The sequence below is a fragment of the Gossypium hirsutum genome, chromosome A01 (assembly GCF_007990345.1).
Source record: "Gossypium hirsutum isolate 1008001.06 chromosome A01, Gossypium_hirsutum_v2.1, whole genome shotgun sequence".
NCBI lineage: Eukaryota > Viridiplantae > Streptophyta > Magnoliopsida > Malvales > Malvaceae > Gossypium > Gossypium hirsutum.
In genome coordinates, this window is record NC_053424.1 from 54,209,822 (window position 1) to 54,271,763 (window position 61,942).

A 61,942-nucleotide genomic window follows, 5' to 3' on the forward strand; every position below is an offset into this window, starting at 1 on the left:
AATGGTCTAATTACCATATAAGGACCTCCACTTTAAAGTTCTATAGCTATTTAATACCTTTACCTATAAGAACACAACTTTTGCACTTTACGCAATTTAGTCCTTTTCATCAAATTGAGCATACAAATAGTAAAATTTCTTAACGAAACTTTTATACAATAATACTATCATGCTATATATCACAAAATAATACTAAAATAAATTTTTTGACTTCAGATTTGTGGTCCCGAAACTACTGTTCTGATTTTACTGAAAACGAGTTGTTATAATAAAAATATACAATTTAATTTTGCCTCCCTGAAAAAAATATTTTGGCTCCGCCACTGGGTAAAGGCACCAACCCCCTAAAATGGAAAATTTTCATTTAGGCCCCTTTATAATTTATAAAATTTTAAATTAGTAATGGTAAACTTGCATTTTGCCTCCCTCCCCCCAAAATGATAAAAATTTGATTTAATCCTTTAAAAATTATAAAGATATAGGCTATTAAAATGGTGAAATTGCATTTTTACTATCGCAAAAATATAAAATTTAATTTCATCACCCCCTAAAAAATTTTTTTGGCTTCGCCCCTGATTCTACCATTACCATGACCTCTTCCTCCAAATTGATTTCCATGAGAAATATTTAAGGCATGTTATTTCTCAATATGAGAGTTCATGCACAAGCACACTACTTTGCAACTCATCAATTGTTAGCGTGCTCATATCCTTTCATTCCTCTATGGAGGATACAACATGGTCGAACTTCGAAGTCATGGAACACAAAATATTTTCGACAAAAACATCACCATTTATTTACCATTTTCTTTCATTTTGTTAGCAATGGTAAGAGTTTGGGAAAAATACTCATTCACATATTCTCCCTCCTTCATGTGAGGAGCCTCAAATTCTTTGTGAAGAGCTTGTAAATATGCATGATTAACTCGTGCTGAACCTTGATATTTTTGCTTCATAGAATTACACATGTCTTTTGTCATGTCCTTGTTGAGAACCATTTCCAAGATTGAATGATCTAAGGCTTGACACAAATAATTCTTTGTTTTCAAGTCTTTTAGTTTTTTATTGTCAATGTGATTTCTCTCTTTGTTTCTGTCAGAATTGAATATTCAATTACTATAGGAATTCCATTCTCTACTAGGCCCTAATATTCCTTTGGTCGCAAAAAATTCTCCATGAGCATCGCCCAAAATCATAGTGCCCATCAAATTTCGATATTGTTGTTCGCAAAAAAAAAACTCTCTGTTGGCATCTTTGGGTTGCAAAACCCTTAGAAAAACTTTAATCGAATACCAAAACTAAAAGACAATTTATGAGAGCAAAAGAATTGATGGAGAAAATCTGATGCATTAAATTGAAACAATCTTAGCTTTATATAGAGCCTTACATAATGTTAAGAAATAAGAAGTGTTGCAACAAAATGGTGGTTAAAATTGTTATAGTATGCTAGTAGTTAAGGTTTCTGTTACAATGTCAGTTGATAGTTACAATATGTATAAATATCATAACTTGGCCTTCAGTATAATGTGAAGAAATGAGATTCTTTTCTACTATCTTGTTATATTTTCTTTGATTGTTTTGCTATTTGATGATATCTCATTATGGTATCTAAGCCAAAGTCTTTTTTGGTGTAATGGGTGTGTTTGTGTTTCTTTCATGGCACTCGAAGTTATCTCTGGCAACAATAACAGTTATCATCAGTCATTCAATACGGTTGCACCGGTGGATGGTTCTTCTCCCGATCCTGAATGTGTTTCTTTTGTTTCTAGTAGGAAGATCCAACCGTTTCCAGAGTATGACACTATGAAACTACTTGAGCACAATTTCCTTCTACGGAAACATCTGGTTATGCTAATTCTTGAAGGTTATAGGCTGCATGAATTTGTTCTATGGATGCTTAGTGTTCCTTCTCAATATATAATTGACAAGGATGGCAACCTTGTTGGTAATCCTGACTTCTTGTTACATAAGCAACAAGATAAATTGTTAGCTTCTTAGTTATTGTCTACTGTGATGAAATCTTGGTATATCTCACCAATGCCAATTCTAGTTTTGATGTTTGGACAATTGTTGCAAGGTGTTTTGCTACTAAGTCGAGTACGACAATCTCTAGTCTGAGACATTCGTTGTACACTGAGAAAAAAGGGCAATTGACTATTAAGGAATATTTAGCCAAAATTAAGGGTATGTGTGACACCCTAAGGGCTACAGACAATGTAACACCCCTAACCCGTAATCAACACCGAAACAGGGTTACGAAGTATTACCGAACTTATAAATCAATAAATCATACATTTTGTATACATTTATGATTCATATAAAAAACCATTCAAATACATTTTTACAGTCTCTAATACGAGCCCTCAATGCCCAAATACACATAGAAGTGGTCTGGGACTAAACCGAGTTCTCTACGAATTTTTAAAAATCATGAAAATTTTTTCAAAATGCAGGGGTCACACGCCCATGTGGACAGGGGCACGCCCCTTAGGCCGTGTTTAACCCTGTGTAACTCTTTGACTTGGGTCACACGGCCAGGCCACACGCCCGTGTGCCAAGCCATGTGCTAGGCCGTGTGAAAACTAGAGAGTATACTGACTTGTATCACACGGCCAAGCCACACACTCGTGTGCTAGGCCGTGTGAAGCTACTGATTTGATTTCAAAAGAAGCATCAAGAGACACATGGTCGTGTCACCTGGCCATGCGTCACACACGGCTTAGACACACGCCCGTGTCTCTGCCCGTGTGGAAAAAAATAGGCTATTTTCCAAGCCATATTCCTCACCCATATTGGTACCAACCTATACACATCAATTGACATACAATTATGGCATAAATAGGTACTCAAAACCAACCAATATCAAGTTTATAACATGAACATTTACACCACAACATAATATAACAAACAAACTCATTCGACCATCTTAAAATATACCCGACATACTTCAAAGGTTATCTAAATGATCAACTACATGTATGAGACATTATATCTTACTTAGCATTCATAACATTCTCAAATGTCAACCACTTGGTACTTTCAATACATATTCATCAACATGACTTTCACATAGCAAATATACACAACACACCAAAAGATCATTTATACGTATTTATAAACCAAGTATACCAAAATAAGCCAAAACCACATGGCTATACATATAACCAAAACAACATAAGACATATAGGCCAGATTAGCCAAAACACCTATACATGCCATTTAACACAAAATGTAAAGTTTAAGTACCAAAATAGAGTTTGATATTGCAACACGATCTCTGACAACTTCCAAAATCGAGCGAGCTTCCAAACCACTAAAAAAAACATAGGAAAATAAACAGAGTAAGCAATTAAGCTTTGTAAGGTTGAATAATATGAATTAAACTTACCATTTGAACAACATTTAGGTAAGTAAACCCAAAGCATGATACAATTCAATTTGGCCAAAGCCTATAATACAATCCATAATCTCATTAGTTATATATTCACATAAAACAAAAATCCTATAGGAGCTCATTAATTGATTAAATTCAATATAAACATGTATCAAATATCAACCATTTCCATATAATTACTAGTACTTATTCATATCTGTAACACCCCTAACCCGTATCCGTCGCCGGACTAGGGTCGCAAGGCATTACTGAACATGCACACAGTTTTGAACATTCACATATTATCACAAGCCTTATCTTATATATATATAAGAAGGGCATGAAACTAATTAAATATATACATGTTACATTTACAAATCACAGATTAATCACCTTAATGGTAATCAAATGCTATAATAAAAAAAATTATAGCTTTTATTTAATAATTCTATACAGGTGCAGGTTTAACCACTTAAGTCATATTACAAGATATTATGCCTCTTAACAATTATGGCATAATTAATTTCACAAATAATCAATAATAATGTAACACCCTGAATTTGGGCCTAGAAGTATTAGGCCTTGAGTGTGGGTCCGTAAGGAGGTTGTATATAGGTATTTAATTGTGCAATGAAATGACACAATTAAATGTCTGCTTTGGTGGTTAATGGCCCTGAGAAGTGTTAGAGAAATCTTGGGTTCAAACTTGGGTTTTAGCAAAAATTTTGGTATTAAGAGAAAAAAACCTGGATGCTTGGATGAGGGCTTTTAAATTATTGTGTTAAATAAATGACACAAGGAAGCTTGTAGTCTAGTGGTTGTGGAGTCATTAAGGTTGTATGAGAGCCTGGGTTCAAGCCTTGGCTCTTACAATTTATTTTGGTTTTTTTAAGGGAACCTGGACTTTGGCCTTTAGACCTTATAATTAATTGGGGATAAAATATGACACAAAAAGCCTTGTGGCTTAGTGGCAAGTAGCGTGTGGAGTATCAGAAGGGAGGCATGGGTTCGAATCCCATGGCAAGCAAGGAGCATTTATTTTGCTAACAGGTGGCAGCAAGAGTTGGTGTTGAATTTAAACTCTAATGTTGGAGGGATCCCACATCGGGAAGCTAACATAAGAGTGGTTGCGAAGCTGGCTTTAAATAGAGGGAACCATGAGGAGAGTAATGGTACCTTTTCTTGGCTGATCCCTTTCACTGTATGGCGTGCTCGTTTGGGTTGGGCGTCTGCTAAAAGTGCTCGGAGCGTGGATTAACTCCAGTCTCCTATCAGGTGTGTATTTTCTCGCTACTCTAGCTGTAGGATGGCTACTTCGGGCTGCGATGGGCTGAAAGGGGCCATGTGGGCCCAATGGGCCTACGGGCCCAATTGGATAAGTTGTTTGATTGTGTAGTAAATATTGGACTAGGCTAGGTGAATCTCATATTTGTGGCTAGATTTGCGCTAAAAGGGCCACACGAGCGTGTGGGCCCATTTGGGCCGAGAATAGGCTTTAGGCTCATTCGTATTGTTATCCCTATTTAGAATACTTTAGTTTACCAAATTACTGAAATGCCCTCGATTTGTAGAATTACCATCGATTTACAGAATTACTGTTTTACCCTCGATTTACAAAATTACCATTTTACCCTCAGTTTACAAAATTACCGTTTTACCCTCGATTGTGAAATTACTGAAATACCCCTGTAGGATAGAATTACCAAAATACCCCTAGTTTGTAAAATTACCAAAATACCCTTAGTTTGTAAAATTACCGAAATACCATTGGTTTGTGAAATTATCGAAATACCCTCAATTTGTAAAATTACCAAAATACCCTTAATTTACAAAATTACAGAAATACCCTTGACTTTCTAAAAATTATTGAAATACCCTTGGTTTGTAGATTTACCAAAACACCCTTGTAGGATGAAATGATTAAAATACCCCTAATAGGTAAAAAGACCGTAAAGCCCCTGTAGGGTAAAGTGACCGTAATACCCCTGTATGGTAAAATGACGAATATGCCCTTATGTTCCGTATGACTGATGTGCTTAGGATTTACATATATTGATATTGGATTAGTTAAGTTTGAGTGATAGGTGGTGGTTATCGTAGGTGATTGACTTTGGAAACGTTTCAACTTTAACCCATAACAGGTGTGTAACGAACCCTCTTTCGTAGCTTAAATCGATATATGCTGTAAAGCCGAAATGCTGAAATTCGGCATTTTGAGGACTCGTAAGCAGGCGAACGCTCATAGGTTAGTTAGATTAGCTAAGTTGATGATTGAGACCGTTGGTACAGGTAAGAGCACGATTTTGGGCGTCTCAATAAGTTGGGCCTTAATGGACTAGAATCGGGCCCAATGGGCTTTCGGGCCCATTCGGGTAAAACTGCTAGAAAATGGAATCTGGAAAAGTTGCATGTTAACACGGTTAGTACTGTTGTAAAATTTGGATTAAGCAGGTTTAGTGGGCTAAATCAGCATTCGTAGGGCCCATTAGGGGTTTTGGGCCCAAAAGCCCGAATTTGATAAAGTGGGTTAAAGATCATTGTTTAAACACTCGAAAATATTGATAATTGTTAATGAACATGGAAAACCCTGATATTTGGTAAAATTACGAAATTACCCTTATAATATGAAAAATGACTGTTTTGCCATTGTGGGCAAGTGACTGACTTGGACTATGTGGTTGATGGATTTGATTGTGAATATATGTTGGTGATATGAATGACTTGATTGTGTTTGTTTGATTCAAATATGGGCATGACATTCTGCATACATGACATGTTGCATGGGTTGGGTTTTACAAATGGAGGAAGTGCTAAAAGGGCTATGCCCCAGTCTAGCGAAAAGGGTTTTGCCCCAGTTTATCAAAAAGGGCTTTGCCCCAGTTATTAAAAGAGGCTAGGCCTCCAGTTATATGATAAAGCAGCTATGCTGCCAGTGGAGAGTTTGGTTGAGTGGGTTGAGTTATTCCCCACATGGTGTGTTGGTTGGTACGGGTGGAGAGTAGCGGATGGTGGGTTGAGTAGTCTCCCCAAATGGGCTTGCATACATTCATTGATATTACATGTGATATTGAAATGGGCCTATGGGCCATACCGCTTACAGTAAAGGCTTCGGCTAGTGATATGATTTATGAAAAGGCTTTGGCCCAGTGATATGATTTATGAAAAGGCTTCGGCCCAGTATATGTCGAGACTGAATTAGGGCTTAAGCCCATATTGCTACTGTTTAAGGGCTAAGGCCCAGACTGTACTGTTACTGAATAGGGCTTTGGCCCAGATTGTACTGACACTGTGTTATTCACTGTTTGCTTTTTTGTTGGGGATTACACACTGAGTTTTCGTAAACTCACCCCGTTTCTAACTGTGCAGGTAATCCCTAAGCTTAGATGGTTTGGAGCTGCGAGGGACTCGGAGATGGCCACACTACTGTTTCTGTTTCTTTTAATTGTAATAAGTAGCCGATTTATTTCTTTATAAGTTTTATCTTATTAATATTATTATTTGGTTTTGGGTTGTAATAAGGTCATTTTAATTATTTTTCCGGGATTATTTTATTTTATATTTTTCTGATAACAATATGAGTTAGACCTAGGGCGCGTTTCCAAAATGATAATTGTTTTCAAAATAACGTAACGATACAATTAATCGATTTATCAAAAATATCTACTTAAATGAATTCCAACTCGTTTTTCTCAAAACCTAACCTAGCACCAAAGTGTGGCAATGGTTGTAGGAATGTCTAGGATTGGATCCAATCAAGAGCTTGGTACTTAAGCAGCCTTCTAGGCTCACCTCCTCTGTTTCGGATACCTACCTGGTGCACAGCTTCCATTCACTTTATTAACTTAGCAAAGACTATCTTTTAAAACACTAAGAAGAACGTTGAAAGAGGCATGGGTTTTCTTAAAAACTTCAATGTGACACGTCGGATCCGGCCATAACATCTGGGCCGGGTTTGGGGTGTTACAAATAACACACTAAACATTTAAATAATAACAATTCTATCATTTAAACTTAAGTTAAAAACTCAGTAAATGCACATCTGCATACAAATATTTTATATATATATAAATTATTTATAAAATAACCATTTTAATATCAATACATACTCCACATGTACTCCCTATTTATTTTAATCAACTAAACCTATTTTACAAATTACATATGCATGACACATGCGTAAGTACTCTCAAAACAAACCGAAAAATAATAATAAATATTATTATACTTTATTCATATAACAACCACAGCGTAAGTGTATTCATACTTTTACATATATAAGCTCAACTAACAAGGCATATCTAATTAAATTAACCCTTGTCTTTTACTATGATAAAAAAATTATAATAAGTACATATCATTGTTCCAAGCCGTAAGGAATTACCGAATACACCTTATACATATATCTTTCTTGTCATTTAACTAGTAGGTTATGAACTTGGTTCATTTTACAACCTTTATACTTTGTATAGCTGAGACACATAACAACTTATTAAACATTCTATAACATGAATATAATCTTAACATGAGTTTAATCCAAGACCACATAACAACTCGTCCTTTTACATCATGAGCTGCCTCACTTAACATGAAAATATATATATGCTGAAATAATATTCATTCATAATCAACATTTCTAGCCACCATTTAACCGAATAAACTTGCCAACCAAAGAAATTATTACTTTCAGTACAAGTCAATATCGTAGTATTTCAGTCAAGGTAACATATCAAATATATTTCATACTTACCAATTTGTCAAGGCCAAACCATTCAAAATACATCCTTCCCACAAATCAACTTCAATGCACAAAATACATATCACCAAAAACATTCAACCATAGCACTTAATATCATTATCAAAGTGAACACAAACCATAACTAAACTTAACCTATTTTAAGCAAGGTAGTTAAGCCATTTTCGCATGGCTAATATACATTCATTTCCAGAATAACTACCCCAAGACCAGCCTATACATGCCATAATTTAAGTTTAACTTAAAGGTACCAGAGTAGTAGACAGTGTGATGAACTTGGCTGACAAATCTCCGAGCTTGCAGCTGACTTCCAAAAATCTATAAAACATAGTATCATAATACACAGAGTAAGCTACCGCAGCTTAGTAAGTTATAAGAAAATAAACAACTCATTATCATAATTAACTCATATTAAATATACGAATTGCATTAACAAGATTAACCACCTAAACCGAATACATGTTCAATCGTTTAATGCAACACAAATCAATTTCCCAAATCTAATAATCATAATATCCACACATCCATTTATTCTTTTATGCAACTTAAAAGTCAACAATTAATATCTCATATATATAATACTTAAGTAACCGAATATACAAATCTTATATACATATATATTGAATAACATTTCAATGTTACACAAATTAATCATTCACAAGCCGAATACACATATCATTATCCATGAATTCTTCATTTGCATTATACATAATTTATAGCTCATACCAATAATGATTTCTTACCTTTTCTTAAATAGATATCAAGTTAACTCATACCTGACCATTTAGATCGTATTATACAATCCGAACACAATTACCTTTGCCCGATGAACCATTCGGAATTGGATAGGACACTCGAATAATCACATAAATCGTACAATGCCAACGTCCCAGACGTGGTCTTACATGTAACCACATATCAATGCCACTGTCCTAGACAGAGTCTTACTCGTAAACACATATCGGAATCACAAATCGATGCCATGGACTTAATCGCATACATATATCAGAATCCTATGTCATGACATACGTATCCTAGCTATTCTTAAGGTTCATACGGGACTTTCGGACGACGTATATCAGTCGAATCGAACTCGAAAGTGTAGTAGCCACATTTAATCATATTCGACCATAGTATATTTAAATTCTAACATTTCATAACAGCACATAAATATAATATTAAATTACCAATAAACACATTTATTTGCTTATAAACTTACCTCGGACGATACAAAACGGAATCGGGTAGCTAGTCGACGACTTTCGTTTTTCCCCAATCCAAGTCCGATTTCTTTAGTTCTTGATCTAAACATATTCAAATTAAGCTCATTAAAACATATTTTCATTCAATTTAGTCCAAAAACACATAAATAGGCAAATTATCATTTTACCCCTGACATTTACAATTTTTTACAATTTAGTCCCTATTGCACAAAACACAAAATACACAAAATTTCACAACACCCAAGTTAGGCCGAATAGCACCCATGCTCATACAATCCACATATTTTATCAATTTCACATTTTAGTCCCTCAAATTATTATTTTTGCAATTAAGTCCTATTTACTCAAAATCATCAAAAACTCCAATACAAAATATGTTAATCTAAAACATATCTTTCATTTTTCATCATCAAACAACAAAAATCACAAACTATCAACAATGGCACAACTCAAAATCAAAAATTAAAGCTTGGGTTTTGTAGTACTCAAAGCAACGATCTCAAAAACGTAGAAATTATCAAAAACCGAACAAAAACGAACCTTGAATGAGCTTGAATATTGACCAAACCCTAGCTTGCTTTCTTTTGTTTTTATTTTGTTTAGTTTCGGCTACCAAGAATATGAATACTCACATGACTTTGTTTATTTTATGTTTTATATTATAATATAACATATGATAATTTAATATTTAATTTACTTATATACCTTTACTAATATAATATAAAAACCATGTAACATATATCTTATGCCGTCCCACTTACTTATTAATGGGATATTTACAACATAAATGTCCCAACTTAGAAAGCCACTAACAATTTGGCCCTCATGCTTTAAACTATCAAGTTTTTAATTTACGCGATTAAGTCCTTTTATTTAATCGGACACCTAAACGACAAAATTAAATCACGAAAATTTCACAGATATAAATTCACACAAAATAAACAAGAAAAATAATTAAAAATATTTTTCTGACTCGGATTCGTGGTCCCAAAACTACCATTCTAATTAGGGTCTAAATCGGGCTGTTACAATATCAATCTCATATAATCTCATAATATAACTATGCCCTTTGAACCACTTAGAATCTCATTATATACGCGGGTGGTACACCCAAGGTATACTAAACGGTAATCCGTCAATTCTTATACATATGAGCTCTTAAGAGCGATAATCGGTAAGCTCCTCCGAGCTGAGTATCGGTAAGCTCTAATGAGCTGCAAATTGGTAAGCTCATACGAGTTGTGGTGAGTCCACAACAAATGCAGGATCTTAACCAAAACGGTAACCCTAATGACATGTCATTTTTATCTTACGAATTTCTAAATTTTAAATAGGACTCGGTATTTCTCGTATGTCGATAGTTATGCATTTGATAATTATACATAATAATTAAATCGATTCACATAGGTATAATTCAATTAAAGCATATAAATACTCAATTTAATTACACGAACTTACCTCGAACTCGAATGATGGAAAACGATCGTTTAATCGATAACTTTGTCCTTTCCCTGATCTAATTTCGTACGTTGCTTTTCTTGATCTATATAATCAAATTTAACCAATTTAATAATTATTCCATTCAATTTAGTCCAATTTCATAATATGAAAAAATTACCATTTTACCCCTAACATTTGACTTTTTTACAAATTAGTCCCTAGGCTAGGAAAAAATGAAATTCATGAAATTTCAGTACACCCAAGCCTAGCCAAAACTTATATGTGCTTATAACAGCCCATAAATCCCATAATTTCACACATTTATCACCAACTTTTCATTTTTCACAACTTAACCCTTAATTGACAATTTCATGAAAAATCCTTTAACAAGTTTATTTAACAACCAACATTCATTTTCTTCCATTAAAATTCAAGAATAACCAAAATTCTCTCATGGAAAAACCCTATACTTTCCATTATCTTGCAAATTAGCCCCCTAATTAGCTAGCTTAAGCTACAGGGGTTCCAAAAACATAAAAATCAACAAAAAAAACAACCACCAAAATAACTTACATGCAAGAGTATAGCTTGGCTGAAATTTTCAAGTTTCCATGGCTATTTCTTGTTGATAGAAACGGTTGGTGAAAAAGAAGATGAAAAAGATGTTAACTAGCCTTTGCTTTATTTTTTTTATTTTATCAATTAATCACCTAATATCACCTAAACTTACACTTTTTTTTATAATTTCTCTCCATGTTCATCTACTAACTCAACTAGAGGTCTAATTACTCAATAAGGACTTCTACTTTAAAGATCTATAGCTATTTGACACCTTTAGATAATAGAACACAACTTTTGCACTTTATGCGATTTAGTCCTATTTCACTAATTGGGCATACAAACGGTAAAATTTCTTAACAAAATTTTTATACCATAATTCTAACTTTGTATAGACCACAAAATAATATTAAAATAAATTTTATGACCTCGAATTTGTGGTCTCAAAACCACTGTTTCGATTTCACCAAAAACGAGTCGTTACAGACAATGTTATTTTTAGCAAGAACAAGTCAGTATCATTCTTACTAGTCTATCTGTGGAATATAAACCAATTAGAATAGTAGCTTCAGCAACTTGTGTCTCTCTTAATCTTCTTGCTAAGATGCTTGTAGATTGTGAAACAAGACAGTAAGAGTTTGTTTCTAGTGTACCATTACAAGCTAATATTGTTCACCAAAGTGGTAATGGAGACAGGCCATCCAGGCAAGCAGGTATGAATGGTTCTAGTCAATGGACTAAGTCACCATACAAAGGTTGTAACACCCCTTACCCGTATCAGACGTCAGGACAAGGTTCGAGGCATTATCAGACTTAAAAGTACACAATTTCGTAACATCAGGCCATAAAATTTCATTTAAATTAAAAACATTCAATCACATGCATAATGTCCCTTACACGAGCTACAGAGGCTCTAAACATGCATTAAAGGCGGTTTACCAAAAACTTTGGAAAGTTTTGGGAAACTTAGTAAAATTTTCATGAAACAGGGTCACACGTCCGTGTGGACACAGGGACACGCCCATGTGTCTTCAACACGCCCGTGTCATCAGGCTTCAAGCCATGTAACTCTCTATTTATGATGTCAGCAAAACAAATTGAACCATGCTTCCAGGCCACACGCCCGTGTGCTAGGCCGTGTCCTCCACACGGTTGAGACACATGGTCGTGTCTCTGCCCGTGTGGCTAGCACTTTCCAAGCTTTTGTTACCATTAATCCCTCACAGTTTTACACACATCAAAGATATTCATCATGGCATCATTTTAATGATTTAGCATACTTCACTAAGGTATATTCTTAACATTAACATGCTATTGTTCACGAGTTACACATACTAGTATAATGCCAAATCTAGACACAACAATCCATAATCATTGACCCTGTCATATGATGATCGTTTATACCAAATTTTCATGTTCATCGACTTATAAAGTGACCTTATTTAAACATCAAGCATTCATGTCCCACAAGCATAAACACATCATCGCATCACAAGCATTAGAACTTAGCATGGATAACTAGGCTTACAAGTCACAGTCATTATAAGCCACATCTCATGCCTATATACAATGAATCAATATAAGCCAATACATTTGGCTATTCATAACAACATCTATCATAAAAACTAAGTCCCTATACATGCCACACACTTGAAGTGCTTAATACATATATGTCAATACTTCAAAGGTGATGACTTGATAGTGTGATATTGCCTCTGACAATCTCCAACCCCGAGCTAACCTGTCAACGCTAAAGAAATGGAAAGGAGGGAGTAAGCTTTATAGCTTAGTAATTCCATATGAAAATAATAAGCAATTTTATCAATATGTTTCCCAAGGTAATACAATCACAATTTCACTTTTAGTTATGTTCAAGTCAAGCTGTCTATTCGAGTCAGTGTCACTAAATTATTTATATCTTGAGTTACGAAACTCTAAATTAAGATTTGCTAATTTTTTTGAAACTAGACTCACATATATTCTTACCATAAAATTTTCAGAATTTTTGGTTTAGGCAATAAGTACAGTTTATTCTTCAAAGTTACCATTTTTCTGCTATTTGACAGATTCGACCTTTCTTTACTAAAAATTAATTATCTCACAATACGAGATTTGGATAGTGTTCCTGTCTATTTCTCTTGAAAATAGACTCATTTACGATTTATTCATATGAATTCTAACCCATAATTATTTTCATACAATTTTTAATAATTTTCCAAAGTTCAGATAGAAGAGCCCGAAATCACTCTAACTCTGTCTCACAAAATTCTAATATCTCACAATATGAAATTATTTTGCTTACATCGTTTCCTCTATGTGAAACTAGACTCAACAAGCTTTAATTTCATATCATATTCAGTCTCTAGTTCGATTTCCAAAATTTTTGGTGGATTTTCAAAGTCGGACTACTACTGTTGTCCTAAAACTATTTTAGTACAATATAATGATAACTATCATAAGTTCACTTTCAACTAATCGTGAACTCACCATTTCATGAATTCCATGTTCAAATACACGATATAAGTTAAAATGATATTGCAACAAAATTCATAATCATAATTCATACATCTTAGCTCACCGATATCTTGACATTTCAAAGTCTCAATAACCATAAGCTTAGTGTACATACCTGTACCATACATTCTTACCCATTTTATTCCACTTTTTATCGAACATCTTGAATGGCCCGTTGAACCACCAGAATACTAAAAGACACTTGGGATTACCATAGACCAAATAAAGTACCAATGCCATGTCCCCAACATGGTCTTACATGAATCCACATATCATCGCCGATGCCATGTCCCAAACATGGTCTTACACAGGCACACATATCATCGCCGATCCTATGTCCCAGACATGGTCTTACACAGGCACACAAATCATCATTGATGCCATGTCCCAGACATGGTCTTACATAGGCACATATATTATCGCCGATGCCATGTCCCAGACATGTTCTTACATAGGGACACACCTCAGATGTCGATGCCCTGTTTCACACATGGTCTTACACAGAATCTCATTTAGCACGATGTCACGACATCCAAGTCCTAAGTATTCCTTTGGATCACCCGGGCTTTCGAGACACAAGGCTAACACTAAACTTCCATTGGATCATTACAAGTCAATTTCATTTAAGCATACATACATATATCTTATAATGTCAGATATTAAATACGTAATATTGGAGTTATTGAATTACTTACATACAAACTTACAATTCATGTAAATCAAACATTAACATTTCAAATATAACATTACATTATTATTATCACACAAACTTACCTCGAATCCGAGCACGGCTAATTATTCTATTTTCATCCATAACTTCGAACCTTCCCAATTTAAGCCCGAATCTCGGTTTTCTTGATCTAACATTTCAAATGTAGCTTATTTATTATTCACATTATTCAAATTGACCCAAAAATCATACTTTTATAAATTTGTATTTTTACCCCTAAACTTTCACATATTTACAATTTAGCCCCTAGGCTCGTAAAATGATTTTCATTCAATTTCTTTGTACTTTAAGCCTAGCTGAATCGTTTTTTATAACTATAATAGCCCACAATTTCCACTAAAACACATTTTTATGACAAATTTTATAACTTTTACGATTTAGTTCTTTTAAGCATTTTCACCGAAAATCACTTAGCAAAAGTCATTTATTTAACACCCAACATTCATTTTCTACCATTAGACATCAAAACACATGCATATCACTCATGGGTAAATTTTTAAACATGAAACCTAGCTCAAAATAATGGTAGAAATAGGTAAATCAAGTTACCGAGACTTCAAAAATGTAAAGAACATTAAAAACGAGGTTCGGGATCACTTACAAATAAGATTGGAAGCTTGAACCAAACCCTAGCCATGGCTTCCATGGTAGATTCGGCTGGTACATGAAGAAGATGGACAAATTTGGCTTATTTTGGCTTTTTAATTCTTTTAATTATTAGATTACCAAAATGCAACTAACTTAAAAATATTCTATTTCACCTATTTCATGTCTATTTTTGTCCAAAAATTAACCAATGGTATAATTACCATTTAAGGACCTCAAATTTAAAATTTCAAAACAATTTGGCACCTCTAACATATAGAAATCAACTTTTTCATTTTTTACAATTTAGTCATTTTGACTAAATTAAGTGCCCAAACGTCAAAATTTTCGAACGAAATTTTCACGAAATCATCCCGTGAAATTATAGAAAATAAAAATATAATAAAAAAAAGTTTTCTTACGTTGAATTTGTGATCCCAAAACCACTATTCCAGCTAGGCCCTAATTCGGGATGTTACAAAGGTGGTGGCTCTTAGACGTTTCGAGGCAAAGGCCGTGGATGAAGGTTTTTTCATAACAAACCTCAACGCTAGCTATGTGGTAGAGTTGGCCATACAGTTCATAAATGTTACTACAAATTTGATGAAAACTTTGAAGGTGTAACTGACAAAGCGATGTATGTGAACTATCATCAGTTTAAGGATCAACCTTCTTCAACTTGTGGTGGTTTTCATTGTTGTTATTAAGAAAGTAGTGTGCAAAGTTTGTCTCCAGCTACTTAGGTCTAGCAGCCTTAGAGTAATGTTTTACAAACTAATGTTGCTTTAACAGAAGGGCAGTTTCATCAAGCTCTATGAATGCTAAAGTGGGGAATTCGGACTCAGTAGCCTCTAACCATGTCACTAATGTTATGTCAACACTACATGATGCAACTGAGTATACAGATAAAAAAAAACTTTTCATGGGCAATGGTGTGTCTGTACCAGTGGCTCATGTTGGTTCCTTTTTCTTTACAACTGGTAGTAGGCTTTTTCATTTGAAAAATGTTCTTCATGTTCCACGAATTTATAAGAATTTGATGTCTATTGCACAATTTGCTAAAGATAACCAGATTTATTTTGAGTTTCATCCCTTGCATTGCTTTCTAAAGAATATCAAGATAAGGAGCATTTTATTAGTGGACCACATTCATGAAGGACTATATCAGTTTAATCTCTTAGCAACTTAGTCACTACCAGCTTCTCCTACTGCTCATACTACTCAGTTGTGTTCTACTTCTTCTTGTTATTCTATTTTTTATTTGTGGTACAAACGTCTTGGTCTCCTTCATATAAAATTGTTATTTCAATTCTTAAAAAGTGTAATGTTGTTTCAAATAATTTTAAGTTGACTTTAGTTTGTTCAGCATGTCAACTTGAGAAGTTCCATAAACTTCCATTTCCTACTTCCACCACTGTTTATTCATTTCTGTTTGAACTTGTTGTTTCTGATTTACGGGGGCCTGCTTATGTGTCTTCAGAGGGATATTTTACTATGTTTCATTTGTCGATGCATATACTTAGTACGCATAGCTCTATCTATTAAAGCGCAAGTCAGAAGCTCTTGATAAGTTTCTTCACTTACAAAAGCATGTTGCAGTTCAGTTTGGCTATTAGATTAAAGTTCTTCTAAGTAACTAGGGTGGAGAGTTTTGATCCTTTCCCAAAGTTCTTTATCAGTTGGGCATTCATCATCGATTTTCTTGCCCTCATACTTCAAAGCAAAATGGCTTAGTCAAAAGAAAACATAAGCATGTTATTGATACTAGCTTGACATTGTTGTCACAAGTTGTTTTGCCTATGCATCTCTGGGCTCATGCATTTGTTAGTGCGGTCTATCTTATCAATAGGCTTTCTACTCCTATGCTCAATAGTAGGTCTCCCCATGAAATGTTATACAAGACTTCACTAGATTACATGCAGCTGAAGGTGTCTGGGTGTAGGTGTTACTGTATCTCAAGCCATTCAAGGATCATAGGCTTCAATATTGGTCCAAACCTCATGTTTTTATTGGCTACAGTCTAGTCCATAAAGGATATAAGTGCCTCGATGAAACTGGCAAGATTTTTATCTTTAGACATGTAGTCTTTGATAAAAGTTTCTTTCCTTTTGTTTCTCCTGATAAGCCAGGCAGTGGTTCCAATTCTCATACTCAGTCAAGGTTTCTGCATCAGTAGTCTAGTATTCTTGTTATGGTTCCTTCTTTTGGTCAGTCAATTAGTCATGTTGCTCCTTGTAACACCCCCTACCCGTATCCGTAGCTGGAATAGAGTACGAGGCATTACCGAGGAGTATGAAACACTTACAGATAATTTAAATATATTTCCATAACAACTTGTCTCGATTTCATACTATTTCATATTTAAGCTTTATTCACCAAAGTATTTGAAATATCATCTGTATGCAAATAGCACACATGAGGTACACAATTCCATAATTATGAATGAACACATTTATCAAACATATTCCACATTCATATATCAATGTCTCATGTCTCCATATATCAATAACCGTCATTTTTCTTATTTTTCAAATAATTATGTGTAGCCATTCATAAGCATGCAATTCACTGTTTCTTTCCGTCAATCACAATTTCAAATGACAAATTCATGTGAATGAGCTCAACCTCATTAGGTGTTTAAATTCTGTCATTTTGATTCACATACTCATAATTTACTAACATATCATGTCAAACACAATCTCTGAATGACGAAATCACATAATTGAGCTCAATAATAATAATGATAACATTACTTACATTTCTCTTTCCACATGTTACATTTACGACTTACCAACTTGTCCATTCAAGGAACGGCTTACGGATTTGAGTACATTGTGATCTGAAGCCCGAAGTCTAGCTGAAGCACATAAGTGCTAAACGGAAGCCCGAAGGCTAACTGAAGCACACAAGTGCTAAACGGAAGCCCGAAGGCTAACTAAAGCACACAAGTGCTAAACGGAAGCCAGAAGGCTAACTGAAGCTCATCAGAGCTGAACTGAAACCCCAAAAGGGTTAACTGAAACTCATATGAGTTAACGGAAGCTCGTAAGAGCTAAACACAAAGCAAACACAAGAATTCACAACAAATGTTGAATCTCAGTTTACTTGGGTAATTTACCGCCAATTCATCTTTTTCACTGAAGGATCGTACTCATTTCCTGCGTTCCGTTCCTCCGAAATACTCAGTTCAATTTCATAACTTTTGTACATAATTTACTTATTTTCAACAATTAACATACATAAATATTAATTACCATTCATAAAATAATATTGAAATTTAATAATATTAAAAAATGGTCACTAAAATTTAGTTATATAAACTCACAAGTTCGATTTTTATATTATAGCGATAATCATAATTTCATAATAAATATTCCAAATAAAATATTATATCATTTCTAATTCAACATTTATCAATTATAATCGGACATGTGATCAATTTATACACAAGTCATTCATATATATGTATATTTTCCTCCTCCCCCTCTCCATCCACACCCTTAGTATAAATAACACACCTGTAAGTAACATTATCCATAATTTTTACTATTTACTTATGTGAATATTCAAGCTATCCATCCGTGTCATAGTCACTAAATTATTTTTATCTTGAGCTACAGAACTCCAAATTAAGATCCGGTAATATTCTTTGAAACTAGACTCACTTGTATTCTTAGCATAAAATTTTCATAATTTTTGGTTTAACCAATAAGTACATTTTATTATTTCAAGTCACCCCTGTTCTGTTGTCTGACAGTTCTGATCCTTCTTCACTAAAAATTAAATATCTCCTCGTACAGGATTTGAATGATGTTCTCGTTTGTTTCTCTTGAAAATAGACTCATTCAGGATTCTAAAAATATGAATTTAAGCCCCTAATTATTTTTATTAAATGTTTTATTATTTTTCAAATTCAGAACAGGGGAACCCAAATTCATTCTGACCTTGTCTTACAAAATTTATTATATCTCATGATTTACAATTCCATTGCTTACACCATTTCTTCTATGAGAAACTAGACTCAATAAGATTTAATTCCATATTTTTTTCATCTTTTAATATGATATCTAAAATTTATGGTGATTTTTTCAAAGTTAGCATACTGCTGCTGTCCAAAACTGTTTTAGTGCAAGATGTTTATTACCATTTTTCCCCTAAGCTTTTAATAAATAATAATTTCGTCCTTACTCAATTATCCTTTCAATTGAGCTGATTTTTCTCAATTAACACTTAATTCTATCATTTTAAATTACTTTATAACATTTGGAAATCAGAATTTCAACACTAGACTTTAATTCCAAACATTTTCACAATTAAGTCCTAAAAATCAATTTCTATTGAAATTACCTAATAAAATCATCCCATAAACAAATTAAAGCTTCAATTTCATGCTATTTCATTATAAACTTACAGCACTCAACCATGATGACTTTCAATTTCATCCATGAAATCAAAAACTAATGAATTTAATAGTAGGACCTAATTGTAAAAGTCTTAAAAACACAAAAATTATAAGAAAAAGGAAAGGATTAACTCACTTGGTGCAAAAATTATGGAATACCAGCTTATAGAACCCCTCCTATGGAATTTGGCTGATGAGAATGATGAAAAAAATGAAGAAAATTCTAGATATTCCAATTTGGTCCCATTTTTATTTAGCTAATTTTGGTAATTTTCCAATTTTGCCCTTCTTTCACCCTTTTCCTGATTTTTTTTCTCAGCTATTGCCGCCTAAAATATCTCCTTTGGGCTTAATTTCACTTTAGGTCCTTCCTCATTTGAAAATTGAGCTATTTAATCCTTTTAGCAACTTTTACACCTTTTTTCAATTTAGTCCTTTTTATTTAATTAACCACCCAAACGTCAAAATTTTTTGACGAAATTTTAATACTAGCTCACTAACACTCCATAAATATTTCTATAAATATTTATGGCTCGGTTTATGAAGTCGAGGTCTCGATACCTCATTCTCGACCCAATTTACCTAATTAATTCTTTTAAATCACCAAATTCACTAATTCAAAAATATTTTTATATTCACATTTGACTCATAGATATTAATTTATTAAATTTTTGACTCACTTATCAGATTTAGTGATCTCAAATCTCTATTCCTGACACCATTGAAAATTAGGCTGTTACACTCCTACCGATTCTTCTCCTCATTTGGGATTACCTGTTATGTCAGGTTCAGCTACTAAAGTTTGTGTTGTTTCTCCCTCTATTTCTACTAATGTGTGTTTGGCTTAGGATAAAAATGTTTCACCTAAAGGTGCTGCTAATGTTTCTCTTTGTGATACAACTTCATTTGATGAGATTACTAGTTCATCTAGAGTTCCAATTGTGTTCTTAGAAGTTGCTTCATCTGTTGGGATTTCTCAAGATCGTCCAACATCTTTACCTATCAATGAAATTTCTCATCCCATGCAAACTAGGTCTAAGAGAGGCATATTTAAACCAAATGTGTTTTCAGCAGAGTTAAGTGAAAAAGAACTTGTCATGATTGAGGAAGCTTTTACTAGCAAGAAGTGGACAACGGCAACTCAACAGGAATATGATGCTCTTCTTAAGAATAAGACATTGGACTTGGTTTCTTTACCTACAAATAGAAGGGCTATAGGTTGCAAATGGATGTTCAAACTCAAGTGCTATACAGATGGCTCAGTAGTTCATTACAATGGTTGATTCGTGGTCAAAGGGTATCTCCAGGAGGCAAGTGTGGACTTCTAGGAGACTTTTAGTCCGATTGTTAAGACAACAACAATTCGTGTTATTTTGGCTTTGGCTATGAAACTTGGTTGGCAGTTGCGAAAAGAAGACATTAATAATGCTTTCTTAGTGGCAATTTATCTGAAGAGATTTATATGACCCAACATCCTAGTTTTGAACAGCAACATGGGTAACAACCGTAAGTATGCAAGCTGAAGAAGGAACTATATGGCCTCAAACAGGCTCCTTAAGCCTAGTTTTCTAAGCTAAAGGAATTTTTGCTTATTTTTTATTTTATTCTATCCAAATTCGGTGATTCTCTCTTTTTTAAGAAGGTAGAAGGTGTAATATATCCCATTTCTATCGTCGGAATAAGGTTACGGAGAGTAATCATACATATCAGAAAATTCGCATAATTTAAATAATTTGTTCATCAATTAAATTCCCTATTTATAAATATGACACATTTCGGATTAAAACATACTTGAATGAGTATTAAATCGGGCCTTTAAGGCCCTAAAATAGGCTTACGAACAAACAGGGACCAAATTGATACAAATCAGAATATTAAGGACAAAAATGGAATATTTTACTTGCATGGGTCACACGGATGTATGGCTTTCCCACATGCCTGTGTGGCCATTCCACATGCCCATGTACCTAACCGTGTGCTAGACCATGTAACTTACTGACTTGGACCACACGCTCCTGTCTCAGCCTGTGTAAACCCTGCACCTAATACGCCCAGGGCACATGCCCATGTGGTCTACCAGTATAAGACACACGGTAGTTTGACAGCCCGTGTCCAAGCTATGTGCAACCTTAATTGACCTAAAATCTTGCCTTTTTTCATACCTAAATTTTTTTATACCTAGATTTATCAAAGCACATGCATAGGAACCTTCAAAATGCAATCAAATATGCTCAAAACATGCCAAAGCAAATAGCCTCTGTGCCAAACCAATGAGCCTTCAATAACACCACAACTCAAACACCTAAACAATTCATTTCTTAATTTGAACAAACAAGCCACAAAGCACATTCATAGTATTGCTTTTCCAACCAAAGTACTTTACTCATTCATGAACAAACCACTCCAATTTCCACGCTCATTCACACTCTTGCATATGCCACAATACAATCCAATTCATGCTACTCAAAGTGTACTTTAACTTGGACCATAAATTTATGGCAATCAAGACGCACAACCATTACACATATACAATCACAATATACTTAATAGCCCTATTACATGTCATATAACCAAGTTATTCAAAATCTACCAAAAGAGTCCTTGAGATAGTGTGTTTCTTTGAGCTTGATCCAATCTCCCAACTACAAAAACGAAATCTACAAAACAAAGAACAAACAGAGGTAAGCTTACTTGAAGCTTAATAAGTTCGTAAAAATAATGATAGAGCTTACCACAAGTTAACAACACAATTGAATAACCACTAAGATAGTTCTTTATCGTTCACAATCCACCACAGATAAAAGCTACATGTTTCATTAAATCAATTTTCTCATATGTCATTAGCTTGTCATTTCAAAAATCCAGGGTATCGCTCATTCGAGCTAGTTTCCAAAACATTGACCGTTTCACAATGTTGCTCACACAAGCTGACGAGGATTTGCAACATATGCAAGACCTCAGCCATTGCTACGGTTCATTCGTTAGAACAAAGCATTCAATCATTTCACTATTTCTAGATGCTGCTCACACAAGGTGTCGAGAAATCCACAACTTATGCAAGATTCTCAACCATTGGAACGATCTACATTATCAGAACAGAATATTTAATCATTTAATCATTACACATCCTGGCCCAAGGTCAAATCACCTTACTCGTTCGTATCACCAACTCTGAATTGATCAAGTATGCTTAAAAATTCCAAAACTCCAATATAGAAAATATATGGAAAGAAACACTAATGTAAAAATTAGAAATGTGAACTTACCAAGCTGATTTGTAGTAATAGCCAAAGTATAAGGACTACTCCCCTACCTTATCTTTTCCTCAGTTATCAACATGTTCTTGATCTAAAATAATAATTTCATTAAATTGACTAAATCAACAGAAATTTCAAATCATTTATGTAATTAAGTCTCTTTTAACATTTTACAAAAATTACCCTAAACTTTCCATTTATATTCAATTTAGTCATCAAGCCTTAATCATGCAATTAACCCGATTTTCCTAGAAACCCAATTAGACGATTGGTAACCATCACCATATCAGCCTTTACTTGTGATTATTTCACTTTAAATCTTTAAAATTTTAACACTTTAACAATTTAATCCTTAAACCTTAAAATAATCAAAAACCACTTTTCAATATAATCCTATCTAGCAACCAAAATAAATAATCTATAACAAAATTTCAAGATTAGCTAAATTTCAACAATGTCATAATTCAAAACAGTTAACAATTTTTTAAATTAATCCACGGGCTAGCTGGATTAAGCTAATACGAGCTCAAAAACATAAAAATTACTAAAAATGAGCATCAAAACTCTTACCAATTGAAGCTTTAAAGTAAAAGCATGAAACCCTAAATTTTTCTCTCCTTGTGTCGTGGAGAAGATGAAGAAATAAGCTAAATTATTCTTTTTCTTTTCTTTGATTTAATATATATATCGGTTATTTTGTAAATATTTCAAAGTTCTTAATTAAACATTAATTAATCCCAATTAACCTTAATTAAACTTATTCATTTAAATAAATAAGCATGTTGATCCACCTATTAAAATCTTTATTAACTAATTTATTCATTTAGCCCTCTTAATTTAGTAAACTCTACTTTTAAAGCTTTTACGATTCAGTCCTTTTTACTTAATTAACTATCTAAATGATATAATCTCATAACCAAAATTTAACACTACACTAATGACCTCGTAAATATTTAAACTAATAAATATTTATGAACCGACACATTGGATTGTAGTCCCAAAACCACTGTTTCTGACACCACTGAAAAATGGGCCTTTACAAAAGGTATGATCCTTTATGTTTTGGTATATATGGATGATATTATTGTCACTGGGAACCATCAAGGTAGTATAGATGTATTTGTTAGAACTCTGGATACTCAGTTCTCGTTGAAAGACTAGGGACAACTGAGTTACTTTTTAGGTATTGAAGTCTCTTCTACTACTGGTAGACTATTTTTAAGTTAGCACAAGTACACTCTTGATCTACTCAAGAAAGCTCATATGGATCAAGCTAAAGGCTCTCTTACACCTATGGCCACATTGACAAATTTGTCTCAACATGTTGGAAGTGCTATAGAAAATGACTCCGAGTATAGGAGTATTGTGGGAGCTTTGTAGTATGTTGTCATCACCAGGCTTGACATTACGTTTGCTGTCAACAAAGTTTGTAAATTCATGCATAAGCCTCTTGATCAACACTTCAAGGCTATCAAACGCATCTTGCGATATCTCCAAAACACTATGGGCTATGGTCTTCACTTCACAGCTATTTTTAGTTTAGATTTGGTTGGTTATTCTGATGCTAATTGGGGAATTGAGTTAGACGATAGGATATCTACAACGGGGTTTTGTGTATTCTTGGTGGTAATCTCGTGTCTTGGGGCTCCAAGAAAAAACAGGTTGTGTCCAGGTCCACAGCAGAAGCAGAGTACAGGGTGTTGGCTTATACTACTATAGAGATTGTCTGGCTGGAGTCATTGTTGTCCGAGTTGCATGTCTCTCTTTCAAGGAAGGCAGTAGTGTGGTGTGATAACTTAGGGCCTGTAACTGTGTCTGCCAATCCAGTTTTGCATTTGAAGTTCAAACATGTTGAGTTAGATTTATTTTTTATTAGAGAAAATGTACCTGTTGGAAGTCTAGTCGTGGGACATGTTCCAGCATAGGAACAAGTGGTAGACATGTTTACAATGTACCTGTTAGAAGTCTAGTCGTGGGACATGTTCCAGCATAGGAACAAGTGGTAGACATGTTTACAAAACCCTTATCTGCTCTCTTTTTTTACCAAGTTTCAATCCTGCCTTAGGGTTGTTACAAAGTTGGATCAGTCAGCAATTGCTAGAAGCAACTCCAAGATGGAAGAATGTTAAGAAATAAGAAGTGTTGCAACAGATTGGTGGTTAAAGTTGTTATAATTTGTTAGCAATTAAGGTTTCTATTACAATGTCAGTTCATAGTTGTAGTATAAATATCATGTCTTAGTCTTCAGTATAATGAGAAGAAATGAGATTCTTTTCTACTATCTTGTTATATTTTCTTTGATTATTATGCTATCTGATGATATCTCATTACATAACAAACCAAGCTAAGATTAAGTAACTTCAAATCTAAGGATTTAACTAACAAACACAATCATGTAATAGAAAAAATTCCAATAAAATAAGGATTTTATTGATCGAAAAACTAACCAAATCCTAACAATTTTAACTATCAAAACTGATAACATATTAACAACCATCTAAACATTACTATATTAATCATATGCAACACAAATGATATTAAAAATTAATAAATTATAATAAAGAAAAAACTTGTAGTGAATCTGAAATATACAAATCTGCATAAATCAAAATTAAATTTAACCAAATCAAATAATATTAATAAAATCAAAATTTATCCAATTCTACTCACCTAAACTTTTCGTGGCTCATGAGGCTGCTAAATTCGGCGGCCTCTCATAGCACACAGTATACGGGTAGTCCCTTGGTCACGTGATTCCAATAGATTAATTGGTTAGAATATAATACCTAACACGGCCCTACACAGTCCACGGGCTGTCCCTTGGTCACGTGATTCCGAAAAGAATTTTTTTTCCCATGGGTAAAATCGTAATCACAAATATCTCCTACGCTACGGTACTGCCATTCTGACGTGGAGACGTATAAGGTAGAAAATCTAAACGGCATTTGTATCGGGAAAATGCCAATACTGGGTCCCCCCACATTTCAAGGAGGGAAAGCCAAAGCTTAAATAAAGGCCTTCGCTCTTCACTTCGGCCGTCTATTTTTAAGAGCCACGCGAAGGAAAAAAAAAAGGCATTTCTTTCATCTTAAAGAGACAGCGAGGAAGCCACGAAGATAATAGAGTGATTTTCAATCTCCATTTTAAGGTATTTTTTTTCATTACTTAGCCATTTAATTATTGTTTCTATTTTATATTTTGCTGATATTTTTCATTTGTTGTTTTGATGGTTAGATTTATTTCGAAAGTGATTGATTTTTTGTGTTCTTTTTGTTTATTTGAGCTTACATTTTGAAGTTTTAGTTAAGATTTATTTGATTTTCCATCTCTCTTGAGTCCGAATCGGAACACCTCAATTTTTTGATCTTAGTGTGCTTTTCATTGATCAATGCCGTTATTAAACCACAGATCTTTAACTTGTTTTCCATCTCCTTTTCTGCTTTTTTTTTTTACTTTATTGTTCATTCATAAACACAGCTATTTACTTTCGCTTATTTTTTAATAGAAATTATGAAATCTATTAATAGTAAAGAATAACGAAACTTGTCTTCTAAAGTTTTGGTTAATGATATATTAGTTATTGTTTATTGAAAGAATGAGTTATAACTTGAGTAGTAGCTGATTTATTCTTTCATTCAGATATGAACATGTTTTTTTTTTTGGAGGTAAGTGAGTGTTTTCTTTTTGCTTAATTTCATATTTAATTAATTTTACACAAATTATTTTTTTCTATATAAGCATATTAAGAAGATTCTATTTATTTAAGTACACGGTTTAATTTTTTACAAAGGTATCAAATATGCATCATCAAAGGCATATCCTACTGATTCCGATGATGAAATCCAAAAATTCTATTAAAAAGAATATTATGGGAATCCGGTTATAAAAAAAATGGACAAGACGATTTATTTAAAATAAAAATAAAAACATGTTATTGTCTTTATCTTCATTGTAATTTTTTGGCAGTCTTTTTTCTGGAATTTTCGTCTGTAGTTTTCAACTTGATTTAATTATATTTGCCACTTGCCGGATACCGATGAACAATATCAGCTGATTCTTTTTGTTGTTTAACACTTTTAACTTTAAACTACAAGTCTATAAATCGACTCGTGAATGATTTTTCTATTAAAAATTATGAATAAACCCACCACTACTTGGGTAAGAAGTGATCTGTGGCAGCGCTGTGATTTGATAATTTAGACGGACGGTTTGATTTTGGTCACGGTGACTGCATCCCGTGATTTAACACATGCTTTTCTAAAATGCCGTGTCGTTATGGGTATGTGCCTGCTCCTAAGGGTGCAATCATAGACTGTGCTTGTTATTTTTAGTTTTAAATATGTATAAATATAATATAGTTATATGTCAGAACAAATATACATGCCAACATTCTAACCACTATTTCTTTCAAAAAATATTGTATAAAAAAACATTTCAACTAAAGTAATATGTGATATACTTGACAATTATTAATTTTACTCCAGTAAAAATATATTAAACATTTTTCATGCATAAATACTAATATGAAAAGCATGAGTAGGGTCGTGTAGATTACGTTTACCGCCAAACCTGGCAAAACTACTGGCAGTGGAATTCGTTAAAACTAGAATTTCAATTTATATAAAATTTTTTAAGGTGCAATAATGTGACATGAATGTATTAATATTAATTACTTATGTTTCAAATTTTGAATAAATTTATAATACTTTAAATAAAAACTTGATAATATTTTTTATTAATAAATAATGGCCATAATGGTAATGCGCATTGTACTCATAGGAAAAAAAGCTTAAATTTAAATTTTAGAGTTTACATTATTAGAAAAGATATTCACAAACCTTGAAAGGGTTAATATTCATAGATAGTAAAATAGATATGGAAGATACATTAGTTCTATAAAGATGATAATTCCTTTAAATTAAACTACTATACTTAAACGGTAGAGCCAAGTAGAGGCCAGGAGGGTCATGACCTCAAGGTTTAATTTTTTTTTTAATTTAGTAGTTTGTAAATATACTATGGCTCTTTGTAAATAAACTATGGCTCTTTCAAAAATATAAGTAGGCCCCCTAAAGGTTTAAGATTTTTGTAATTTCTCTTTTTGTATATATATTATAGCCCTCTTTAAAATATAAGTAGGCCCCTCCAATATTTTTATTGTATTAAAAATAATATTAAAAAAATTATTCTTGATAAAAATAAAGAAAAATCTTCTTGAAGAAACTAAATTACTCATGATGACTTTTAAATTATATTTTTGTTAAATATTTATTAAATATTTTACTTAAAATAATAATATTTTATAAGTAATATAATAATATATATAAAGAAAAGAAAAAATGAACAAACTTTTATCAATCTTTTTCTTTCATATTGGTGTGTAGCAAGAAAAGAAAAAAAAACTTCATAATTTTTCCTCTAAATTTTAAGTATAAGGTATGTTTTTCTTCAAAATTTTCATATATTTTGAATCTTTGAAGCTTGTTTTACATATATATACCAATAATTTTTTATTTTATTAAGTGTATTGAAAGGTGCCATTAAAAGATATTGATGAAAACTTATTTTAAATTAATTGTTTATATATTTAAATCGATTATTATGTAACATATCTAATTTTAATTTAACCCAAAATTAACATCCTGCCACTGACTATACTAAATTATGCAAAAATAAATTATAATTATAATCTCTACAAAACATAATAAGAATTAGTATAAAACATCATAGGAAAATTTTCCTCTAAATTAAATCAAAATTACTAAAAAAAAACATTAAAATCATTATATATTACCCAAAAAATATTTCAAAAAGTTTTAAACAAATTCTTCTAAATTATAAGGACAATTGTCCAACCATAATGAGTTGTCCAGAAAAAAAAAACTATGCTTTTATGGATTGTATTATATTGATATGTTTTCGAAAATTAGATTAATGTTTTTGAACATAATATTTATATAAGTTATATCAATATAGCCTATAAAATATGTATAATAATCCAAAAAATTGTTTAAAATAATGAAATTAGAGTTAAAAATTTTATGAATATACAAAATATAAAATTAATTAAGATATGATACAAACACAAGTTGAGAAAAATAATTTATACATGACATGAAACAAAAAATATTAACAAAATATGAATATATGATCATGTCAAAATCTATATAAAACGAATTATTTATGTTAAAATTTATGTAAAATTCTAATACTCTGAAAAAAAAAATCATAAATGTGAATACATCATGAACATAAATATATTTTAAAAATGAATCACTAAAATAAATTATAAAAAATATATATGTAATAAATTTCAACAGAACAATGCACATAAATTTTTTTTCTGAAGTGAATAACATTAATAATTTTGAAAAATCTTACAAAAAGTAAAATGAATATAATATGAATATATAAACATGTAAAATATATACATAAAATAAAATATTAATATATATAAATAAACGAAAAAATAGCTTAATATAAAATAACATAAAACAATTTCTCATTTTTCCTCCATCATAATTTACTTTAACTAACCTCAAATTAATAGTTAATGGCATTATATATGTGTCACAAGCTGTAATCCCCTTAGTTTTAAATTAAGCAATCTCATGCAATGGGATTGTTTTTATAGTAGGTATATAGATGTTCGTGTGCATTGCTTAAAAAATTACCTAAATATATCTTTTTAAATTTAGATTTTATTTTTATATTTTAATTATAATTTATGGAGAATTTTTTTTATCAAATTTAAGTGTTAACATTTAAAATAAAATCAGGTTGGAGACTATAGAAGGCATAAAAATCTGAATGGCTGACTTGTCCAATTGCCATTGCCATTGTCATTGCGATTCCTATTCATATTACTTTACCTCATTTTTCACTAACAGTTTTAATTTAAAATTGTAAATAATATATAATAGTACAATATACATATATAATATTTTATTGTATATGATTTTAATACATATGCTAAAATACATAAAATATTTAGAGAGAAATATAATAATCTTAAAAAAGAAAAATAAGATCAGGTAAATCTATTACTTATATCTAGACTTATCCATGAATCAAATAGTCCGTCCAACTTGATAGGCTTAGTCTAATTTGACCTAGGCTTGAACAAGATATTTTTTTTTTGTCTCGGCCTAGGTTAATGTTAATACCCCAAATCAATTTGTTGGACGATCGACCATGCCAGAATGCTAGTCGAATAGACTTTAGACTTGGCATACTTATTGCCTGAGTTTTAAATATTTTATCACTTCGTGTGCTATTCACAACGCTTTAGACCAAAATGAATACTACTCTTATAAATATTTCCTCATTCATGTGCATAATATTAATTACATACACATCATAGTTGAAACAAGTCTTTCAAAATTTACAATTCATGAGCTAAGATTATAGATCGCCTTAATATATACACGTTAAATCCCAAAAATTGCTAGGCTTTTGGCTTAGTCCCACCCCCAAAGTTCAAAATAGCTTTTTTTACCTGATGAACTCAAGAGTTCGCATGATGTTTGCTTACCTATACATACAACTCGCATGGAATATAATTCGCACATAAAGCCAACTAATATGTTAAACAATTCACGTATAAATATAAGCAACACGCATACAATACATTTCACTCAAATAGACAGTTCACTTTCACTCTCTGCGAACATATGTGTTACGGTAAGTCTAGGTGGATTTCCCCACTGCAGAATTATACTAGGTGTAAAACCTTTATGAAAATATACTTGGCTACCATACACCAGACACATGCTTGTGAATTCACACTTGTGGCTTCATGTCTATGAACTCATACCTGCAAATTAGGTTTGTGGATTAATATTTGAGCTCGTATATACCTAAGCATTTGCCTGCCATCCTGGAGACGAACTTGTTGAGCATAACCACCCTCCCCTTTAAACACTGAATATCCTTGCTAGTTCTTGGAGGAGGCATATCCAAAATAGCTTGAATCTTTTCTCGATTCGCTTCTATTCTTCTCTGTAAAACCAAAAAGCCTAAGAATTTGCCTGCTTTTACATCAAAAACACATTTCTCCAGGCACAATTTCATGCTATGAGCTCGCAAAACAGAAAAAGCCTCTGAAAAATCCTGAACATGCCCCTTAGGTTAGAGCTCTTTACCAATATGTCATTAACGTAAACCTCACTGTGCGCAATTTGCTTTCTAAAAATTTTGTTAAATAATCTCTAGTAAGTTGCCCTTGCGTATTTCAAACTAAAAGGTATAACTCAATAGCAAAACAAACATTCTTCTATGATAAAAGTTATTTTGTCTTGATCTTTTGAGGCCATAGATATTTGGTTATAACTCGAAAATGCATCCATAAAACTAATAAATTTATGCCCCGAGGACGCATACACCAAATCATCAATCGAGGGTAAAGGAAAATTGTCCTTGGGGCAAGCTTTGTTAAGGCTGGTGAAGTCAATACTCATTATCTATTTCCCATTAGCTTTCTTCACTATCACTACATTCGAACCCAATCAGGATACGCCACCTCTCTGATGAACTTCGCTAAAAGCAGTTTCCCTACCTTTTGTTTTATGGCCTTTACAACCCGAGGAGCAAATTTTTTTCTACTTAACTAGTTTAACCTCAGGAAACACATTTAACCTATGAACAACCATTTGAAGGTCCACCTCAGGCATATTCGCAGTCGACCACGCAAAAACATTGGAATTCACTGTTAAACACTGAATCAAGTCTTATTTTTCCTCCTCTGCCAATGTTGAAGAAATTTTTATAAACTTGTTCGTATTATCATAAAATAACTATAAATTTTCTGTGACCTCTGCCCCTTCTGGCTTCCTAATTCTTTCCTTACCTCAAACATCCAAACTATCCAAATCCGAAACTTGATCAACCACTCTTGTCTGTCATGAAAATTGCCATGCAGCACTTGCTCGCGTGTTTGCTTGACTGATAACATGTGACACTATCTAGCTGCCTGTTGATCAAATTTCATAAAGCTTTTCCTTGTTCTTATAGGAAATTTAATCTTCATACAGAATGGTGCAACCATTATCTTAGCCATTCTCATGATGGGACGCCCAAAATGGTATTATAGGCCATTGGATAGTCTACCACAAAGAACTATACATATTTTGTCGTGGTGTGTTTGTTGTCCCCCAATGTAACGAGTAAAGTAATGCATCCCTTTAACTTCATAGAATGGTTTGTAAAACTATACAATAGACTTGCCCTCCTTAAAACTTGCTCTTTCAAACTCATTTTCTGGTAAGCATCCCAAGTTAACAACTCCACAGCACTGCCACTATCAACCAATATTCTCTTCACCTCAAACCCTGTTATAATTGCTACACAACCATTAGGTCATTTCCTTCTTCATCACACATCATGCTTTCATCTTCATTGTTAAATTCCACCTTCCATTTTTCTTGTTGACGCAACCCTTTTTAGTAAGCTGATTGACATTACGCTTTTAAGGTGAGCCTTTTTCTTTGTGTTAGAGGTCACCTAGTCTTCATCAGTAACAATTATCACATGTATTGTTCCCATAACCTTTTGCTTGCCATTGTCCTCACCTAGCAAACTCTGACCTGAAGGAGTAGTATCTTGAGCTATAAAATCTTTTAACTCGTCATTCTTAATTGCTTCTTCAATAGCATCATTTAGAGAAGAGCAATCCTCAATCTTATGTCCTCCGTCGTTGTGAAAATTACATTTATCCCTCAAGTTTGACCTCGATACATTACGTCGTATGGGTGGAGGACTTAGCAAGATGCCCAAACTTTTAACCTAGCTAAGGATATAGGAACGAGTAGCATTTAATGGAGTATAAGTTTCAAATCTTCTATGAAGGGCATACTTTCTTATGTGTTTAGGTTGAGATATTTGAAATACTCTCGACGATTCATTTTGTGAATAACTCCTCTGTTGTCCCTCGCTTTGTACTACAAGCCGTTCTATTAATTTCCTCTACTTCAACAAACTTATGGGCCCTCTTATACTGTAACACCCTTTAATCCCAAACCGTCCCCGGAATAGGGTTACAGGGCATTACCGAAAATAGACAAACTTTATTATTATAAATCGAAAATAACCACAAAATTATACTCAAAATAAGGTTAATTACCCTTATAGAGGTTCTACGGACCTAATATGAACCTTTCGTGGGGTTAGGATTCGAATCCTAACTCTACAGGCCTCCTTGAAACACTAAACACAATTATACAAACCAATCCAATTCACTTCTACATAACATGTAACTATATACCATTCATTTCATAAACTTAGGAATCGTCCCTTTATACGTCAAACTCCTTAAAGTTTATACACCATCTTTTACATTCAAAACATTAAATATATACAAATGGCCACCTAAAACCTAGTACATGCCACATTACCAAAAGATAAGATTTTTACCACAAAATGAGTTGGAGTTGGAGATGATTTTGAATGCAGAACCGAACTCTATTTTACCTAACCTGCGCACGAAAAACAACCGTACGCTGAGTATTGAAAATACTCAGTGGTATTATCATAATTCAATTCATAACATCAAATCAAGTTCAAAACATAAATGCACAAGTAGTCAATTGAATATGCCAATTCATGTCATATTAATGACATTCAAATGATTATAAAATTTTCACCAACATGTAAACACTTAATTCATAACACTTTCATGTATACATAATTCATAAACATAAAGTTCATGCTTCAACTTCACAACACAATTTCTTTTCACATTTCGTATCATCATTTTCTTTCACCTTTCATTCGATAATTCAGATAATTTTGCTCATTTCACTTATAGGCCCTATTAACCTGACTCGGACCAAGGTGGATACGCGGATCCAACCAAACACACCAGAGTGGCGACCAACGCCTTATCGGATAGTTCGAAGTAAATCAGATCTATGGCACACCAAGTACCTCATCGGCCAAGCCGAAGCAATGTGGCTACCAAAGCCTCATCGAAACTATCCGAAGTAAATCTATGGCACACCGAGTGCCTCATCGACTCGAGGTCGAAGAATCCCTGAACACTTCCAATCCTATGGCATGCCAATTATATCCACTAAGCCCGACTAGTTAATAGGGTTTCGATCATATTTCCATTTCCGAAACATTTTCACATTTCAATCAATTCTCTTATATTTCTCAATGTAATCACAACTAATCAACAATTCACATTCAAGTCATTTTCACGCACATTCATATATATATATTAGAATTAAATATGCAATAATAAATACTATGAATTATGATAATACAAACCAATTTTCCTCGAGCTATTCCTCGATTACTTTCTCTTTCCCCTTTGTATTGGATGCCTCGGTTCCTTTGTTTGCTACGAAAATTAGCATAATTATAATAAATTAATATAATACAATCCAATTTAATTCATGAGTATAAACATGCAAATTTGACCCTTTTTTTTAAGATATATAATTTCACCATTAAGCTGTCTGTTTGAGTCATTGTTACTAAATTATTTATATCTTGAGCTAAGAAACTCCAAATTAATATCCATAAATTTTTTTTGAAACTAGACTCATATATCTTATCACCATAAAATTTTCAGAACTTTTGGTCTAGCCAATTAGTACAGTTTATTCATTAAATACTCCCCTGTTACTCCATTCGACAGTTCTGACCTCTCTCTACTAAAAATCAATTATCTCATTGTACAGAACTCGAATAAGGTTCTTATTTATTTATTTTAAAACTAGATTCATTAAGGAGTTCACACATATAAATTAAACTCCATAATAATTTTTTACAATTTTTAATGGTTTTCCAAAGTCAAAACAGAGTGTCTCGAAATCACCCTGAACCAGTCTTTCAAAATTTCAAATATCTCTCGATTCATAAATTCATTGCTTACACTGTTTCCACTATAAGAAACTAGACCCAATAAGCTTTAATTTCATATCTTATCCATCCTCTAATTCAATTCCTACAATTTTTAGTGAATTTTCAAAGTCAGACCATTGCTACTTCCCAAAACTGTTTTGATGTAAAATGCTAATAACCAAGTTTATAACACCAATTCACACCTTATTTCTATTCAATTTCCATCAAAATATTCATATAACTATCAAATTTTCATCATTTTTCTATAATTCCGAATTTCTTTCAATTTAATTCCTAAAACTCAAAATTTATGGCTTGTTTTACAATTAAGTCCCTAATTCCATTCAAATTCAAAACTTTATCCAATTAATCCCTGATTTCATCATTTCATCAACATAAACCCTAATCAAACCTTCATTAATTTTCAATATTTTCTCATGAATTCAAGAAAATCTTTCTCTAAAGCTTCAAAAATACCAAAATTAGAAAGCAAAAGGGCTTAATTAACTTACCAATTTAACTTTCAAGCTTCAATTCTCCAATTTTTCCTTTTTCTTTCTTCCTTTCCTTTCTTTTTCTGTTTCGTGAGCTTCTCTGTTCTTTTCTATCTTTCTTTTCTTTTATTTCCTTTTTATTTACTTTACTTTTAATAATAATAATTTAATATATATTTTAACACATAAAAATCTCAGATTTTTATGTTTATGCCGCCTCACTTAGGACAAATGGCATAATTACCATTTTGGTCCTTTTTATTTTCTTTTAATCTATAATTCAACTTTCACACTTTATTCAATTTGGTCCTTTTACTTAGTCACTCTTAATTAAATTAAATTCACTTAATTAAACTCTAATTTAACTCATAATTATCCTCATAAATATTTTTAATAAATATTTACGGACTTAATTTCCTAAGACGGAGGCCCTACGACTCTTTTTCCGGTGCCCGGGAATTTGGGTCATTACATTTCTCTCCCTCTAAAAAAAAAAATTCGTCCTCGAAATTTACCTGAGAATAGGTGAGGGTACTGAGTTCTCATGGTTTCTTCCGGTTCCCATGTTGCTTCTTCCATTTTATGACTTCTCCAAAGTACTTTTACTAAAGGAACTCTTTTATTTCTTAATTCCTTTACCTCTCAGGCTAAAATCTCAACTGGTTCTTCTTTGAATGATAAATCCGGTCGAAGCTCAATATCCTCAGTAGTTATGACATGAGAAGGATCTGATCGATATCTTCGGAGCATTGAAACATGAAAAACATCGTGTACTTTCTGTAACTCTGGAGGTAAAGCTAACCGATAAGCCACTGGTCCAATTCTCTCTACTATCTCATACGGTCCAATGAAACGAGGACTCAATTTACCTTTCCTGCCAAATCTCAACACTTTCTTCCAATGAGAGACTTTAAGAAATACTTTATCGCCAACCGAATACTCAATGTCCTGTCGTTTTAAATCGGCATAAGACTTCTGTCTATCAAAAGCTGCTTTTAATCTCTCTTGTATCTTCTTGACTGTTTTTTCAGTTTCTTGGATCAATTCTGGCCCAATCACTTTTCTTCCATTCAGCTTTGTCCAACACACGGGTGATCTACATCTTCGTCCATATAATGCTTCATACGGAGCCATTTGAATACTAGATTGGAAACTATTATTATAAACAAATCTAGCTAAAGGCAAATAACGTTCCCAACCTGATTCAAACTCCATAATACAAGCTCGAAGCATATCTTCTAAAATTTGAATTACCCGTTTAGATTGTCCGTCAGTTTGCGGATGAAATGCTGTGCTAAAATTAAGCTGTGTACCTAAGGATTCATGTAATTGCCTCCAAAATCTCGATGTGAACCGAGGATCTTGATCTGAAATTATTGATTCCGGAATACCGTGTAGTCTAACAATTTCTCGGATATATACCTCAGCAAGTCTCTGTAACAACCAATCTGTTCTAACTGCTATAAAATGTGCTGACTTAGTAAGTCTATCGACTATCACCCAAATAGCATTCTTTTTACTCGCTGACAACGGTAGTCCCATAACAAAATCCATCGTGATACGATCCCATTTCCATTCAGGAATATTAACAGGCTGAAGTAAACCAGTCGGTACCTGATGTTCTGCCTTTACCCGTTGACATGTAAGGCATTTACTAACATATTCAACTATGTCTCTTTTCATTCCGGGCCACCAATACAAATTTCGTAAATTACGATACATTTTTGTACCTCCGGGGTGTAGAGCAAATGAGCCATCATGTGCTTCTCGAAGTATTAGTTCTTTCAATTCAGAGTTATCTGGAATACAAACTCAATCTTGGTACCTTAAGCATCCATGTGCATCAATACTGAAGTTCTCTAGTGTACCACTCTGTATCATCTCTCTTTTCTTCACCAACTTATCATCTCCCAACTGAGCTGCTCTAATCTGCTCAAGTATTACCGGTTTTACTTTTAACTCGGCTAACAGATTTCCATCATCAGTGATACTGAGCTGTGCAAACATGACTCTTAACTCAATTGCCGTTTTTCTACTCAATGCATCCGCTACTATATTTGCTTTTCCCGGATGGTAGTCTATAACACAATCATATTCTTTCAAGATCTCGATCCACCGTCTCTGTCTCAAATTCAATTTTTTTTGGGAAAGAAGATACTTTAGACTTTTATGATCAGTGAATATGTAGCATTTTTCACCATAAAGATAATGCCTCCAAATCTTCAAAGCAAAAATCACAGCTGCTAACTCCAGGTCATGTGTCAGATAATTACACTCGTGTGGTTTCAACTAACGAGATGCATAAGCAATAAATTTTCCATCTTGCATCAGTACACAACCAAACCACTTAAAGAAGCATCACTGTACACAATAAAATCCTTTCCTGATTCGGGTAATGTTAAAACTGGTGCCTCGGTTAACATTTGTTTCAATGTCTCAAAACTCTTCTGACATTGGTCATCCCATATAAAAGAAACATTCTTCTGTAGCAACTTAGTCATCGGCATGGCTATTTTCGAGAATCCATTTACAAATCTTCTATAATATCCAGCCAAACCAAGAAAACTACGTACCTCATACACATTCCTTGGAGCTTTCCATTGAACTATGGCTTCAATTTTCTTTGGATCAACTCTGATTCCTTCCGCTGATACTACATGTCCTAGAAATACAACCTCTGATAACCAGAACTCACATTTACTAAATTTCCCATACAATTGCTTTTCTCGCAAAGTCTGTAACACTGTTTTGAGGTGCTTATCATGCTCTGTTTCTGTCTTTGAATAAACAAGTATATCATCAATGAAGACCACAACAAATTGATCCAAATACGGCTGAAATATACGGTTCATCAGATCCATAAAAGCAGTTGGAGCATTAGTCAATCCAAATGGCATTACTAAAAATTCATAATGACCATACCTCGTACAGAAAGCTGTCTTCGGTACATCACATTCTTTTACTTTCAGTTGGTAGTAACCCGATCTCAAGTCTATCTTTGAGAATACAGAAGCTCCTTTCAGCTAATCAAATAAATCATCAATACGAGGGAGTGGATATTTGTTCTTGATTGTTACTTTATTCAATTGTCTATAATCAATACAAAGTCGCATCGAACCATCTTTCTTTTTAACAAATAATACCGGAACTCCTCACGGTGAAATACTCGGCCGAATAAAACCACGATCTAATAAATCTTGCAACTGTATCTTTAACTCCTTCAATTCAGTAGGTGCCATACGATAAGGAGGTATAGAAATCGGAGCAGTACCCGGATAAACCCCTATAGCAAATTCAACTTCTCTGTCAGGTGGTAAACCCGGTAGTTCCTCTGGAAAAACATCTGGAAATTCGTAAACTGTTTGGATCTTACTGCATGGACTACCCACTGTATCTGAATTAATAACATAAGCTAAGTATGCTGTACAACCCTGCTGTAACATCTTACTAGCTTTCATTGTTGAGACAACACGTGTTGTTCCACTATTTTGAATACCCTTTACCTCAATATTGTTTCCATCATCAGCCTGAATACTGAACTTCTTTTCATAGCAGTCTAAAATTACACCGTGCTCAGACAACCAATCCATACCCAATATTACATCAAAGTCTCCAAATGGCATAATCAATAGATTAACCGGAAAAATTTTATTTTGTATAACCAACGAGCATCTTGGACAAACTTGATTTACTAATACCGTCTGTCCTAACGGACTTGACACTTCTATTGCTACACTAGACATCTCAAATTCTAATTTTCCCAATTCAACCAATTTTGAATTTACATATGAATGCGAAGACCCAGGGTCAATTAAAACATAAACAGGTTCGGAATACAATAAGAATATACTTGTTACAACATCATGTGCATCCCTCTCTTCTCGAGTTCTGACCAAATAAACTCTAGCTGGAACTCTGGCCTCTGACTGCTGTGTAACAACATCACTACTTCCTCTAGCACTACCTCCTCGAGATGCAAAACCACCTCTGCCCAATCCTCTGCCTCTGGCAGTAGATACTGATCTCTGTAATGTCGCAGGTGCAGTATTATCAGCTTTCGGGCAGTCTTTAATAAAATGTTCTGTAGATCCACATCTGAAACATCCTCTAGTCAATCGCCAACATTCACCTCCGTGTCTTCTCCCACAATGCTCACATTCTGGAATAATAGTATCTCGAGATGGACCTCTTACACTACCAGTAGAGACTGTAGTTTGCTTCCCCTGACTCTTTCCTCATCTATCTGATCTGAAGCTAGATCTCCAACCACTTCTAAAGTCTCGAAATCTTTTCAATAATGGATTCAAAATTGTAGTTCCCGTACGTTTCCCAACCGATTTAGAAGGTTCAGTCTTTTTATCAAGCCCCAGAACTTGTTCTATCATCTTAGCCTGTTCTATCAGATCAACAAATTCAGTAATTCACTGATATATCAGTAACATTTTTATTTCTTCTCTTAGTCCCCGTAAGAATCTTTTACAACTGTCGGCTTCAGTCGGTATAAACTCTGATGCATATCTACCAAGTCTTGAAAATTCCCGTTCATACTCTATTACTGTCATTTCACCTTGTTTCAAAGTCAGAAATTCTTGTTTCTTGTTTTCAATATATATTTCCCCGATATATTTCTTTTGAAACTCTTTCTGAAATAAATTCCATGATACCTGATCAGTCGGCAAGTGTCGGATAACAGATTCCCACCATAAATATGCCTCACCCTGTAATAGAGATACAGCACACAACAGACTTTCTCGGGGAGTACACTCTAACTGTTGTAAAATTCTTTTTGTCGCTTCTATCCAATTCTCAGCTACTAATGGATCAACACCTTTCAGACCCGAAAATTCTGTGGCACCGTATTTTCTCAATTTCTTAATCGGGGCCCGTCTAGGAATAGGTATAGATGTGGTAGCAGGTACAGTTCCCGCTACTTGCTGGAGAGCATCAACTAAAACTCTTAACATATCAGGTTCATTTCTACATTTTTCATCTATTTCCCTAATGTTTTCTTCTTCTACCTCGGGAGGTTGGTCTATAAACGGGTTCACACTAGGTGTGGCTGATTCACTTTCATTTAAATCAATTGATCGATCATCTGACATCTTTAATCTCTATAAAACATAAACAATTAAATAGGTTAGCATTCAAAAATCCCGACTCAATTCCAACTCAAATGTGGCATGTACTTCTAGACTCACTTACGAATTCGATTTTAATCTAAGAATCGGCTAAACCTATAGCTCTGATACCACTAAATGTAACACCTTCTAACCCCAAACCGTCCCCGGAATAGGGTTATAGGGCATTACCGAAAATAGACAAACTTTATTATTACAAATCGAAAATAACCACAAAATTATACTCAAAATAAGGTTAATTACCCTTATAGAGGTTCTACGGACCTAATATGAACCTTTCGTGGGGTTAGGATTCGAATCCTAACTCTACAGGCCTCCTTGAAACACTAAACACAATTATACAAACCAATCCAATTCACTTCCACATAACATGTAACTATATACCATTCATTTCATAAACTTAGGAATCGTCCCTTTATACGTCAAACTCCTTAAAGTTTATACACCATCTTTTACATTCAAAACATTAAATATATACAAATGGCCACCTAAAACCTAGTACATGCCACATTACCAAAAGATAAGATTTTTACCACAAAATGAGCTGGAGTTGGAGATGATTTTGAATGCAGAACTGAACTCTATTTTACCTAACCTGCGCACGAAAAACAACCGTACGCTGAGTATTGAAAATACTCAGTGGTATTATCATAATTCAATTCATAACATCAAATCAAGTTCAAAACATAAATGCACAAGTAGTCAATTGAATATGCCAATTCATGTCATATTAATGACATTCAAATGATTATAAAATTTTCACCAACATGTAAACACTTAATTCATAACACTTTCATGTATACATAATTCATAAACATAAAGTTCATGCTTCAACTTCACAACACAATTTCTTTTCACATTTCGTATCATCATTTTCTTTCACCTTTCATTCGATAATTCAGATAATCAGATTCAGATAATTTTGCTCATTTCACTTATAGGCCCTATTAACCTGACTCGGACCAAGGTGGATACGCGGATCCAACCAAACACACCAGAGTGGCGACCAACGCCTTATCGGATAGTTCGAAGTAAATCAGATCTATGGCACACCAAGTACCTCATCGGCCAAGCCGAAGCAATGTGGCTACCAAAGCCTCATCGAAACTATCCGAAGTAAATCTATGGCACACCGAGTGCCTCATCGACTCGAGGTCGAAGAATCCCTGAACACTTCCAATCCTATGGCATGCCAATTATATCCACTAAGCCCGACTAGTTAATAGGGTTTCGATCATATTTCCATTTCCGAAACATTTTCACATTTCAATCAATTCTCTTATATTTCTCAATGTAATCACAACTAATCAACAATTCACATTCAAGTCATTTTCACGCACATTCATATATATATATTAGAATTAAATATGCAATAATAAATACTATGAATTATGATAATACAAACCAATTTTCCTCGAGCTATTCCTCGACTACTTTCTCTTTCCCCTTTGTATTGGATGCCTCGGTTCCTTTGTTTGCTACGAAAATTAGCATAATTATAATAAATTAATATAATACAATCCAATTTAATTCATGAGTATAAACATGCAAATTTGACCCCTTTTTTTAAGATATATAATTTCACCATTAAGCTGTCTGTTTGAGTCATTGTTACTAAATTATTTATATCTTGAGCTAAGAAACTCCAAATTAATATCCATAAATTGTTTTTGAAACTAGACTCATATATCTTATCACCATAAAATTTTCAGAACTTTTGGTCTAGCCAATTAGTACAGTTTATTCATTAAATACTCCCCTGTTACTCCATTCGACAGTTCTGACCTCTCTCTACTAAAAATCAATTATCTCATTGTACAGAACTCGAATAAGGTTCTTATTTATTTATTTTAAAACTAGATTCATTAAGGAGTTCACACATATAAATTAAACTCCATAATAATTTTTTTACAATTTTTAATGGTTTTCCAAAGTCAAAACAGAGTGTCTCGAAATCACCCTGAACCAGTCTTTCAAATTTTCAAATATCTCTCGATTCATAAATTCATTGCTTACACTGTTTCCACTATAAGAAACTAGACCCAATAAACTTTAATTTCATATCTTATCCATCCTCTAATTCAATTCCTACAATTTTTAGTGAATTTTCAAAGTCAGACCATTGCTACTTCCCAAAACTGTTTTGATGTAAAATGCTAATAACCAAGTTTATAACACCAATTCACACCTTATTTCTATTCAATTTCCATCAAAATATTCATATAACTATCAAATTTTCATAATTTTTTTATAATTCCGAATTTCTTTCAATTTAATTCCTAAAACTCAAAACTTATGGCTTGTTTTACAATTAAGTCCCTAATTCCATTCAAATTCAAAATTTTATCCAATTAATCCCTGATTTCATCATTTCTTCAACATAAACCCTAATCAAACCTTCATTAATTTTCAATATTTTCTCATGAATTCAAGAAAATCTTTCTCTAAAGCTTCAAAAATACCAAAATTAGAAAGCAAAAGGGCTTAATTAACTTACCAATTTAACTTTCAAGCTTCAATTCTCCAATTTTTCCTTTTTCTTTCTTCCTTTCCTTTCTTTCTCTGTTTCGTGAGCTTCTCTGTTCTTTTCTATCTTTCCTTTTCTTTTATTTCCTTTTTATTTACTTTACTTTTAATAATAATAATTTAATATATATTTTAACACATAAAAATCTCAGATTTTTATGTTTATGCCGCCTCACTTAGGACAAATGGCATAATTACCATTTTGGTCTTTTTATTTTCTTTTAATCTATAATTCAACTTTCACACTTTATTCAATTTAGTCCTTTTACTTAGTCACTCTTAATTAAATTAAATTCACTTAATTAAACTCTAATTTAACTCATAATTATCCTCATAAATATTTTTAATAAATATTTACGGACTTAATTTCCTAAGACGGAGGCCCTACGACTCGTTTTTCCGGTGCCCGGGAATTTGGGTCATTACATATACAAATCTGCCAAACTCTGTGGCTTATTATCAATAAACGATTATTGCACATGCTCATTTTGAATACCCATGATAAAAACAACAATGACCCACTGATCCTCCAAATTCTTGGTATTTAACATTGCTGCAAGAAAACGTTTAACATAATCCTATAAGGATTCTCCATCTTTCTACTTTACTGACATTAAACCCATAGGAGTGCTCATTATTGTTCCATGAGCTTGGAATTTTCCCAAGAACATCAAACCTAATTCTCCATCTTTTGCATTCCCCTTAAGGGTTGTTGAGATGGCCTTGCACTTCGCAGCATCAGAAGCCCCTAGCACATTCATATAATCATTATACTATATGAGATGCGCTTGAGGATCACTTCTTCCTTCGAACATTTCCTTTGGAACTTTGAACTTGGTTGGTAAGCCCACAGTCACTACTTCAGAAGCCAGTGGATTGTTAGAACAAAAAAAGTAATCCATATCTTGGGCGTTAGGATGCAAAGCCTGCACATCTCTTTGCAGGGCATCCATTTCATTTTGCTCTAGGCGAGCATGATGTTATCTTGAAGATCATAATTGTCAAATTGCATCTTCCTTTTCAACTCTTTATTTTGTCTTAACAATTATTGCTGAAATGTTTATCGTCGTTCAAACCTAGTACTTTGTAAAGCCATCTCTTCCTTCATTAACCTTAACTGCTCCTGCAGAGCGCATAACTATTGTGGTGATGCTTTTTGACTAAAAGGAATGTTGAGATCAAAAGAGTTGGAGGTACATGCATAGGCCGAGTTACCCAAATTTTCTGGTCAATTAGCAAACCAACCAGCAAAATCCATCTCATTGGGATGAGCCATTTTGATTTTTTAGCAATCTGAAAATATGAAAATCGGAAGTTCGTCCATGCTCACCGCACCAAATTGTTGAGTGTTCTCTCTCTCCTCTTTAGATGGTAAAGCTATGTATTTCTATATGGTTATTGTTCATTGATGTGATATCCTAGATAGGTTCCATGAATGCTAACACATGCCATACTCTAGGTTTAACACGTGTTTATGCGATGGGGGTTTACCTATGTAGTGGGGTGTGAACCCACATCGCGCGATCTTATGTGTGATGCGAACCCTTAGTGTCATACGAGTTTGATATGCGAATTGTGTAAAATCCAACCCGAACTCAATCAGGTTATAGGTCTTTAATAATGAGTATTATAACAGTAGTAATTGATGATGTGCAATTATTGATTTAGTGTAGTTTTGGGCCATTCCTAGCCTTGAAATAACAACAATATGAAATCTGCTTAACAAGTCTAGTCCTTTATTTTCTTCTTAGTAGTACTTGAATACGTTTTTCTAAATTCCAAGTTCTATTGCTCTGCAGATCTTGGATTCACATTGAGAATATTTAATATTCACAGTAGAAAATTGGTTAAATTATGATTTCTTCCATGTACTAACCTGATTATGGAGATTTAGTTTATATTTTTTAATTTTACATAATGTGATCATCCTATATATTATTATAATTAATGTTATAACTTAGTGCAAATAACTTACTTTGTTAAAAAATTTCATTAGTTGGGTGATGTGAATATTTAAGAAAAGAAATCCAAAAATATCTATCATTTTAAAAGTAAAATTATCATTATTTAAATAACTATTTTTACTAATTTATCATTATCGTATGATTTTAACTATCTTTTTCTTAAAAAAAAACCAAAATTATATAAAGAAGTTTTTAATGGTATTAGTTATTTGGACTAAGATGTCATATTAAGATCAATTATCATTTTTTTCTCTATTATGTTTAAATTTGAAATTTGAAATTTAATTTTTATATTTTAATTTAATATTTTATTTTAATAAATCATTAGTTAATTTCAAAGGGTTAGTTATTTTGTTTAAAACGCTTATGTGAATTTTTTTAAAGCATCATCTCAACAAACATACATACATAAAAAAATCCATGTTAAAGTAATGAGTTCAAAATTTTATATGTATAAACCTGATATAAAAATAAATAATATTTTAATTGAAATGCTTTAAAAGATTTAAATAAATCTCATTATGTCTATGCCTCTTTAATAAATTTACGCCACGTAATATATATTTTTTTATTTTAAAGGAAATCTTATAAGCTTTGATTAAAATTGTAATTATTTTTATCACAAAAAAATTGTAATTATTTTTTAAATTTTATATTAATTATATAAGAATTAAAATTAATAAAAAATAAAAAATAATAAAATAATAATAATAAAATAAATATAAATTAAATTATATCAATTCATTATATATATTTAAATTAAAAATATAAATATTCTAATAGATCAAATTTTGACAAGATAATTTTTAAATTAAATCTATAACATTAAATTACTTTTTTTTTAATAATTCAAAAACCTAAATCAATTGGAAAGATTGTTTTTCTGATATGAGTTTATTACATTCGAAATAAAAAAATAACATAATGAGTTTATTAAATTCAAAATAAAAAAATATATAATTTATAAAACATCAAAAGGCTACATAACTTGAATTGATTCAGATATGAGAAAATTTAAATCTAAAAAAATGAGTTCAAGAAAAACATAAGCTCGAAAATATTCTCAAACTCATCTAAACTTAAAATAATCCAAATCTAAAATCAACCCAGTTCAAATCGACGAGGAATACATATATGCATGTATATTTACTCTTGATACTAAGAAAAAACATACAACTCTTTTGAACAAAAACTGATATCAATATTAACTGTTTTAACTTTTTAAATATTTACTAGTATTTTACTTCCACTTATTAAAGTTGACAAACTAGTGAGTTCAAGCTGGTCCAAATTTGATTTTCTTCGGATTTGAATTTTTTCAAATTTGAATTATCTTAGACTTGAATAAACTCATTTTAGATATTCTTTGACACAAATTTTTCTTGAAATCAAAATTTTGTGTACTTAAATTTTTTATATTCAAATTAGTTTAGGTCAAATAAGCTTAGATAGATTTAAATGATTTTAAAATTTTACAAGTTATAAATTTTTATTTCAAACTTAATAAACTCATTATACCCAAAAAGCAATCTTTTCCATTGATACGAATTTTTATACTAAAAAAAAAATTAGTTTTTAGTTTAATGTTGTAGATTTAATTTAAGAACTATCTTATCAAAATTCAATATATTAAATTATTTATATTTTTTCTATAAATTAAAATATATATGATCAATTGGTTTAAAATTTTTATTTCTTATCAATTTTAATTCTTTTACAATTAGTATAAAATTGAAAAGATAATTTTTACTTTTTGTTAATGTTTATAGGATATAAAATGAAAAAAAAAAGTACACGAGGGACACGGTGGAGGCAAGAGCTTGGGGCAGAGGATTTGTATTCTAAATAATATATATATATATATATATATATATACATGCAAAAACACATTGTGAAGTAGTGATATTTTAGTCATTATTTGAGTTGATGTTCAGTTGATTTATAAAAAGTATTAATCAATAATATAGATCTTTATCTACCTTAGTGTTTTAATTAAAATAGCTAGCAGTGTTAATTATTTGGAATAATTAATGATATTATAAAAAGGGTAAATATACCTTAAGGTTCAAATTAGTATCTAAGGTTTTTTTTTGTCTAATTAGGTACCTAAATTTGTCCTCAAGGTTCAATTTGGTACTTAAATTTTGCTTTTGGTTTAAAATTAGTATTTGAACTTGTCTTAATAGGTCCAATTGGTTCAAATAAGTCTTTCTTTTTAGAATCAAATAAGTCATTTATTGTACATATTAATTTGGACTAAAAACCAAATTCATGTACTAATTCAAACCAAAAAGTTAAGTTCAGATGCCTAATTGGACTAAAATAAGTTTTGTACCAAATTAAACTTTAAAGTCAAGTTCAAGTATCTAATTAAAAAAAAATCTTAACTACTAATTTAAACCTTATAGTTAAGTTCGAGTATCAAAATGAATATTATCAACTAGTATCCTTGTAGGGGTTTAGAGATTAAAATTGAGTAATTAACATGGAGAATAATAATTTTGGTTTGTTTATGGTTAGTGAAGTGGATTATATTGAGACTAATAAGTTTAGTCGGTTATTTAGCAGATATTTTTCTATTAAATTTTCAATCTACCATGTTTGTTCTTTTAACCATTTCCACTATCCATTTATTTTTTCAGGGTGTGGAACAATGGGTGCTGGAGGCAGAATGTCGGTTCCACCGAGTCCAAAAAAATCCGAATTCAACTCACTGAAGCGAGTTCCATACTCAAAGCCGCCCTTCACTCTGAGTGAAATCAAGAAAGCCATCCCACCACACTGTTTCCAGCGCTCCGTTTTACGCTCATTCTCATATCTCCTTTACGACTTTATATTGGCCTCTCTTTTCTATTATGTGGCCACCAATTACTTCCATAACCTTCCTCAGCCTCTCTCCTACGTGGCTTGGCCTCTTTATTGGGCCATGCAAGGTTGGATTTTGACCGGCGTTTGGGTCATAGCCCATGAATGTGGCCACCATGCCTTCAGTGATTATCAATGGCTTGACGACACCGTTGGCCTTATCCTCCACTCTTCTCTCTTAGTTCCATATTTCTCTTGGAAATATAGCCACCGTCGTCACCATTCCAATACCGGTTCCCTCGAAAGGGATGAAGTGTTCGTTCCCAAGAAAAAATCTGGTTTAAGATGGTGGGCCAAACACTTCAACAATCCACCGGGTCGGTTTCTGTCAATCACCATTCAACTTACCCTTGGTTGGCCGCTTTACTTAGCTTTCAACGTTGCCGGTCGGCCTTACGACAGGTTCGCTTGCCACTATGACCCTTACGGCCCCATATTTTCCGACCGGGAACGACTCCAAATCTATATCTCTGACGCCGGCGTCCTCGCTGTCGCCTATGCGCTCTACCGTCTCGTGTTGGCCAAAGGGGTAGGTTGGGTTATTAGCGTTTATGGGGTGCCATTATTGGTGGTTAACGCCTTCTTAGTAATGATCACGTATTTGCAACACACTCACCCATCTTTGCCGCACTATGATTCCTCGGAGTGGGACTGGATGAGAGGAGCTTTATCAACTGTGGACAGAGATTATGGGATTTTAAACAAGGTTTTCCATAACATAACCGACACTCATGTGGCTCATCATTTGTTTTCTACAATGCCTCACTATCATGCAATGGCGGCCACCAAGGCGATAAAGCCAATATTGGGGGAATACTATCAGTTCGATGGGATGCCTGTCTATAAGGCGATATGGAGGGAGGCGAAGGAGTGTCTTTACGTTGAACCAGATGAGGGCGACAAGGACAAAGGTGTGTTTTGGTTTAGAAACAAGCTTTAAATATTTGCATTTTACCTTAGGCATGTTCTAGTCGTTGATGTTTTAAGGATATTTTAGCCGACATACTTGGTTTTCCTTTTTGGGACTTTTTAGCTTTGTATTTGCAGAAAATAATCTTGTTCACTATTAAATAATGGTAGAAATAAATACACAGCATGGATTGGCAATAATTAATTTACTTTCAAGCTTGACACCTAATAAGATTTTAAGTTTGTTTTATAAAAAAAAGGATCTTTCAGTTTGAGTTATTGCCATAATATATGAATATTGATGTTGATTTTATACAAGTGTTTATATATATAAATTTTGATTTTATTTCAATTATAATAAATTAATAACATAGCACCATTTTCAGTTTGCTTTTTGTGTATATAAAATGTTACGTTTACTAAGAATAATTAAATTTATTTGTCTTTTAAAATATGTATAATTTAATCAAAATTATAATAATATATAATTGAGTTAAAATTGAATTTATATTTATAATTATATCAAATTAAAGTTGATGTAACATATTACACATTTAATTAAAATTCATATGTAAATTTTGAGGTTTATTCTAAATTAATTTCTATAATCAAGATTGTAAGGATCAATAATCACTAAGAGAGGGGTTAATTGGTGTTTAAAAAAAATAAAGCAAAAATGGCAAACAATAGACTCAAAAATTTATAGTGGTTCAGCCCCAATTGTCTACATCTACTACCTTAGCTTACCACAATTAAGGATTTTTTAAATTCACTAAATCCGAACCTTTCAAAGATAAAGTTTAACCTTTACAATCTATCTTTTTTCAAAAGGCAACTTAAGGTTTTTTACCTAAAACCTTAAGTAAATCCTCACAAAAATAAGAAATAAAGTTTGAAAGTTGATATATAAAAATTAAGCACTCACACACAAAAAAAAAAAAAAAATAAAATAACCCAACAAGTGTATACAAGAGAAAATGAGAATAACAATGAGAAAGGATTAGATTTTTGCTCTTGGTATTTGTAAGCTTTTTTTTTCACCCTTTTTGAGTGTTTTAGTGCTCCATTTATACCCTATCATAGATTAATAGTCGTTTGAGGTTGATGGAAATGAATTGGAGTTGTTGGAGTCTTTAATTGTAATAATAAATGCTTCTACAGAGCATTAGGTACCAATACCAAGTCATAAAGGTCCAATTCCTTCGGTCAAAATGTGACCATTAGGGCCACCTCAATTGGGAGGGTGCGATACCTCTTCATTTTTGGTGCGGTACCTCTTCGTGGAGGAGTTGTACCTAGGTAATGCTGCGTCTTAATGGATCAGACTGGATGTGGTCCCTTTCAAGAAGGGTGCAGTACCTATGCATCCATTTTACTCACAGTTTCTTAGGTAACGTACCTTTTTTCCAAAAGTGTCTGATACCCTTAAGGAAAGATACAAACACACATAGTGCATCATTAAGCAAGCCGAAGCAATTATACTGACACACAATATGCATTATCGGATAAACCAAAGCAGTCATGTTGGCACATAAGTGTATCATCTGATTTACCGAAGCAAATATATTGGCATGTAAGTGCATCACCAGATATACTGAAACAATTATACTGGCACATAAATGTATCATCAGATAAACCAAAGCAAATATACTAGCACGTAAGTGAATCATCGACTAAACCAAAGTATAAACTCGTACAATTAATATAGTAACCAATTTCTATTTTCATCACATAGTTCTACTTACATCCTATCATTCTCAATTCAACATCAATTTTTATCACATAATATAACATAATTCAACTTAATTTCATACCAATTTCTTATATCAGTTAAATCATACAAATTTCTATTCTATTCAATTTAGTCCCTGTCTCAATATTCAATTTCAACCATAGCATTTTAACTCAATAACCGTTAATAACTCACCTCAACATTATATAATACAAAATATCATGAATATGTAGTAATTTTTTTTATCTCAGGTCATAGAGATACAAATCGAAAGCTCGCGTCACTCGTCATCAGCTCTTGCCTTTCCTTTCTCTCTCGATGGTCCTGCGGCGTCTTTAGCTATGAACAATAATTCAATAATAACACAGTATCAAATTCCATATCAAATCACAATCATATTCAAAGTCATACATATTTTGCAATTTATTCAATTTAGTTCCTAAACCTGAGACAAACATAACTTTCAATTTAAGGCTTTGGATTGAAATCGAGATATCACATTTACTCGTTAAGGACCTTCTATTTTGTACCTACTTAAATTTCATAACTTTTTTCATTTTATTCAATTTGACCCCTAATGTACAAAATCAACAATTAAGCTTTTCAATTTAGTCATTTTCTTAAACTAAGCTTAATTTCTATCAAATTCACACCTAATTGTTCAAGAAATAAAAAATGGCAACTTAATAGTTTCACAAATTGGTACATGAGCTAGCTAAATCAACCTCTCATTACCTCAAATCTATAAAACTTACAAGAAAAGCACTTGAATTTCTTACCAATTTAATGGTCGAATGTGAAAGCTTTAAAATGGTTTTTCTTTCTTCTTTTGATGGTGAATTGGTAAAGAAGATGATGGCTATCATCTTTTTCCCACTTTCTTTATTATTTATAGTTCAATTAAGCTTAATTAATCTAGTTCAACTTAAATTAATCTAGTTTAATTATGATAATCAACCTATTAATTTAAATTAGTGGATATGTCATCATCATCCACTTACAAGATGAAAACCAATGGTTTTATAACCATTTAGGACCTTGGGAAATTTTTTCTAGGTCATCAAGCCTTTAGCTAATTAAAAATCCATAGCGATTAAACTTTTACAATTTAATCCTTGAGCCTTAATCAACTATAATTTTGGCTAAATTACTTAACCAAATTTCAATTCATCTACACACTAACTTCATAAATATCCCTTTTTAATATTTACAGGCTTGATTTACAAAAATAGGGTTTTGAAACCACATTTGCTGACACCACTGGAAATCGGGTTATTACACTTGCTCCTCATGAGACTGTAAAAATGCTCGAACCACCTTTTCATCTTTTCTCCAGCTGCGACTATTTCAATTTTTAATGGGCCTTAATGGTCTTATATTGTTGTGCATAGTCAAATCTTGCTTATGAAACATCTACCTTCAGTCAATCAAACCCACTCCATGCTTGTTCAAGAAGAATCTTAGTGTCAACTCTCTTCCACTACTACCATTGGCAGCTCCAGACGTAGGTTCAATGGCACTTATGGTGACTGCCATATAAAGGGCCATAAACATGAAAATTGTTACAAAATGATTGGTTTCCCCTCTAATTCTAAGTTCACTCATAAGAAACCTATTGCTACTTATGTATCCTCTTCAGTAGATTTAGTTGAACTTGTGATTCCTGTTGGATTTGGTGTCCAAAGTGTAGTATTTTCGTCTATATAGACTTGTAATTTTTTTCGAATAGATTGATTAATAAAATTATTCATGAATTACATTAATACCCTTTGTCTATTTTTCTCATGTGACTTTTGCATATAAAGTAAAATAGAAGCAAATATTAGCTCACTTGTTGTATAATGTTCAACTAATACTAAGCATTATTAAGTGGTCAGATCATAATATAGAAATACAACTTATATTAGTAGACAGACCTAAAATTGTCTTTAGTCTAATTGAAAATAAGCAAACCGATTGAAAGATTAATATGTCACCTATCAAGTCCAATTAAGGCGATAACTTGTCTTGGGCATCAGAGCAGATGACTCCTAAAAGATAGATGTAACACCCTATAGTCGACCCCATCGCCCGGTCCAAGTACCAAATGTCACATGTAACACCCCTTAGTCTATCAGGAAAACATGGCATATAACATTCTGCCAGACAGGTCGCCAATTGGACTGGGGCATTACCGGCGAATTCAAACTTTTCGACTTAACTTAAATTTTTAGAAAAACAATTGTGGAGATTTCCCTTTTTGTTAAAAAATTATCATTTTTCTTTCATTTTGCAATGCGTTTGCAAAGAAAATAATAGGAATTATAAAAGAAAAATCTATTATCCATCCATTGCCTAGCTATGGTGTATACATATAAATGATGACTTCGTAAACAACAAATCACTGAAGTTTGGCACATACTTTTAAAGTAAGGGGGCAATTCTCTTTTTAAAACAAAAATAGTGCAAAAGGCATAAGTAATTACATAGGTTGATTACAAAACATATTTCTACGCCAACCGCTAAAATATTCATGTATGATACAAAAATAAGCAAGAGGTTCACTCGTAATCGCAGCTCTGGTGTAGTCCCCTTCAGTTGATTCCTCTTTTACTATCAATAGCTTGAGGAGGGAAAAGTAACAGAGTAAATTCAATTGAACTCAGCAAGTTCCAAAAATAGACACAAATAATTTGCAGTAATATCGTTAATCAACCAATACCGTTACCCATAAGAAAATCAAAATTTTTCGTGAAACTCTATCACACAGACACAATACACTAAATTGCCATTTACAGTACCCAAACGGACACATTCTGCCAACTTAAACACAGTACATAGGTGTAACACCCCGAACCCGAGACCAACACCGGAGTCGAACACGAGGTGTTAACAGACTTTAAACCCCTTATAAAAATATTTCCCAGACGCTTCCCAATCTGCGTACTAGTCGCTTTAAAAATCATATCTTGAGTTTCACAACTCAAAAATCAGTTTCGTGATTTTTCCCTGAAACTAGACTCATATGCCCGTCTACATATTTTTTTCTAGAATTTTTGGTCAGGCCAATTAGTACAGTTTATTAGTCAAAGTCCCCCATATTACAGGGATCGACTACACTGACCTTTGCGCATTACGACTTGGATATCTCCCTGCACAAAGCTTCAGTACTGATGCCGTTTGTTTCTATGGAAACTAGACTCAGAGAGGAATCTATACATATATGGTATGACTCCTAATTATCTCTGGTTAATTTATAATGAATTTCCAAAGTCGGAATAGGGAATCTAGAAACCGTTCTGGCCCTGTCTCACGAGAACCTGAATATCTCTTAACATACTGTCCATATGATCGTTTCGTTACTTTCCTATGAAAATAAATTCATCAGGGTTCGTTTACATAATTTATTCACTATTTAATTTCATTCCTACTATTTTTAGTGATTTTCCAAATCTACATCACTGCTGCTGTCAGCATCTGCCTTTAAGGTAGACTTTACCTATTTCATAGTTTCCATGATTCAACTAGCCCTTTTAGCATGAGTAGCACAAATGATGATGGTGATTAACCATTCCCATGGCCAATCCTTGTCAAGCATATTCACACTAAATGATTATAACATTATACTCAAACATATATAAGCCATTTTCGCATGGCTAACCAAAATTATACAAGTCCAAAGGGTCCATGACCCACAACAAACGGGTAGTCCTATACATGCCATATCCAGAGTTCAACTAAAAGAGTACCAAAAGAGCTTTGATAGTGTGGATGACTTCGACTTCGATGATCCCGAATCCGATAGCTAACGAACAATATCTATAAAACAGAGAGCCAAAGCAACGGGGTAAGCATTTTAAAGCTTAGTAAGTTTCAAGTAATGAAATCGGCTTTGACTAAAGTATTGCATTCACATAGCTAAATAAATCACTTTATTAATTCACATTCTCATAAGCATACTTACTTCACACTTCATCAACATATACACACACAAGGTATCAACCTATCTAAAAGCCGAAAATTCGTTAGTCGATTGAACGAATATTATTTAAAACGAATCGACTTTTTTTTTTTTCGAAGCACATGCAAACATACCTTATCGTTTGGGTTTATCGAGCGTATTAATTGAATTTATTGCAGCACAAAACGCTCACATTCAAACCCAAGTTTCTTCGGAATTTAGCCGGATATAACCACAAGCTCAATTGCCTTCGGGTCTTAACCCGGGTATAGCAACTCGCACGAATGCCTTCGGGTCTTAGCCCGGATATATCAACTTGCACAATTGCCTTCGGGTCTTAGCCTGGATATATCAATTCGCACAAACGCCATCGGGTCTTAGCCCGGATATATCAGTTCGCACAAATGCCTTCGGGTCTTATCCCGGATATATCAATTCGCACAAATGCCTTCGGGTCTTATCCCGGATATATCAATTCGCACAAATGCCTTCGGGTCTTATCCCGGATATATCAATTCGCACAAATGCCTTCGGGTCTTAGCCCGGATATATCAATTCGCACAAATGCCTTCGGGTCTTATCCCGGATATATCAATTCGCACAAATGCCTTCGGGTCTTATCCCGGATATATCAATTCGCACAAATGCCTTCGGGTCTTAGCCCGGATATATCAATTCGCACAAATGCCTTCGGGTCTTAGCCCGGATATATCAATTCGCACAAATGCCTTCGGGTCTTAGCCCGGATATATCAATTCGCACAAATGCCTTCGGGTCTTATCCCGGATATATCAATTCGCACAAATGCCTTCGGGTCTTATCCCGGATATATCAATTCGCACAAATGCTGTAACAGCCCAAAATTGACCCTAGTCGGGAAGTGGTTTCGGGACCGCTAAACCGAGTCACCGAAAGGTTTGAATGTGATGTTTATTGTCTAGAATATGTAATCATGATTGTGTGAAAATTTCAAGCTTCGATTTAGTCGATTGCATGTGAATTTAGTCAATAGGACTTATATGAGAAAATTTTAAAATGTGATAGGTCAATGCATGAGGACCTATTAGTGCATGGGGAAGAAAAAGGGGACTTGCATGTCAAATTCCCCCTCCCTAATATGTAGTGGCCGGCCATGCTATGGGTGGAAACATGTTGGGAACATGTTGGCCTAGTGAGGTATGTAGGATAAAATATAATAAGAAGTATGGGGAAAAAAGAAATAGAAAAAGGAAAGGATGTTTGTAATTGTTTCTTTCCCTCCCCATTGCCGTGAAAGTAAGAAAGAAAACAAAGAAAAAAAAAGTGTCCATCTTTCTTCATTTCCCCTTGGCCGAATGTTCTAAGGAAGAAAGAAAAACAAGTTGTGTTCTTTGGTTCTTCTTGGCCGAATTGAAAGGAAGAAGAAGGGAGTGAAGCAATCGGTCATCTTAGGTCACTATTAAGGTAAGGAAGTTTGTACTAGCTTTTGAAATTTTAGTTGATATTGAGTGAGTTATCAAGTGATTTTTGTAAACCATGTTGAAATTTCGATTTTGGGGGTGAGTATGGTTTTCGGCTATAAAAGATTAATAAGGGTGATGATTGTGTTTCATGCTAAACTTAGATGAATAATAGTAGTTGCTCACATCTTGATATCTATGAGTTCCTTTCTTGGTTCTACCATAGACCCCCAAAGTATATGTTTATTGGGTGTTGTTGGAGGTTTATGATAGAAGCTAATGAGTGAGAGTTTGATAGGTACCATGAGGTTAAACTTCATGAGATTGTAAGCTTGTAAGTTGGATGATGAAATTCATGCTTTGTGAAGGTAAAAGGAGTAGAAGGAGCATTCGGCCATGAAGAAAAAAAAGAGAGCAAAGGGGGAAATTTATGATGAATTAAGTGTTAAATGGAATGAAAATGATATTATATGGGGGTATGTATATTCGGCCATATGAGTAAATATATAGATGATGTTAAATTTGATTATGTATAATGGGCATTAAGATGTGGAACATAAGAAATGTAGTATATGTGGATCTACATGATGTTATAGTTGACATTGTGCATATACACATGCATTCGGCCATCTAATTGAGAATGAAGGTGGTGTTAAATCTAATTGTGATGCCCATTCCGAAGTATATATATACATATATATATACATAAGTATGCCATTCGTGATGTTACCTTTAATTATGTGTGTAATCGACTAAATGGGTAATTAGTGTGGATGGTTGCCGAATATACAAACATACATATGCATGTGTAATTGAATTATGAATGTTTAACAAGATGGTTAAACTAGTGAATTATTGATTAAGCTCAAGGAGCTAAAGGAGGAGAATCAAGCAAAGGCAAAGAAAAGATCACTGAGTAGCCGAGTTGGAACCGTCTTACCCAACACAAGGTAAGTCATTAAGCATGTAGTTGGTATTATTTCAAATGGTCATAATGTTTATGTATTAATGCTGAATGGAATGAATAAATATACATATATATATATGCATGTACGTATGTGATGATGAAATTGTTGAATGAAAAGAAAAGAGGTAAGATGTACTGAGTTGTTGATCTCGGCACTAAACGTGCGGATATAACCATTTATGACCATGAGATTGGCGCTAAGTGCGCGGGATTAAATTGTACAGCACTAAGTGTGCGATTTGACTATGTTGCACTAAGTGTGCGAAATGAATATGATGCACTAAGTGTGCGAATTGACCATGCGGCACTAAGTGTGCGAGTTTGACTATGTAGCACTAAGTGTGCGATTTGATTACGTAGCACTAAGTGTGCGAGTTGATTATATAGCACTGAGTGTGCGGACTCAATATACATTCGTGAATCATTATGGACACTACGTGTGCGACACTATTGAGTCGATCGCGGACAGCGGATCGGGTAAGTGTCTTGAGTACATGGCTAATAGGTGCTATGCTTATACTTGGTGTTGAGCTCGGTAAGTTTGAACCTATGTGACAAATATACTTGAAGTCACGTACATAAAATTTATCGTAGGATGGGTGAAAGGCCGTTTAGTCGTTTGATTGTAACGAAAATAAATTGATTTATGAAAATGCTTCAATGTCCTATTGATGAGTATATGGAATGTGAATGCATGAATTGATATGAAATTGAATCGATAGGTTGGAGGAACTATGGTATGGTTCGGTATGGATGGAGTAAATTGTCTCGTTCCATTTTGTTTCCTCTTGTGATAATGTTATTGATGGATGGTAGTGCATTGCTTATGACTTACTGAGTTATAAACTCACTCAGTGTTTCCTTGTCACCCATTATAGGTTGCTTGGACTCATCTATTTTTGCGGGGTCAGGCCGTCATCGAAGTCATCACACCGGATAGCAAGTTTTGGTACTTTCTTCTTAGTTGGCTTAGAAGAACATTTTGGCATGTATAAGCTATTACGTTGTGTTTGAACTTTGGCATGTAAACTTTAAGCCATGCGAAGATGGCACGAATGTTCGATTGAGTTGGATCAAGGGTAGGCATGAAATGGACCTAGTTACTTTCGTAACAGATGCTGGCAGCAGCAGTGTCATGAGATTGAAAAATCACTAAAAATAGTAGGAGTGGAATTAATTGATGAATAAATTATGTAATCGAAGCTCGATGAGTCTGTTTTCATGAGGAAGTAACGAAAAGATCATATGGGCAGTATATTAAGAGATAATCAGATTTTTGTGGGACAGGGCCAGAACGGTTTCTGGATTCCCTGCTCCGACTTTGGAAATTCATTATAAATTAACCAGAGATAATTAGGGGTCGTACCATATATGTACAGATTCCTCTCTGAGTCTAGTTTTCATAGAAACAAACGGCATCAGTATTGAAGCCCCGTGCAGGGAGATATCCAAGTCGTAATGGGAAAAGGTCAGTGTAGTCGACCCCTGCAACATGGGAGACTTTGAATAATAAACTGTACTAATTGGCCCGACCAAAAATTCTAGAAAAAAATACATAGATGGGCACGTGAGTCTAGTTTCTGGGAAAAATTACGAAACTGATTTTTGAGTTACGAAACTCAAGATATGATTTTTAAAACGACTAGTACACAGATTGGGCAGTGTCTGGAAAATAAATTTTATAAGGGGTTAAAGTCAGTTAACACCTCGTGTTCGACTCCGGTGTCGGTTTCGGGTTCGGGGTGTTACATTTGATTGGTATCAGAGCTATGGTTTAGTCGGTTCTAGGACTACCATAGCGCGTATGAGTCTAGCTATACATGCCGAATGTTAATGTTTAAATGTGTGATGACTTCCGACGGTTGAAATGTTTTTGTTTTGATTAGTAAATGGACCCCGGTGAAGAAAGAACCCTAGCGGATGACGTTGAGAGCGTAGCGGCTGCTCCTGCACAAGGGACGCCGCCTGTTGAACCTCAGTCATCTGCGAATAATCAAGGTGAGGGGGCTAAACAAGCCTTCTTTACCATGATGAATGAGTGGGTCGCGCAATATGCCCGAACCAACCCGGCTGTCCAACAATTCCCAAATTTGAATAATCCACCCCAAGAGCCTGTAATGCCATCAGTCGCTGATCCTGTGAGGCTGAGTAAGCCACCTGTAGACTTGATTAGGAAGCGTGGGGCCGAGGAGTTCAAGGCCATAGTAACTGATGATGCCGAAAGGGCCGAGTTCTGGCTTGATAACACCATTCGGGTGTTCGATGAATTGTCATGCACACCTGACGAATGTCTAAAATGTGCTGTATCTCTGTTGCGAGACTCAGCCTACTATTGGTGGAGGACCTTGATTTCCATAGTCCCGAACGAGCGAGTAACTTGGGACTTCTTTCAAACGGAATTCTGAAAGAAATTTATTAGCCAACGGTTCATTGATCAGAAGCGTAAGGAGTTCTTGGAACTCAAGCAAGGCCGTATGACTGTATCTGAATACGAACATGAATTCGTAAGACTCAGTAGGTATGCCCGGGAGTGTGTAGCTGATGAGGTTGCTATGTGCAAAAGGTTCGAGGAAGGATTGAATGAAGATTTAAAGCTACTAATGGGTATTTTGGAAATAAAAGAATTCGTAACACTAGTCGAACGAGCCTGCAAGGCGGAACAACTTGGAAAGGAGAAGAGGAAGGCTGAATTTGAAGCTAGAGATTATCGTAAAGATCGACGGGTAAAGCTCCGTTCTCAGCCGTAAAGAAGTTCAGGGAGGACACTAATAAGTCGAGGACGACTGCGGGAATTTCCATCAGAGCAAGACCATCGACGGACTCCCGAGCTACTTCGGTAGCTAGTGTGGGCAATAATCGTCTAGAGAAACCTGAATGTCCCCAATGTGGAAGACGGCACATAGGTGAATGTTGGGGTAAGTCTATTAACAGGGCCTGTTACGGATGTGGTTCGAAGGACCACTTCATTAGAGATTGCACAGAGCTTGATGAGAAGAATAAGATTCAAGGTGCAAGACCTAGTGGAGTGACAACTAGAGATAGACCACCGAGAATTTTAAGAGGTAGGGGTGGTAGTCAGAGAGGGGCCTCTGATATGGCTGTTCGAGCCGAGAACCGCACTCCTGCTAGAGCATATGCCATCCGCACACGAGAGGAGGCATCCTCCCCTGACGTCATCACTGGTACCTTCACTCTCTTTGATACTAATGTGATTGCATTGATTGACCCTGGCTCTACTCATTCATATGTATGTGAAACCTTAGCATCCAGTAAGACTCTACCTGTTGAGTCTACTGAGTTCGTAATTCGAGTGTCAAACCCTTTGGGTCAATGCGTACTTGTTGATAAAGTGTGTAAGAGATGCCCTCTAAAAATCCGAGAATCCTGTTTTCCGGCCGATTTGATGCTTTGCCGTTCGACGAGTTTGATGTTATTCTTGGTTTGGATTGGTTAACCGCGCATGATGCGGTTGTAAATTGCAAAAGCAAGACTATCGATTTGAGGTGCGCAAATAACGAAATAATCCGAGTTGAGTCTGTGGACTTAAGGGGGTTGCCAGCTGTAATATCAGCAATGTTGGCCCAGAAATATGTAAGGAAAGGGTGCGAAGCATACCTCGCATATGTACTTGATGACAAGGAGTTAGAAAGAAACCCGAATCGGTGCCGGTGGTTTGTGAATACCCGGATGTTTTTCCTGAAGAATTACCGGGTTTGCCACCTGTTCGGGAGATAGAGTTTGGTATTGAGCTTGTACCTGGAACTACGCCAATTTCGATAGCTCCGTATCGTATGGCACTAACCGAGTTAAAAGAATTGAAAGCTCAATTGCAAGAGTTGACGGATAGAGGTTTCGCTCGACCAAGTTTCTCACCTTGGGGTGCACCAGTATTGTTCGTGAAAAAGAAGGACGGAACCATGAGGTGGTGCATTGACTATCGTCAACTAAATAAAGTGACGATAAAGAATAAGTATCCGTTACCGCGTATTGATGATTTGTTTGATCAATTAAAGGGAGCATCGGTGTTTTCAAAGATAGATTTGAGATCGGGTTATTATCAGTTGCGGATTCGAGATTCGAACGTACCCAAAACTGCTTTCAGAACGAGGTACGGTCACTACGAGTTCTTAGTGATGCCGTTTGGGCTCACTAATGCCCCTGCGGTGTTTATGGATTTGATGAATCGGATCTTCAGGCCGTATTTGGATCGGTTCGTAGTTGTGTTTATTGATGACATCTTGGTCTATTCAAGAGATGAGACCGAACATGCTGAGCATCTGAGGCTAGTGTTGCAAATTTTGCGGGATAAGCAGTTATATGCTAAGTTCAGTAAGTGTGAGTTATGGTTAAGAGAGGTTAGCTTCTTGGGTCATGTGGTATCCGCATCGGGATTCGAGTTGACCCGAGCAAAATTCAGCCATACTTAACTGGAAGCCTCCGAGAAATGTTACCGAAGTCCGGAGCTTTCTAGGGCTCGCCGGTTATTACCGACGATTTGTCAAAGGTTTCTCGATGATAGCCACACCAATGACGAAGCTACTTCAAAAGGATGTTAAGTTCGAATGGACGGAGAAATGTCAGAAAAGCTTCGATCAACTGAAAACTCATTTGACTGAAGCTCCAATTTTAGTGCAACCCGAATCGGGTAAAGAGTTTGTCGTTTATAGTGACGCATCCCTACTTGGGTTGGGTTCTGTATTGATGCAAGAAGGTCGAGTTGTGGCCTATGCGTTGAGACAATTGAAGCCACACGAGAGAAATTATCCGACCCATGATCTCGAACTAGCCGCCATTGTGTTGCATTGAAAATATGGCGACATTATTTGTTTGGTGAGAAGTGCCATGTGTTTTCGGATCACAAAAGTCTCAAATATTTGATGACTCAACGAGACTTGAATCTGCGACGAAGACGTTGGCTTGAGTTGTTGAAAGATTACGAGCTTGTCATTGATTACCCCGGAAAGGCTAATGTGGTTGCGGACGCCTTAAGCCGGAAATCACTGTTTGCTTTGCGAGCGATGAATGTACACTGTCTGTTCTACTGGCAATGTGTTAGTAGCTGAATTAAAAGCCAAACCATTATTGATCATAATTCGTGAAGCTCAGAGGTCGATGATGATGGTTGCAAACGAGCTGAGTGTGTCGAAAAGGAATCGGAGTTTCAGATTGATGATGATGGTTTTGAGGTTTAGAAGTCGTTTGTGTGTTCCAAGGAATCGAACTTTCGATGATCTGACGAAGCCATTGTAGCCGAATGTCAATTCATCCTGGGAGCACAAAATGTAAA

At 33.9% G+C, this 61,942-nt stretch overlaps 1 protein-coding gene across 2 annotated transcripts; it reads left to right on the forward strand.

Moving 5' to 3' along the window:
- Positions 1-25,813: 25,813 nt before the first annotated feature.
- LOC107941903 (delta(12)-fatty-acid desaturase FAD2) lies at positions 25,814-48,778 on the forward strand. 2 transcript variants are annotated; one of them, XM_016875532.2, is made up of 3 exons: positions 25,867-25,982; positions 43,969-44,210; positions 47,446-48,778. In XM_016875532.2, the coding sequence occupies exon 3, from the start codon at positions 47,457-47,459 to the stop codon at positions 48,606-48,608; it is 1,152 nt and encodes a 383-aa protein (XP_016731021.1). In that variant the 5' UTR covers positions 25,867-25,982; positions 43,969-44,210; positions 47,446-47,456; the 3' UTR covers positions 48,609-48,778. The 2 variants fall into 2 exon arrangements, with proteins under 2 accessions (XP_016731020.1, XP_016731021.1); XM_016875531.2 differs by lacking the exon at positions 43,969-44,210 and having other exon boundaries at positions 25,814-25,982.
- The last annotated feature ends 13,164 nt before the right edge of the window (positions 48,779-61,942 follow it).

Bases quoted from the DNA above. Each gene is read 5' to 3' on its own strand.
- LOC107941903 (XM_016875531.2), top strand. From the start codon at position 47,457: ATGGGTGCTGGAGGCAGAATGTCGGTTCCACCGAGTCCAAAAAAATCC.